Source organism: Quercus lobata, chromosome 6, assembly GCF_001633185.2.
Source record: "Quercus lobata isolate SW786 chromosome 6, ValleyOak3.0 Primary Assembly, whole genome shotgun sequence".
Lineage (NCBI taxonomy): Eukaryota > Viridiplantae > Streptophyta > Magnoliopsida > Fagales > Fagaceae > Quercus > Quercus lobata.
The window spans coordinates 14,886,865-14,958,564 of NC_044909.1; the positions used below are offsets into that span (position 1 = coordinate 14,886,865).

The 71,700-nt window shown below is 36.6% G+C and overlaps 6 protein-coding genes and 1 pseudogene across 10 annotated transcripts in view; 2 read left to right on the plus strand and 5 right to left on the minus strand.

Moving 5' to 3' along the window:
* LOC115994201 (cation/H(+) antiporter 19-like) overlaps window positions 1–2,692 on the plus strand; it is a 4,162-nt gene extending 1,470 nt beyond the window's left edge. For all 3 annotated transcript variants that reach the window (XM_031118256.1, XM_031118257.1, XM_031118258.1), the window contains exons 3-5: window positions 1–304; window positions 1,009–1,680; window positions 1,870–2,692. The exon at window positions 1–304 is cut by the window's left edge and continues 698 nt beyond it. In XM_031118256.1, coding sequence (XP_030974116.1) covers window positions 1–304; window positions 1,009–1,680; window positions 1,870–2,412 — 1,519 coding nt within the window. In that variant the 3' untranslated portion in view covers window positions 2,413–2,692. The remainder of the gene's footprint in view (window positions 305–1,008; window positions 1,681–1,869) is intronic.
* A 5,210-nt stretch (window positions 2,693–7,902) lies between these two features.
* LOC115949876 lies at window positions 7,903–11,481 on the minus strand (annotated as a pseudogene).
* Window positions 11,482–25,090: 13,609 nt separating this feature from the next.
* LOC115949877 lies at window positions 25,091–27,553 on the minus strand. Its single transcript, XM_031067143.1, has 5 exons — window positions 27,422–27,553; window positions 26,738–27,262; window positions 26,200–26,496; window positions 25,652–26,140; window positions 25,091–25,234 (listed from the first exon to the last, which is right to left on the minus strand). The coding sequence occupies exons 1-5, from the start codon at window positions 27,551–27,553 to the stop codon at window positions 25,091–25,093; spliced, it is 1,587 nt and encodes a 528-aa protein (XP_030923003.1).
* An 11,165-nt stretch (window positions 27,554–38,718) lies between these two features.
* Window positions 38,719–39,144, minus strand: LOC115949878. Its single transcript, XM_031067144.1, has one exon. It carries the CDS (start codon window positions 39,142–39,144, stop codon window positions 38,719–38,721), a length of 426 nt encoding a protein of 141 aa, XP_030923004.1.
* A 3,377-nt stretch (window positions 39,145–42,521) lies between these two features.
* LOC115994523 (U-box domain-containing protein 44-like) lies at window positions 42,522–47,840 on the minus strand. Of its 2 annotated transcripts, none has more exons than XM_031118711.1 (4): window positions 47,309–47,840; window positions 45,635–46,917; window positions 44,755–45,052; window positions 42,522–44,269 (listed from the first exon to the last, which is right to left on the minus strand). In XM_031118711.1, exons 2-4 carry the CDS (start codon window positions 46,865–46,867, stop codon window positions 42,774–42,776), a joined length of 3,027 nt encoding a protein of 1,008 aa, XP_030974571.1. In that variant the 5' UTR covers window positions 46,868–46,917; window positions 47,309–47,840; the 3' UTR covers window positions 42,522–42,773. The 2 variants fall into 2 exon arrangements, with proteins under 2 accessions (XP_030974571.1, XP_030974570.1); XM_031118710.1 differs by having other exon boundaries at window positions 44,755–45,073; window positions 47,309–47,837.
* A 2,165-nt stretch (window positions 47,841–50,005) lies between these two features.
* On the minus strand, window positions 50,006–52,155 carry LOC115951020. Of its 2 annotated transcripts, none has more exons than XM_031068335.1 (3): window positions 52,032–52,155; window positions 51,756–51,901; window positions 50,006–50,290 (listed from the first exon to the last, which is right to left on the minus strand). In XM_031068335.1, the coding sequence occupies exons 2-3, from the start codon at window positions 51,882–51,884 to the stop codon at window positions 50,189–50,191; spliced, it is 231 nt and encodes a 76-aa protein (XP_030924195.1). In that variant the 5' UTR covers window positions 51,885–51,901; window positions 52,032–52,155; the 3' UTR covers window positions 50,006–50,188. The 2 variants fall into 2 exon arrangements, with proteins under 2 accessions (XP_030924195.1, XP_030924194.1); XM_031068334.1 differs by having other exon boundaries at window positions 52,027–52,154.
* Window positions 52,156–71,336: 19,181 nt separating this feature from the next.
* LOC115993747 (CBL-interacting serine/threonine-protein kinase 7-like) overlaps window positions 71,337–71,700 on the plus strand; it is a 1,725-nt gene continuing 1,361 nt past the window's right edge. Inside the window, exon 1 of the mRNA XM_031117722.1 lies at window positions 71,337–71,700. This exon is cut by the window's right edge and continues 1,361 nt beyond it. Coding sequence (XP_030973582.1) covers window positions 71,450–71,700 — 251 coding nt within the window. The 5' untranslated portion in view covers window positions 71,337–71,449.

Genomic DNA, 71,700 nt, shown 5'->3' on the forward strand with positions numbered 1-71,700 from the left:
AAAGGAAGGCCCTTTTGCTGGGATACTTATAGAGAAGATTGAGGATCTTGTATCAGGAATTTTCTTGCCACTCTACTTCGTCTCCAGTGGGCTTAAGACCAATGTTGCAACCATAAGTGGAGCGACTTCATGGGGTTTGCTAGTACTTGTTATATTCACCGCATGTCTTGGGAAGATCCTTGGAACTTTCATTGTTTCACGATTATGTAAGGTGCCTTTGAGGGAATCTTTGGCTCTTGCATTTCTTATGAACACCAAGGGTTTGGTAGAGCTCATTGTCCTCAACATTGGGAAGGACCGAAAGGTACGTACATTAACCTTAATTTTAGTCGTGGAATTCTCTAATCAAGAAATGTGTTTCTTTCTTTCTATTAAAATAGATCATTTTTGCCAAAATTCTCATTGTTTAATTGGCTCCTCCTCATGTATAAAATGCTTAGGAATTAGGAGAGGAGAAATTCAAGTTATATGATTAGCAACATATTGATGTAATATGCTTTTTAACTTTCAATTAAAAATGAAGAACAATATTTGAAAACTAGTACTTTCTTCTTTCCATATTATACATATTCATTTGATTTTACTAACTGAAATAATAACCACTTTGAAATTTTAATTTACATAAGTTGATAGCTTTTTAAACTTATCCCTAGCTTTATTTGAAAATTCATACATTTTTCTAAAATAGACAACTAATAGATTTAAATTCACTAAGGATGAGCTAAGCACTATGTCCATTTGATGCACGGATTGATAGAAATAATATTTAAACTAAAGAATGCATTTCATTAATACAATTGAAATTAAACTATAAAATAGAAGATAGCACAAATAAAAGAACAAAAAATAAAGTGATACTAAACACATCAATTGTCACACTAATTTATAACATTTCTTTTAGTAAAATTAGTAATAAGTAACTTTAATATTTTCCAATTGTAAATTTATTTGTGTATTAAACTTGCTACTACCAACCATCTGGTTTTGGTTTTGTCGCATACTCTGCAGGTGCTGAACGATCAGACATTTGCTATCATGGTTCTAATGGCGTTGTTCACCACCTTCATCACCACCCCAATTGTCACGGCTGTTTATAAGCCAGCTCGAAAGGCAGCCCCTTACAAGCACCGTACTGTCAAACGCAAAGATATCAACACAGAGTTCCGAATTCTAGCATGTTTTCATAGCACTCGCAACATCCCCACCATAATCAATCTCGTCGAGTCGTCTCGTGGAACACATAGACAAAAGCTTTGTGTATATGCCATTCACCTCATGGAGCTTTCAGAACGATCTTCAGCAATCTCAATGATTCACAAAGCACGCAGCAATGGTCTCCCATTCTGGAATAAGAAACATGAGAACAAAGATCAGATGGTTATTGCGTTTGAGGCTTATCGGCAGCTTAGCAGCGTAATTGTACGACCCATGACTGCAATCTCCGCTCTCAGTAATATTCATGAAGACATTTGCACTAGTGCAGCCCAAAAGCGAGTGGCCATAATTCTGATACCATTTCACAAGCACCAACGTTTAGATGGAACTATGGAGTCACTGGGACACTCTTTCCAGTTGGTGAACAAGCGTGTTCTCCACCATGCCCCTTGCTCTGTAGGAATTCTGGTCGACCGCGGCTTTGGAGGAACCACCCAAGTCTCTGCTAGTAATGTTTCCTACAAGGTATTCATGAATTTAAAAAAATTGAAACCATCAAGAAGTGATGAATTTAATCATTTAATCATTCAACACTTCCTCTTAACGGTTTTAAGTTTTATTTAAATAGGAGATATTGCTAAATTCCTGATTTTCCTAAATATTTAAACTATTAAAAAAATAGTAAATTTAATCGTTTAACTTTTATTCTAATAGATAGTGGTGCCCTTTTTTGGGGGACCCGACGACCGTGAAGCACTGGCTTATGGCATGAGGATGGCTGAGCACCCTGGAATATTGCTCAATGTTATCAGATTTGTTCCCTCGCCTGGAAAATCACTGAAATTTGATAAGTCGGGAATTGAAGACAATGTGGATCATGAGGAGGATGAGCTGATGTTGTCAGAGTTCAAAAGCGCACACAGCAACAAGGAGAAGGAGTCGTCAAATTTGTACGAGGAAATGTTGGTCGAAAACAAGACTGAGGTGGTGGACGCATTACAAGCCTTGAACAAGTACAATCTGTTCTTGGTGGGAAGAATGGCCCCAACAGTACCCTTGGTGAACAAAACCGATTGTCCAGAGTTGGGACCAGTGGGAAGCTTTTTAGCATCTTCAGAATTTTCCACCACGGCATCGGTTTTGGTGGTTCAACAGTATAATCCCTTTACAAATCTTCATCCACTCGTGGAGGAACAAGCTTATTATGGAGAAACCTCTAGCATGCCTGATTCACCTCATGGGGTACCGCCAGTGTAAACAGAGAGCTACTTGAATATACATATTCTTCCAAGAACACCCACAGGACATGGGTGGTGTTTTACTTTTATTGATTTGATGTTCTTTTAAGGAAATGAGAGCACCCTCTATGCAGCTGTATGAAAACCATTCATGTCATGTGGGTGAAAGAATTGGCTAAGTTCAAAAGTCACTACTACCATAGGTGTACAGGGGTTTTAACGAGATCTACTGTAATAAATGAAGTTGAGTAAGTCATGTACAGTAATCAGTGATCTTGTATCAAAAAAAAAAAAAAAAATCAGTGATCTTGAGGATATTACTATATTAATCTTACAAACTTGTTTTTGCCAAAAATTTATGTTCTGACTCAAATTTGAGTGAATTGGATGTAATCTACTACCTCAATTAAGAGGACTTTTGGCAAGGAAAGATTGAACAACCAATAACTATAATAAAACCAATGCAAATAGAATAAACAGCTTAGAAGTTGAAGAAACTTGCATTAACGAAATCTTCTTCCTCCGCTTAATCAAGAAACTCTGCAATGATTGCTCCCTCATCATCAACAAATGAATTTGTAGGGAGTTGAACCTGGGGGCTGGGACCACTTATCTTCTACTATAGAATTTAACCAACTCTTCCAAATAAGAAAGTTAACAATTAAGACATTTAAGAAAGAACATATTATGATCAAAGCACTAATATTGCTCCTACAAATAATTGTATTATGTAATGAGTCTAATCACTCTACTAATAATATGATGTAACAGATGTTAGCAAAGTTCTTTGAAAAAAATAAAATAAAAAAGCCTAATATTTGTCCAATTGAGATGCCTAATGCACTTTAAAGAAATCTTAATATAGAGTTTTAAAGAGCAACCAATTGACAACAGAGTTAGTTTATCCATGTAGAGAAATACTCTTTTGACCAAGCCCAACAAGGTGTTTTTCATTTGAAATGATTCTTATTTTTCAATGATCACTTGACTGGTGCCTAAAATAGTGAGAAAATTACTATAAAATTTATTCCATTAATATTTCCTTACTTAAGAAAAATAATTTAAACTACATAATGTCAATGCCTCAGGCAAGTAATAGGATTACTCCAGTGACATCAAACAAATTTGGTCATATAAACATTAAATTTCATACAAAAACAATACAACTGTTACAAAACTCAAAGGTGGGAGATTCTTTGAGGACCTTGCAATGTTAGCACTAGTTATTAGAATTAAAACTAGTCGCAGACCCGCGCATTGCGCGAGATAATTGTTTTTTAGGGTGATCTTATTAAATATATTTGGGGGTAATAAGTAATAACACTCTCCCATTTTGTTTATATTAATAACAAAATATTTTAAATTTATTTAAGAATCTATTTATAAATGTTTAAACATGGTTAGTAAAGATATTACTCATAACTTTAGAATTAAAATACAAATTTATAAAATACCAAAACATTTGAAATGACAAATCTCTCTCATAACTTTAGAATTAAAATACAAATTTATAAAATACCAAAACATTTGAAATGACAAATCTCTCCATAACTCATTGGGAAAAGAAAAGGGGGAAAAAAAGTAAAAGACATTACTTAATATTTTGAAATACACTTTAATTTAAAATTTTAAAATAAGAGAATTTAATTTTAAAATTAAGGATAATTTTGGAACCTACCTTAAGCACAGGCAAGTTAGTACACAATATTTTAATATTAATTTTAAAAAGTTTGGTCAAACAAATGTAATGGGTGAAAAGCATAGGCAAGTTGTTGTTGTTGTTGTTGTATTAATAATTGATTTTTCATTTTCTTTTAAGTTAATAAAAACCTTACATATACCTTTTTATTTATTTATAGAATATACTTTTTTTTAACCTTTACATATCTTTTTTTTAATGTGAATCTTTACATATACCTTAAGTAAACTCTATATATTCCCCTTCTTTAAATGTGTACAATCATAAACTACTACTTCATAATGATAGTAACTAATTAGTTTTATCACTTTTTTTCATAATTTCATTTATAACGTTTTTTACTATTATCATATATTTACTGGCTAATGATTTTCATAATAGAGGTGTTAAATGAGATGTAGTATTGTTTATTAGATTTTTAAATGTAATTGTGTATGAAGATTGTGTGTGTATATATATATATATATATATATATAAAGTTAAATGAAATGTCAAAAAAGGGATTTTAAAATTTTCTAACTTGATTTCTTATATAATTTCTATTATTACATGAGAACATCTCCTTTTAGTTATGAATTAGAGTTTGATTAGTTTTAAGTTTTAATATATTGCTATGATTATGTTTAATTATTGATTATTGATTCAATTTTTTAAGTGAATGTAATAGTTGATTTTATTACACTGTAAAGATTTTAATGTTCTTCATATTGGTCATATTTATTTTTTATTTTTACTTCTCCTTACAACCTCTTTGTTTTCCAATTAATAGTTACTAATTGACATTTGACTCTCTCTCTCTCTCTCTCTCTCTCTCTCTCTCTCTCTCTCTCTCTCTCTCTCTCTCTCTCTCTCTCTCTCTCTCTCTCTCTCTCTCCATTTATGATTTTGCATTAAATATGCCATTTAATTTTGCTACCCTTAAGTTAGTATATCCATAACTATTAGTTTCTTTATATTATATTTGTTTGATATCCTCATTATTATTATTTATTTAGTGTTTCCCAATTGCCATTTGTTTTGTATTATATTTTTTCTTTGATGTATTGGGTTTGAGAATGAGTGTGACCCTAGTATTACTCCACTTTATGAGGACACTTTTATTTATTGAATTTAAGTAAAATTTTAATTTTTTTAAATAAAGAGAGAAAAATATAAATAATTTAATGATATGGAAGATATGGGGAGATGAAAAGTGATATTAAGGTAGAAGGTAATGGGGAGATGAAAAGATATAGGTAAGGAAAAAGCTTGGACAAAGTGTAAATGTAAAATTAAAAAAAAAAGTACAATTTTTTAAGGATAATTTTATTGATTTGAATTTAAATAAAATATTCCATGTTTAATTATTAAAAATAAAAAAGAGAGAAAATATAAATAATTTAATGATGTGGAAGATGTGACTGAATTTATATGTTCTTTTTTTTTAAAGAAACGATTGAATTTAAATGTTGAATAACATAAGATGAGAAGAAGAAAAAAAAGTAAAAATAAAATATATAACAATAAATGCCAATAAAGAGAACATTTGCACATAAAAGATTTTTGTTCTTTCTTATAACTCTAACTAAGATTGATGGTTTTTTTTTTTTAATATGTGTTTTAGTATTGTGTTTTTTTAATTTCCCATCAGAAAGTCTTTTCTTTCCCTTTTATAATTTTGATTGAATTTTGGTTTGGATTAATACTTAGTTGTTTTTGGAAATAGGAATTTGAATATGCCTACCAATTTTTTGACAAATAAATTATCATAAAATCTATTTTTTATTTCTTTAGTTTTATTTTAATTTTGGTTAAGTTAACATTGAAATTTTGTGATGATTTTTTTTTTATTATGATAATTTCCTTATTCCTTAAGAGATGAGTTGTATATTAAGCAAATGTAACACACTACAACAAAGTTAGAAGAATATGGTTCACCTTAAAAAATATTAATGAAATACACAAAAAAAAGATTAAAATGATATATTTGTAGAGATAAAAAGATTTTAAAAAATAAGTGTAATTTTTTTTTTTTTTTTTTTTTGTGTGTGGAAAAAAGACAATGCTTGAAGTTATTGTTACTTTTTATATATTACACTTCATTGCATAATATTTATATTCTCACGCATTGCGCGAGTCTGCGCCTAATTTCCTATAAAAACTAAATGATTCTACAAGTCTTCTATTGGGAATAAATTCTAATCTTAGGTTGCTAAATGCAAATGTAGTAGAAAGATGGTGAGAGAGAATAACGGGTTGTGCTCATGATTAGTGTAATAAGCATGTGATATGATTGTGGGCTTCCTTTATAATAGGATCTTTTGTTACTCTTAGAGCAAACAAAATGACGCCCTTGTCCCCACCCAAAATGTTTTCCTCTAATGACAAGCTTTATCTTTTAAACTCTAAGAAATGCAATGCAATGGCGAAAGGATATGCCCCTTTAATATATTGTCTCTAATCAAGTAAACAAAGGCTCCTGTCCCCTTTAAGTACAGGTTTATACGGAATTCAGTTGTTTTCAATTTTTTCTTTTCTCTGTAAGAAAGAATCATCAACCCTAACTAACCAAAAAAAAAACCATCAACATTAATTAGAGTTATAAGAAAGAACAAAAATAGAATAAAATTTAACAATTAAAGAGAAAAAAAAAAAACAATTTAAAAAACAAATCTAAATGGCATTAACCAATGTGGAGTTTTAAAAAACTCTTCTTTTACCTAGAATATAATAGAGAATATAAAAATGAGACTAATACTAATTCTAGGAAACATATATAGAGAAATAGAAATAAGGATGCTAATTAAAGAATATTGGCAATACCATCAATCCCATTTGAAGCTTAATCATAGCTCCACTAATTTGCTGACTTTCAACTTTTGGCTAGTATATATTCAAGCGTTCTCTAATGTCGTAAAATTCCTTATTATCTGGTTTTACTTGAATTTCTGTAAACTACCCGATTAAATTAAGTGAGAAAATGAGCATAATGATTCTAGTGTAGGAAAAAAAAGAGAGAAAGAATTCCCAAAGATTAGTAATTTTACATAAATAGAAGAATGTATAAAAAATTCATCAAAAAATTGAGAGAGAAAGAGATAGAGAACCTTTTTTTGAATTCCGGCAAACTACCCAATTAAATTAAGTGAGAAAATGATCACAATGATTCTAGTATAGAAAAAAAAAATAAGAAGAAAGGATTCCCAAAGATTAGTAATTTGGCATAAATAGAAGAATGTATAAAAAATTCATCGAAAAATTGAGAGAGATAGAGAACCTTTTTTTGTGAGAGAAAACCATGCATAGAATAGAATAGATAGTTACAAATTTATAGTAAAAGAGTGTGAATAAGAAAAGACAAAATAAAGGAAGATGAAGAGAAAGAAGAAAAATAATATTTATGTAAAGGGTAGTGAGGAGATGAAAAGAAGAAGAATAATATTTATGTAGAGGGTAATGGGGAGATGAAAAGGTAAGGGTGGAGAATGGTTGGAAAAATGTAAATATTAAAATAAAATAAAAAGTAAATGTTAAAAACAATTATAGGAAAATTGGAAAGAAAATGATAATGAAGTGGACGCTGATGTGGCTTAACTGGAGCGTAGTAACAATAAATGCTACATTTCAATTTTTAGATATATATAGATGACGAGAGAGAGAACCCAAAGATGGAGGAGCAAAAGCTGCTGCCTCCAGTTCATGCTTTGTCAATAGCCTGGTTGTGGGACAAAATTTTGTATTTACAGATGCAGTAGTCTCAATGGATTCTGCCTCTGCTGATCTTAAGGAAAAGTGGGTTTTAATTGCCTCTATAGTTCTGCTAATAAATTCTTATCTTGACATATAGTCCTTCATGCGACATTTAAATTCCAAATGGCCCCTCGCCCAACAGAAAATAGATAGCATAATTATTATAACGAGTGGCTATTACGAGAACAGGGAGGAAAAAAAAAGTGTTCAGGGAAAAGAAAAAAGAAAAAGTAAAGCTAAATCAAGTTAATCAGGGTAGTAAAGGAAATGTCAAAAGATCCACCATCATTACAGATGATAGATCTAAGATTCTCAACCCTTTCCCAGTTTCTTCATCAATCTGAATTAATCTTGCATAGATTAATAATTTTCATATCCTTACCAAATGCACAATCATGATGAATAACTGTAAGCTTTATTATGTAAAACCCCTTGATTGTGTCAAATAATAACATTCTGAATCGCAAAATCATGATTTTTCAAGGTCACAATGTTTTACTTTCTCTCAGTTTCATTCTGTACTTTTCTTCTAAATTATCTCTAATATTTTTTTATTGATAAGTTACAGATGCACCAAGTTGATCTTGAACCCACAACCTACAACTTCAGCTCCACCTAGTTCTTACAAGGGAGCAGTTCTAGTGTTGAATAATCTCAAATTAATCAATGAACTGAGCTGATTACATATTTTTGATGTCTGAGGATAGTCATGCAAATTGTTTCACAATGTTCCCATATATTGCCTTCTCAAAATAGCACTGCATTAGTAGCACCACATATGCAAACAATTTATATCCTTGTGAAGAGCTTTGTGGTTCAGTAGAATCTACCCATTTCTCTCATGGAAAAGAACTTGGGTTTGAATCCCCTTCCCCCAATTGTTATAAGCAAAAAAGAAAAAAAGAAAAAACCCTATTTGAAAAGATTGAACTCAAAGATCGTTTAGAAACCAAACTATATTTGTCAACATCACATGATTTACTTTTACCTGTTCTTTTGACTCATCACTAGCTAATGGCTATATTTGTACTTGGATTCTTTTTTTCAATGGTTATAAAAACTGTGTTACATCTAAAATCGATATATGTAGTAGATAGTAGATACTAACTTGAGAATGAATGTATCAAAAGAATGGACAAATTATGCATAATTGGAGAAGTCATTAGCATACCAGTCGATATTCGGGAGCTCTTGCAGGAAGTTTCAAGTAAGCCATGTTTCTAACCTCATAGTCCCATAAAAAAGATGTGTGGTGGATCCACCGGTTTTTAGTAATTGATTGAGCATTTCCACCAAACTTGCGGTCACCAAATACATAATCTGAAACCAAATGAGAAAAAGTGTTCATTTACAGCTTTGCTTATTCGTCCATAAGAATTTCTATATAAAACCTGAAGGAAGAATATGAGGTAAGTGTCAAACAGTAGTTTCATCAACAAGGATTATCAAGGATACCATTATAGTTAAAGAACAGTTGTTGCATTTAAAACACAGTATAAAATAAAAAAAAAAAAAAAAAAAAAAAAAGGAGGGGGGGGGGGGGGGGGAGTATGGTTCAGATAAAAAACAATTAGTTTATTTGATTTAAGGTGAGTTTGTGCTTGTTCTTGCATACATGATACAACAACAACAACAACAAAAGCTTTAGTCCTAATTTTTTGGGGTCAGGATCCTCAACAAATTAGTCAGGTGCATTAATCACTCAACTTGACAAGGCAGTAATTGAAATGCATTTTTTTTTTTTTTTTACAACTTCTACTAATATAATTTTTTTGTCAAATTTTCTCATTTCGAATCCTATATTTTCATGTAATTCCACTTATCCATTTTAACATTCTCATTTCAACTATACTTATTTTATGAATACGTTGCCTCTTAATAGCTCAACATTATATACCATAGAGCATGGTAGGTCTTATAGCATTCTTATATGTGCGGCCGGGATGTGTGTTTGGTCTTGGATAAAAAAACCAAAAAAAAAAAACATGAAACCAGGTTCATTGTGAGACTCTGAACTTGAATCCCATTTAAGGCAAGTTATTTTGGTATTAAAATGTGACATATCCACACATGCAAGTGAACACACACCCCAAAAATATATAGAGGTTATTCATAATTGGGATGGATTCTTATGTAAACAGTCAGCAAGAGAATGCTATATTTGATAGCTGACTGACACTATAGCAAGTAAAAACCTTCATCAGCACATTTGGTCTACTACTATACCAGTCCCTTGAAGTGAATCCAGCCAGGCCCTCCATGAAAATAACCAGTTATCCAATAAGTGCAATAGAAAAGAGAAAGTACTTCCGTATCATGGAAATACGCATAAAAGAAAATGCAATTCAAATAGCACATCTCAATAAGATCATCAGGAAAAAAAAAATCAAATTTGAATATCCACTGGTAATATCATAAAGCCGAAGTTCTCTACCAATGGAACTGGTATTGTGAAGTGTGCAGTTACCATTTTCACGAAGGTGGAAATCCCCAATTCCTTGGAAAACTTTGTTGTACAACGCACCAGTCCAAGACATAATAGGTTGAGGATATGGTTGTAAGCCAGCAACAGCATCCTTATTGCATATGAAAGTGACAAATATTGTGCTGGGATCAACGACAACAGTACCTCCCCCAGTAAACCTTCTCACAACTGGAATCTGATCACATAACACACATTCAATTTTGAGAAGCTCTGCAGGCTTCCTAAAAAAAAAAATTCATATAAAACTTATGAGTTACTCATGTCCAATTCAAACATATGGAACCACAAGCCAAGTGAAAGAACATATTCACTCATACATTATCAAATTAGAAAAGTGACAACTATAACTAATCATATAATTCAGAGGCTTAACTGATTTAAATGCAACTGTGCTCATGTTTGAGCTAGATATTTCTTTTTGGCCAGTTGTTCAAAACTCAGATCACATGAACTCGAATCAACCGAGCCTTAATTCTGAACTAGATTAGGTTCAGCTCCGGGGGATCCTTTTTCATGATTCTAAAATTGTATATAAGATCATATACCCACAATCTGCCCTCATTTACGATATTGTTACTCACTACTTCTACCCTTGTTATCCGAGTCACTATGTCAACTCATAAAGTAATGCGTTAAAGTAGATTTTCAACCCAATTTTCGATCTTTCCAAGCACAATGAAATATATACCAACATAGGTTTTGGACACCACCATTCAACCAAATAAAAAAGGGCAGCCTAAGGGACCCAAATGGTAAGGGGCCAAGGTTGTAAACAAATAGTGCATTAACCTTCAATAGTCCATGAATTTATAGAATAAACTAAGCCCAATCCATGCAATGACTTTTATTTCTAAACTTTTACACATGAAGTTCTTAACTTTGTACAGTCACAGTATCATTAGTCAAAGCATGTGACTCAAATGCCACAAGCTCAAGCTAATAAGTAATTCAACTCAATTACTGTGCTTTTAAACAAGAAGAAGTTACCCTGAAACACCCATGACAATAGTAGGGTGATTGGTTCCTTAGTTAATGATGCACCAATTGTGGGACGATGTCCTAAGCAGGCACTCCTCTAGATGTAATTGCTGAAGAATCGGCACACCTTTTAGCTTAATTAGATTCATCAATGGGGCCCTGATTTTATGGGCTTGAAGTTGACAAGGATTTGCCATTTTCCCAAACCAGACCCAGACTCTTGGAACTTCCTATCTCTCTCTGTTTCTCACTTGGTTTGTTTCTTTGAATTTTTAGTCACCCAACCGATCATGCCACGTCAGTAAATGATAGGTCCCACTCAGGTTGGTGGATTGGATGGGGTTGTGGTGCTAACGAATCTTTTAATTTTAGGGCAAAAGTTACCCTCAACATTAGGAAAACAAAATTAGGCACGAATTTTAGTAAAAACAGACCAAATCTGAATAGATAAATTTCATTTCATTTTAAGAAATCATTCATATTATCACAAAATTACAACCGTTGAATACATATATTGGCACTTTCATCATACCATATAGGTCAGCCATATGTTGTGACGAGAAGAGAAAAAAAATTAATAAAATTTTAAAAAATCCATCAGCACAGCATTAGCCAGTCACTTTGACTCCCTTGAGCTGATTAATTTGTGAAGTCATCTCCTCCTTTAGCAATCAGCTCATCTTTTCCTAATTCTCAAATTCTTTCTTTAACTGACAAATTAGAATCCTCACATTGAAATTAGCATCCACATCTATTTTTCTATTGACAGTATTTTTAATTTAGTTGATAACTTTTTGTAGTAAACATTTAGGATTGACTCAACATAGTTTGGTATGTGAAAAATTATTAGTTTCTTTCAATATTCCAACCGTGATACTTGCCGATCACTTCTTTGCAAAGTCATCATGTGTTTTTAACAGTTTTAGCCTCAATTGAATTGGTTTCTTTGTACTAATACCTAATGATGTGCCAAGATCATGAAATGCCAAGCATGTTATGGGCATGTTAAATGCCTTTCATGCAAAATATGGCCACATTGCTACAAAGATTTTTCATATGGGCAAGTATTTTAAATATAAATTAAAAATTTTTAAAAACTTTAAATACTGAAGTCATAGTTATTAAACCTGAATCGGCCTCATTAGTCAGATTGGAAACCTAGTGACCAGAACCTTAACCAATACAGTGTTTAATTGGATTGTTTACGCATAGGACTCGATAAAACCATGTCAAACCCGGCAAGTTTGTGGCGAACCGTGTAACTTGACTGGATTTGTATGACTTGGTTGTGTTTGTGAGTTTTGTTAAATTACATTTATAGGTCCACTTTGTTAACATTTTTACAATTTAATGTGTGATGATATAGTAATTTTAAAAAAGAAAAACTAAAGAAGGAAAAAAACAAAAAAAAATTCTCTCTACCATATACAATGTTGTGTCCATGTCCAGGACTTCATTTTATTAAAAGACTACTATGTTATTATCATTTTATCACTTTTCAGTTTTTAACCTATGTAATTATGCATCAATTTTTAGCTCCTGACTTGAGTACTTTTTACTTTCAGCCGTAGCCTGTAGGTAAGTATATTAGTCTATGTTTTAGTTTTACAACACCAAGTTTTTTAGGCTTTTAGGCTTTAAGCCTTCAAGCTTTTTCGTTTGTTATGTTTAATGTTTTTGTTGTGTAGTGTGAGTGTGTGACCCTTGTTGCCTCTTTGATTTTTTTATTTATTTTGAATTTGTTTATATATTTAGCTGACTTAGTCTTTCATAATATATATATATATATATATATATTTTTTTTTTTTATTATTTGGTTGAACCAGTTAACCAACGACTTGGCTCATAGACAAAGTCAATGTCCAGTCCAAGTTCATTAACTATGTTTGAACATATTGTTTTTGACTTTCTATTGAATACCTCAAATTCAGCTTCAAACAGTTTTGAAATTTTTTTTTCCAAATAACCTTACTATGCTAACAATTTCGTTAGTTGCCCGGTTTTGAAAGAATGTTGAAAACTAACATCTCGAGTTTCTAAAACTCGAGATCAATCTAAAACTCGAGTTTTTAATACTCGATTTTGGGGTTTTTTCATATAATGACGTGGACAAAGTTTTCCACGTGGATATCGAGTTTATAAAACTCACTTTACAAACTCGAGTTTCTAAAACTCGATTTCTAATCAACGTTTTTATTGAACTCCCTTCTAAAACCGAGTGTTAGAAACACGTTTTTGACCACTTAAAACCTAAAATCTGGCCTGACTCGTCACTCTCGCTTTCATACTCTCACTCTCAAACACTCTCACTCTCAGACACTCCTTACTCTCAAGCTTTCAAACCCAAACTCCCTCTCAGACACCCAAATCAGTTACTCTCACTCTAATGGAGACGCTCAGTCACTTTCACGCTCCTCTCACGCTCAGTTACTTTCCTCACTCTCACGCTCCTCTCATCGGCGGCCCAAAGACCCTCAGTCAAAATCCTCTTTAAGGTATGTGTAGGTCAATGATCTTCATTCAAGTTCGTCTTCAAGTCCACTAATTCTTCTTCTTCTTCTTTTTCTTCGCCAATTCCGCTTCCGATTCTAGTCCTCAAGAGCGCACTTAAGTGCCCCAAACCCATTGAGTCATTCATCATTCTACCATCATTTTGCACCCCAATCGATATACACATGTGAGGACTCACATACACGGTGACCATCCATAGTCCGTGGAGACTGGGCTTCATGACTGCGTAGACATACCACTTACATGACTTATCCACACATTTCGCACAAAGTTTGATCTTCGTCGACCTACTGATCATAAAATGTTTGTTTTCCTTAAGGGCACAAATTGTTAATGCTCGCTTCACCTCCACTTTATTGGCAAAAGTCAACCCTTTGCACAAATTCATCCCCTCTCTCCAAGTAGACACAAATGGTATCCCAATATTTGAAGGATCAACCATATTTTCCCAATTATTTGTAGAAAATGACAAGGCAAGAGGTGCGTAGGCAAGGATTGTGTTCGTAATGTTTTGGACACTAATAACATTGTCTATATCAGGTTCACTATCGTCCAATGTCTCATCGTCATCAATGTCCCTCTCAAAGTCCCCTCGTTCAATCCTCTCTTCATACTCATCTCTATCGACAAAATCTTCACCGTTAATGGCAGTAGTCTCATCAACATAGTTGTCATCATCATTGTCATCATCATCATCATCATCATCATCGGCATGAACATCATCATCCTCTACATGTGTAGAATACTCATATTGAGCATCCGAAACTGTAACCTGTAAACTTGTGGTTGTTTGTTGGATTTCCTCGATACCAACTTCTACACTTAGCTCCAATTGTATGTACAACTCAATACCATTTACTTCAGGTATTCTCTCCAATATGATCTTTACATGTTTGTCTGTTTCTATCACCATATATTTGTAATTAATCCAGTGCTTCAGGACTTCATGTGGCATATGATAAGTAATTTGTATGTTGTGTACAGTAGGATTCATACACAATTTTTCCATAACTATCATCTTCAATTTATCAAGGGTCTTCAACCTACGATCAATTTGGGTATAATAGCACTTTATACTTGGCACTTCAAATGGCAATCCCTTGTTCGCATTGGCATTCTTAAGAAGACCATCGTGGTATAGGATTATATTAATTACAGTCATTGTGAACCTGTTAGAGTCAAGTTACTATGTTAGTTAAAAAAAAATTTATCTAGTCAAACTACACAAACTACAAACTCCAATTCATTCAAAGGGTATGAATTTTATTACACATTCGTTACACATTTCATATCCAAATCCTTTTTCCATCATGCTAAAACTACCCATTTCATACCCAATACAAAAAGAAAAGCCAAAATTCTTTTAAAAGTATACAACATTTTATCTAATTACATACGTATTCATTACAATGTATTCAAAGGGAGTAATGTAATCATGCCCTTTGAATGGGCATGATTACATACCCATTCATTACAATTCATTCACTACCCATTTCGTACCCAAAATAATGATGAATAAAGTCAAAAAACTTGTAAGATCATGATAAAAATAAGAGTCTAGAAATGATGAATAAAATTTTGATAACAAAAACCATGCAAATAAATACTCAAATATTAACACTAACAAAACAAAGTTCTATAATTCACAATATTGGTATCTTAACTAAGTTATGTTAACTATCTACAAAATAAATAGTCAAACTCTTTAATCCACACCCAACAACAAATAATACCCAACTACAATGACAATCAAATCAAAAAAACCCTTACCTCAGATATGAATTTGTTGAGAGGGAGGAGTAGTGAGAGAGGCAATGTGGTGTGAGAAGTGTGAGAGTTATGGGTGAGTGAGGCAGTGAGAGTGTGAGGCTGAGTGTTATGGGTGAGAGAGTGAGGGCTGAGTCAGTGACTGATGCGTGTTTATAAAATTTTTGCCCAGCAAAACTTGAGTCTATAAGACTCGAGATCTATGTGTTTTTTCCCGAAGCAAATCGAGTCTTAAAGACTCGGTTTTTGCTTTGTAGAAATCGAGTCTTTAAGACTCGAGATCTATGTGGCATTTTAGTCCAAGTTAGCAAGTGCACATCAAGTGCAAAGCGAGTTTCTAACAATTGAGTTTTATATAGATCTCGAGTTTCTAAAACTCGAGAAGCTATTTTGCTTAATCCTTTCAAACATTGGTTAACTTACTATATAGAACCCCCTTACTATGCTAATTCCCAAAAATCCCTAACAGTTTTGTTTCAAACCCATCTAATTGTCGATCTGTAATAATAGGGTTGTTAAACTTTTGATGAGTTATTAATAGAATTGGATGGATTGATGGTGGTTACTTAGGGAACCAATCCTCCTAAGAAAGAGAGAGAGAGTTTTGTTATTTCTGTTATGCCTAGTATTTAGTACCCTCTTCCCTTTATATACAGTTCATTGGCAGGCAATTACATTCATTTACTAGCAGATTTCTACTAACTGACATAACTTCCTTACAACTGTCTTATCTCAACTAACTAACACATCAATATTACATAACTTTGATAGGCCACAAACTGAATGACCCCTTGTGATAGAAATTAATTAATTAATTAGCCAAGTTATTAATTAATCAATTTATCATGCAAACGCGTGGTAGCACAAACAAATCACCAATAAACTAAATATGCAGCGGAAAATAAATAACACAGTGATTTGTTTATGAATGGGGAAAACCTAACGGTAAAAACCCCACCGGGTGATTTTCAGGTTACCACTCTCGAAACTCCACTATTATCACAACAAGCGGTTACAAGTAAAGGAATCCAAGTACCTTACCAACCTACAGTTGAACCCTTACCCTAATTCCCCCAATACCCAATTGGACTTGTTTTGTAATGATAGTTCCCCTTTCAGATGCACGACTCTTAGTACGTGACTAACCAATTGTGCAGATCCCAGTACGTGACTTTAATCACCAACTAAGAAGGTTGTTGGTTGCAAAGTTCTTCAGTTTATCCACACGATGAAAATCAAGAAAATACTTGGTCACAAAACCCTACGGTGCACATACACAGCAACTTCTTCAAGAGAAAGAGATGAAATAGGGCAAGAACTTCATCTCCGGTCACAATTTGCTTGAACAGAGTTTGCTCAAAACTTGTGCAACTTGTGAACACTTTGACGGCCCTTAAACTGATCCTTTTATATGTCTAGGTTTAAGAGAAAAGAAGGCCCAAAAACACATTCACGGATCCCTAGAAAATCATATTGAAATTCTGTAAATCTTAAACCTCGACAGATAGCAGGTGTCGAGCAGGTGTTAAGCACACCGAATGAAGAATAGCTCCCTTAAGCTTGATAGATGCAGCTATCGAGCCAGCTGTCAAGCTTTAATGATTTTGCACTCTGAACTTGTTTTCTTGAACAAACTTGAAAGTTTCAATACTTGATCTTGAAACAAGGTTTCTTGAAGTATTTAAAACATGCTAAATCTACCCAAATACAAGTAAAGTGCGTTTTGTCAAAGGATAAGTCAATTACATAAAATCATGACATATGTTCTTAACAAGTAAAACACATATGTCCTAACAAACTTCAATTCCATTTACAGTTTATATACAAAGTCCTTACAAGGGCTTAAAGTTTGGGAATAAGACCACAATTAATAGTAGGCCTTTTTTATTTTTAAATATAAATTGAATAATATTTATGTATAAGGCGGTTATAGCCATCAAATTTGGTTTACTAAAGGAGAAAATGTTTTTGGTGGCATACCATTTTTGGACAAGGCAAAAAAGGCCATAGGACCTACATTTTAGGCATAAGACAACAATTTATAGTGGTTTTTTTTTTTTCTTCTTATTTTTAAACCAGTCTCATCACATGTGATTTGCGCATGAAATGAATTTTTTTTTTTTTTTTTTTTTTTTCTGTCTAGTGTCATAATTTTCTTTTTAAAAAAAAAAAATTGGATAAATTTGTTTTGAAGACATAGATTAGTAGGTGAGTATCCTATTTTGTAGGCTTTTTAAGTGGAGTTAGAGACATTTTTACTGAGTTCTCTTCAAGTTTTTTCCCTGTTAAACCTAAGGTTTAGGGTATTTTTGAATCATTTAAATATTTTTTTTTCTTCCTTTTTGAGTTGCAAGATTACTACTAATTATGGTTTTGTGTTTAAGTACCACTAAATTTTCTTTCCATTAGGCCATATGGCTAACCCACATAGTCTTTGATGAAACCAAAAATCGTCAGTTGGGTCACTCGTCCAATCTAGAGTTTTTGACAGGCTTTTGAGATTTACAAGAGAAGTAAAGATGGTCGAAGAGACTACCTGGGTGAGCTCGGCCCAATAGGGGAGCCTCTGATGCTTGAGTCAGTATCCGCCCATATATTTTGTATACAGATAGCATTTTTGTAGTCTTTTTGACGTACCTTAGCCAATGGACAGATTGCCCCTTTTATAGGTAGCTTGGGTAGTTGTTATTGTCATAAATGTCTTCATGTACATAATTACAAGTAAAATATTGCAAACATAGCAAAATGTCCAAGTTGATTTAGTTCATTTATAAAATATTTTCTTACTGGTTCCTCAAAAAAGAAAAGAAAAACATAGCAAAACATATCAATAAATACACAACATTCAAATAAAAAAGTATGATATATGTGGGGTCCAATAATTTGTGGCCTTGGCCCATTTTTACGTTAGGGCCTAAAGCCTGAGCCGAGGAAGGTTATAGCTGGGGATAGGAAATAAAAGTCCAAATAAGTCTTGAGATATAGCCGAGGACGATTCTGTCCTCGGCATATCCGAGGTCTCCCTAGAAGGAATGGCAAAAATGGTATAGGAACAGTTTGGGAAAAAATCTAAAATATCTAGGTCAATAAAGACAGGTGCGCTGGACAGTATAACGACCAAGGACAAAAGGAAAGCTGCCCTTATTGCCATTCAATACTCTGCACCTGACAGAGCCATACTCTTCAACTTTTTACAACCACCCCCAACTACTTTGGGTATGGGCTGATGGGACAAGTATCAGTCCTAGAAAATCGAACCCCACACGTGGACGTTGGATAAGGGATACGGGCTAGTATAAAAGGAAAAATAAGCTATCCGGGGAAAGGGGCTGGGAAAAATGGCCAAAAACCAGAGCCTCCCAGCCCGCCTCCAGGAGAAAGACTCCTAGGGTGAACACGATATTAATTACGTATGCCCGCCACGAAAAACCCACTGTCTTGTGACCAAGGCCTAGCCTTTCAAACCCACGCTCTATAAATGATATTGTTTGGGCCTTTTTACGTGCGAACCCAATATTATTACGGGTCGTTACAAATCGTGTCCTCACAATTGGCGCCGTCTGTGGGAAAGGCTTGTGTGTTGGCATAGGCGGTAGGTCGAGACGGTTTCCTTGTCATTTCTAACAGCCGGTTGTAGTGTTCTAGCGTAAAGTTCCATTAGGGGCTATGTTTCTTTACTAGGGGCTACGCGTCGTAGCGTCAGCCGCACGGATGGTTCTAGGGGCTTGGCCGAAGAGCTAATTCCCCTAAAACCAAGGTCTCATGCCATAGCCGAGGGGTTAATTCCCCCAACTACTTATCAATATTTATCAAGTTTTGGACAGAACCAAGGTATTGCATGGTCCTCGGACTCAAACCTATAGGGAAACCAACTACTTAAAAATCAAGTTTTGGACAGAACCAAGGTATTGCATGGTCCTCAGACTCAAACCTATGGGGAAACCAACTACTTAAAAATCGAGTTTTTGACAGAACCAAGGTATTGCATGGTCCTCAAACCTATGGGGAAACCAACTACTTAGAAGAAAAAACTGAGTTTTGGACAGAATCAAGGTATTGCATGGTCCTCGGACTTAAACCTATGGGGAAACCAACTACTTAGAAGAAAAAACTGAGTTTTGGACAGAACCAAGGTATTGCATGGTCCTCGGACTCAAACCTATAGGGAAACCAACTACTTATCAATGTCTATCAAGTTTTGGACGGAACCAAGGTATTGCATGGTCCTCGGACTCAAACCGATGGGGAAACCAGCTACTTAAGAAGAATTCTAAGTCACTCAGTCTTCGGACCAAATACCAGAAAAGGTCAAGGCTATGAAAGTTATTAAAAAGATGACGAAACGCCTTATTACTCAGCGACTAATAGGGGGGTAAATTTTGGGTTATATATCCTCGGATGATTACTTCCTACATGGCATCGAGTATTCAGCCATCACCTCCTTCAAATTTGGGGTATACAACCCACTTTCAGGTCAGTCTTATTGTACACGATAGCTCCAATAAGTTCATAGTAGTATTTTTTATCTTGGTAAGGGATTTTGGCCCTAAGTATCACTTTCTCAAGTCGGCGTTATTGTGCCGAACAATGTTATTAAGTTCATTATGAACACCTTTTTCTCAGTAAAGGTTTCTGCCCTAAGTGCCATTTATTCAAGTCGGCATTATTATGCCAGATAGTTCCAATAAGCACAGAGCAAGATCTTTTTATTAACTGAGATTTCGGCCCCAAGCATCGTTCACAGTATAAAAATAAAAAGAAAGAAGTTACAGGATAGTACGTCTATTCACAGCATAACTATTTCAAAAAAAAAGATAGAATATACGAAATCAAGAAATGACGACCTTTATTAATGTAAAGAGGTGTTACAGTGTACAATGAAGGGCTTAACAAAGCCTATATAGAAAATGAGTTACAAAAACAATAAAAAAAAAAAAAACCAAACAGAAATCTTTTTAAGCTCTGCTCCCAAGTCTTTCCAAGCTCTGCCCCAGTGGCACCCATATTGAGAGGAGGACCTTCCTTGGTGGGAGAGGAGAAGAAGAGGAAGAAGGAAAGTACCAGGATGGATCTGGTGGTGGAAAGAAGAAGAAAGAGAGGCAAAAGGAGGCACCAGTGAAGGAAGAGAGGAAGAAGCAGGGATACTTTGTCCCTGCGTCAATCCTGACTCCTAACACGCTGGTGCCATGTTAGCTATGCTCGTAAGAGAGCGGCTGGTACTGATAATGGGTGATCCCAGCTCAGCCGCACCAAAAGTTTGACGCGACGAGCCCCTACTTCGGATTTTAGCTAAAAGGAGGATGAGAAGTATCTTGAGTCTCTCCCATCCCTGCCCTGACTGAGCCATTTTGAGCTTCGCAAGAACATAGCATTTCTGGGAAGGGTATGGTCTTTTCATTCCCACTCCTATCTTGGACTTATCACGATTTAAGGTGTAAGCAAGCGGATAAGGGAAACTCTGGGGGAGGCTAAGGATTTTCAGACTTCAAAAGGATTGAAAGGGCTCTGTGTAAGAGAGATAACCTCTTGCTTTCCTTCTTATATGAAGGGCAAAACATGAGGTATTTAATCTATCCATATTTCCAAGAAAATCGGTAAACGAGAATATACCCATTCCACTTCCCCACACCATCAATAACCGTCGAATTTAAATGGTCTCGTAAAGGGAAATCATTAAAAGCACGTTTCGAATAATGAAGCGGCAAGAACGCATCATGAATGAATTCAAAAGAATGTCTAGTAATCCGGTATGTTTCCTGGATAGATGAAGAGACGCCCACATTGATGAAGGGCAGATCTAAACAGACCGCAATAAAGGCGTGGCATTATCAAAACCCTTCTCTCTGACCAAGAGGTCGGACAACAGGATTTTGAGGGGCTATTGTGGGGTCCAATAATTTGTGACCCTGGCCCATTTTTACGTTGGGGCCTAAAGCCTGAGCCGAGGAAGGTTATAGCCGGGGATAGGAAATAAAAGTCCAAATAAGTTTTGAGATATAGCCGAGGACGATTCTGTCCTTGGCATATCCGAGGTCTCCTTGGAAGGAAGGGCAAAAATGGTATAGGAACAGTTTGGGAAAAAATCTAAAATATCTAGGTCAATAAAGACAGGTGCGCTAGACAATATAACGACCAAGGACAAAGGGAAAGCTGCCCTTATTGCCATTCAATACTCTGCACCTGACAAAGCCATACTCTTCAGCTTTTTACAACCACCCCCAACCACTCTGGGTATGGGCTGATGGGACAAGTATCAGTCCTGGAAAATCGAACCCCACACGTGGACGTTGGATTAGGGATACAGGCTAGTATAAAAGGAAAAATAAGCTATCCGGGGAAAGGGGCTGGGAAAAATGGCCAAAAACCAGAGCCTCTCAGCCCGCCTCCAGGAGAAAGACTCCTAGGATGAACACGATATTAATTACGTATGCCCCCCACGAAAAACCCATTGTCTTGTGACCAAGGCCTAGCCTTTCAAACCCATGCTCTATAAATGATATTGTTTGGGCATTTTTACGTGCGAACCCAATATTATTACGGGTCGTTACAAATCGTGTCCTCACAATATATTTTTTAAAATAATTTTTATTCATTATATTTTTGGGTTTTAATTGGAATTTTTATATCGTAAGACAGATAAACAAGACATTTTATTGTCCAATAAAAGTGATCTCTTTTTTTTTTTTTTTGCATTAATTAAAAAACAATTGCAATACTATAAGACAAATAAATATAAAATATTATATTTTAGAGGATATTATTCCATTTGGAGGCCTTAGGCTATTGTTTAAATTCCCTAATGATTGAGCCAATGTGCGAACTTTCAAGTACTTTTCCATAGATCCTTCAAATTTTGCTCTTATAATCTTGGTTTCCACATCCCCAGTTCCACCAACGAGGGAAATTGATCCTAAATAATAATAATAAGAGATAATTACACTTTGTCCACCTGTAGTTTGCCTCTAATTCTATGTGCCTACCCGTGGAAGATCAGGATTATTGCTCCTTTGTTCAGTCGTTGCAGGTAGATCAGGATTTTGTTTTTTAATCTTTGAAATCTAGGGTTCTAAATTGGTTTTTAAAATTCCTTCTTCCAAAGTGGGTTTTAAAATTCTTTCTTCCAAATTCGGTTCTTGCTTAACCACGAAACTGGTTAAAGCAAAAACCCAATTTTTTTTTTTTATAGAGTCGGAGAAATTTCCGAGCAAAAACCCAATTTTTTTTTACAGTTACTCCTCATTTTTATATGTATGCTTTGTAGGCTTTGGGTATATTCCTAAACTTTCGTATAACTTTGTTTTTGGACTGTGTTAATATGACACTTGATTTATTGCTTGAGGCCAAGTTGCCACATAAAATTGAAGATTCTAAAATGGCTAGCTGAAGGATTTGGAAAAGTATAAAATATTAATGGTGTTTTTATTTTTTAATTAATTTTTATATGGTAGATTGCGTTGGATTTAGACCATAAGTTGATATTCATAGTAGCTTTGGCTTTTTTCTTCAATTCGAATGTTACAGAGGTATTGTAGTGATTGACACTAACTGCATTGACACTAATGTTATTTTAGTTAGATGTACTGTGGTAAATTTAACTGTTGTCTTTTGCAATGGTTAGGGTATTGGAACATTAAAGATATCCATCTATATCCTAAATTGTGGTAAGTCATACTTGTCCAAAAAAATAATGTTTACCTAATAAAATTTAAAAGTTGTCAAAGAAAATCTTTGTAGCCATTGAAATTACTTTTAAGCTCCAGATATTTCAAAGTATTCATTTGCAAGTTAAATTTCATTTTTCATATCAATATATGATCCCTCCATTCCCTTCTTTGATTTTGCTTTCTCCCAGGACCAATACCTGATGGTGTTGATACAGTTGTTCAAGTTGAGGACACTGAGCAAATTGAAAATGTTTTGGTTGAATCAAAAAGAGTAAAAATATTGGTACAAACTAGTGAAGGTGTTGATATACATCTAGTGGTATGATTCATTATTTCTTTAGAATAATGCTCATGATTTTATTGAAATAATTATTCAGTCAATTATTTTTGGATAAATAAAATAGTAGAGATAAAAAGCATTCAAACAATTATGAATATATTTGCATTTTCTTATTACTTTAAAATAAAGGTCTATGGCCTATCAACTTTTTTAACAATGTGGTTGTAGCATGAGTAGTTGTTACTAAATTTAGATGAGTTGATTCTTGCCACTTGTAACAGATTTGTTGGTCTATAAGCTTGTAACAAATTTTTGCTATGTCTTTATCAACTGGCAATGACTCTACAACTAGTGGTTTCTACCATGCTGGAGATGGTCATTTATGTACCCTTAAGAATTGTGTCCTACGAATAAGTCGAAAAGCTGGTAACTATGGAAGAAAATTCCTCGGTTGTAGTCAATTTAATGTAAGTAACAATTACATTGTTGTATTTGAATTGAATTGAATTATTAGTTGTAATTAATTGTGAACTATGAAATTAATTGTTATAATTGTAATGATCAGGTTGGTTCCAAATGTGGCTTTTTTCAGTGGGTGGATAACGAAACTTGTAAGAGTGACCGTGAAAGGATAAGTATGCTTGAGAATGAATTGCAGCTTGCAAATCAGAGAGAAATGACAATTAGGGAAATGGAAGAAAGATCTAACCGGAGGGAAAGAGAAACTCATGAGTTTTATGAAGAAACTAGGGAGAAACTTAAGAGGGTTAGAGAGAGTGAGAGATTGTACAAGGTGGCACTAGTTTTGTCATGGTTATTTTTCATTTTTGTAATGTTGTTGTTGTGTTTTGCCTCAGTGAACAATAATGTAAGGGTGAGGAACTTTAATCTGCCATGATGCTTGGGGAGGATGTTGAAATGTTATTGGGTAATTGAAATACAAAGTCCCTGATTATTGTATCTATCTCCTGAAATGGAAAATGTTGTTTTTGTGCAAATATTCTTTAGTATAATTTTTTTTTTTAACTTCATTCTGTGATTGATATATATTAGCATAAAGTGTTATGTGGAAATGTTAATAACATAATAACATGAATGAAACATGTTGGTTCAATACATACACATGTGTCACTGCACATCTGCCCATAAATGGAACATGTTTTACACATGCACATGATTTGTTGTGTGAATACATACATTTGTGTAAATCCACCAAAAGCACAAGACAAGCAAAACACATAGTCCAGTGTAAATCCACCAAAAGCAAAGACAAGCACAACACAACAAAATACTTTATCCTATGTCAATGCACATTAACATTAATAAAAGTGAAGACAGTCATTGTGACTTTATGTCACATGCATACAAAATTGCCAACATTGTTTTTGGCACATCCTGTAACTTTACACATCTTCCAACTAAAACCCAACTACTAGTCCACCACACATCAGACATACACATCTTCCAACCAAAATTGCCAATATTGTTTTTGACACTTGACATACATTAAGCGTGTGAACTATAACAAAAAAAAGTGGGAATTATAACAAAAAAAAGGAGTTGAAACTTTAACATCTTCCATCTTCATTTACTACTTTTGGTGCCCTTGCCAGCTCCATTCTTGCCATTTCCACCAACTGGTTGAAACTTTCTGCCTTTAAACCCCCTAGCAGCACCACCACCACTTCCTTGACTTGGTACACCACTAGTGCACACATATGCACTTGGCTGCATAACCAAAATTCAGCAGTAAGCAAGATGGTCCAACAATAGCAAGTAAGAGGGAAAAAATAAACAAAATAGAACAAAGCAGAGGTGCCTGAGATGGTAAAGAATCCCATGTCTCTCTAGGGGTATGGAAGCTCGGTTGTGAGGATGAAGAGAACTAGTTGGCCCTAGATCTAGTTGGAGGTTGAGTTGCTGCCTCAGATCTATTGTTTGGTGCAGGTTGAGATGCAGTTTGACCAAAAGTTTTGTATGTAGGCTGAGATCTAGTACTTGGTGGCTGAGATGCAGTTTGAGGTGTTTTAGTCTGCTTTGTTTTTGTAGATTTACTGTCTTCTGCCTACAAAAAGGGTAGTACAAATTACATACACATGAAATACTAGAGGAAATGAATATAGTTCAAAGCATGGAAATACTTACAGCTGCTGATTTAGCAAGTCTATCTCTTCTTTGCCATGAAGTTTCACTAGTGATGCCTGCCTTGCAGCCTCTTGCATTATGTCCTTTTTTCTTGCACTTCCCACACTTGATTGTCTTGTTCATCCTAGAAACTCTATAAGGGTTCCTTGGCTCTTTAGGATCTCTTTTTCTTTGCTTTGGTGGTCTGCCAAGTAGTTTATACACATGAGGTGCAACAGGAGCAGGTTGGTTAGTCTCAACCCACTCAGACTGGCCAGACATTGGCTGTATTATCTCTTTGTAAGTTTCAGCAAATGTCTCTTTCAAGTAACAAGGATGCATATAGTCCTCCACTTTCTCCAAGTTTTTAACAATAGCAGAGATCCCATGTTTGCAAGGAAGTCCTGTCAAATCCCAAATCCTATAACTGCGTGCTTTCTTAGCCAAGTCAACCACATGTCTCTCACGATCATTATCAACCTCATCATGAAGCTGCCTGCTGGAGTAGCACTGAAAGGTATAGATTCATGTTTTAACTTCTCTAATTTGTCTTGAATATTAGGACAAACCTTTCCAATGTATTTTGCTATACCTTTCATCTTTTTGTATTGTTTGGTCATGAGCCTAACTCTGATCCACTCCAACATTGCTAAAATTGGCTTATCCCTAGCTTCTAAGATCATGGCATTAAAAGACTCACTCAAGTTATTAGCTAAATAGTCACACAAAACTCTACTACTAAAGTGAGACTTAGACCATTGTGCAGGGTTGATGTCAACAAGATACTCCCATGTCTTGACATCCAAATCCTTCATTTCCTGCATTCTTCTCTCAAACTCCCTAATTGTTGTGGCTCCAACACATCTCTACAGTGCACCTTCAACTCCAAGTCCTTATGATCCACTTTGAAATTATTATAGATATGCTTCACACAATATCTATGCTCACAAGTTGGGAACAGTATCTCAATTGCAGGTATAAGGCCTTAATTCATATACAAAACAGATTAAGTAAATATGTTAGTTAAACATGTTGAAATAAACTGAAGCATGTATTATTGAACTTTAAATATGTGGGTTAATATGTTAGTACAATTGTAGGTCATACCTTTTGTCTATCAGTGATGAAGATCAGATTAAGTTGCTCTGGATTCCTAATGTCATCTGAATACTGCTGCAGAAACCATACCCATGAATCTTTGTTCTCTTGCTTAACAACAGCAAATGCAACTGGGAAAATATTATCATTTGCATCTCTAGTTATGGCAGAAAGTATTTGCCCCCCAAATCTCCATTTCAGGTGGCACCCATCTAAACCAATGATTGGTCTACAACCTCCCAAAAACTCAAGTTTTTGTGCATTATACCTGATATACATTCTCTTAAATTTGGGCTGTGCATTTTCATCTTCCATTTTAGTTTGCAAAATAACCCTACTTCCTTTATCATTCAATCTTATAATCTTTGCATAATTCCTAAGCTTCCTATATTGCAGCTGTTCATCCCCAGTAATCAAGTCAGTAGCTTTCTTTTTTGCCCTATACACTTGACTGTAACTTATGTCAATTTCAAGTGCTTGCTTCACATGATTTTGAACACCAGCCACTTTCCAATTGGGGTTTTTGTCAAACTCCTGCATAAACTTCTTTGCAACATAACTTGAAGTCACTTAGTTGTGTTTGAAGGATCTAGGGCAGGTGCACTCTTGATTGAATGTTTTTATTTGAAATGTCAACTCCCCAGGTAGTTGAGATGCATAACACCTCCATCCACATTCATTTATGCAATAAACTGATAACTTCTTCTTCTCATTCAGCTTGAACTTGATATCTACTGGCTTCTTTATAGCATATTCCCTCAATGCCTCCCTAAATACCTTAGAATTTGGAAACTTCATTCCTTTCTTTAACTCTGGTTTTCTCATGTCAGTTTGGACATTAAACTCAGGTTCTTTTACAGCAATTGGTGCTTGCTAATCATCTTCAGAACCTACTAGACTTTCCATGTCATCTTCAAAAGGTGGGTCAATCCATTCACCCTCTTCAAGAGGTGGGTCATTGTCAGCTGCAGTAGTCCTATGTGGGGCTGCATACACATGTAAATCCTCATGTGTAGATGGCCCATCATCTCCTTCAGAGGGCCTATGTAGGGCTGCATGTGTAGATGGCCCATCATCTATATTTCCAAATACATCATCATCATCAAAATCTGGCCCCTTAAACCCTTCCTCTAACCAATCAAAATCTTGTCCACCACCTCCTTCAGCATCCACATTACCTCCCTCATGCATCTCATGCACATCATCATCATTCTGACCCACCTCATGCACATCATCATCATTTTCTACTTCCTCATTACCAAATGGTTGTTCAACTGCAAGTGGCTCCTCACCAACCTCAACATATAGTGTTATCTTATCTGTAGGCCATTATCTCCATTTATAAGCCTTAACCCTTGCTCCAAATTACCTTCAGGAATAAGATAATGAAATCTACTTGTACTAACTGCCCTCACATTAGAACAAATATTTTGTATTTCAAAATAACTAAGTCTATCTGGGTCAACATTATCAACAAAAGAAATACTACCTCCTAAATATACCAAATTTGGGTTCCACACAAACTGGCCACCATGATGAATCTCAAAATTGAATGCCAAGTTAGCCATCTGCATATAAAACACAACAGAATAAAGTATGAGATGGGCTTGCATGTGGAAAAGTGTCATGTGGTCCACACAAAGCACAACACAGAAGCAGACAATATTATTAAAAGTTTTTGTTCTGTTTTTGGGAGACAAACCCATGGAAAGGAAAAGCAAAAAAGCAATAATCAATACTATGGTCTAGCAGCTCCACATTGAAGAATAGAAGCAAAAACCCAATTGCATTGCCCCTTTTTTTCAAATTTTTTATTTTTTATTTTTTATGACAAGCATATTCCTTCTTGGGCTTTTTTAAACTTATAAATGAAGATGATCAAAGCCTTAAAGCATACATATAAAAATAAGGCATCTAGTTCTATTGTTAATAAAGACTCAATACCTATATGGATAAGAGTAGTAATAAGAGCAGCACCACACACACAACTAATCAGCACCACATGCACACCTCATCAGCTACACCTGCACATTGCATCATTTTTCCACAAATGAGAAACAAGGTCCATTAGTTCATTGGTCCAAGACCTAGAACCAGTCTTGAGCCTTTACTATCATAAAAGTCTTTCTAGTTTAGGAATTGGAGTCTCCCTTTGAAAATTAAGCATTTTGAATATTAACACAACTAGAATGTACAACTTGAGAGACACTGAATCCACCGTCTGCAAAATTTTGTTGGTAGAGCCCAATATTTGCCCCATCCACTATAAATTCAAAATCGCCATGTGTTTCCAGCCAATCCTTGAATAGGATATTTCAGTGAAGAAAAAGTATCAATAAAATGTTAGAAGAGATACAAAGTATAAAACACATTAATAATTTGTTTCTGAGAAGAGAAAATGAATCTTTCATATACCATATCAAAGATTAAGTGGTCCATGAGTTTTAGAAGCACAACAAGCAATAAAACCCTGTACACGTACATTAACTAGTTAATGAGTTACAACCAGCCAAACCACTGGAACCAGACACTAATTCTATCATGCTGTCCAAAACAAACTCAACCAGTAACATTCTAATTAATCTGAAAATCAGAACCAGTGATCAATTTGGTGACAGAAGCAGTAAATCAAACTCATTTCAACTCTTCTAATTCTACATAAATATATACAAATAACATTCCACAAAAACAATTAAACATTCAAAGTAGCCATATTATCTAAAATCCTTCAAAACACATACCAAAATAGAAAAAAACACACACACACGCACTTTTTAGAATCTTCAATTCTATGTGGCAACTTGGCCTCAAGCAATAAATCAAGTGTCATATTAACACAGTCCAAAAACAAAGTTATACGAAAGTTTAGGAATATACCCAAAGCCTACAAAGCATACATATAAAAATGAGGAGCAACTGTAAAAAAAAAAAAAAAAAATTGGGTTTTTGCTTAACCAGTTCCATGGTTAAGCAAGAACTGAATTTGGAAGAAAGAATTTTAAAACCCAATTTTAAAACCCACTTTGGAAGAAGGAATTTTAAAACCCAATTTAGAACCCTAGATTTCAAAGATTAAAAAGCAAAATCCTGATCTACCTGAAACAACTGAACAGAGGAGCAATAATCCTGATCTTCCTCGGCTCGGTTTGCATGCACGATCAAATCCTAGTTACCTCAAGTGAAGCGAAGCGCATTTCACGATGTGAGTGAGTGAGTCTTCCTGCCACAGCTGAATAGAGGAGCTGTCTTCCTTGGCTCAGTTTGCATGCACGGTGGGAGTGAGTGAGTAAGTGATTTTTGGGAGTGAGAGTGTGTGATTTTTGGTGAGCAAGCCAGATGGGAGTGAGTGATATTTGGGAGTGAGACTGTTTTGATCTGGATGGGAGTGAGTTTTTACATATTTCTATTTTAGAGTAACGGTGAGGGAGAGGTGGGTACACGGCACATAAACGGTGACAATCACAAGTGGGCAAAGTGTGAAAATTTGAACCACGAGTAGACACATAGAATTAGAGGCAAACCACAGGTGGGCAAAGTGTAATTATCCCTAATAATAATAATAAATGTGGGAGAAGGAGGATCCATGAGTTAAATAATTAACAAGAATACACACACTACACAAAAGATCCACTCCCCCTTAAGCCAAAATGAACTAAAAACTAAAGTGAGGGGAGGAGCCAAAATGATATGAGCCTATGTAAGGAGTTTGAAAGTCTATGATTATTGACTTTAGTTCTTTGCAAAATATGAAAATTTTCATTTCAAGATATCATATTCACACAAAACTACTACTAGGCCAATCGCTGATTCAAATTTATACAAAAAGAAAAAAGAAAAAGAAGCACATTAATCCCACTCCATGTAAGAGCCAAATGTTGTGCCAAGTGAGAATTTTAGTTGTACGAAAAGAAATTAGGAAAATATAATATATAGGCACAATAATTACAAAAATATGGACCACTTCAAAAAAGAATACTATAAATAAAAAAACATTAAAAAAATTAAATTATATATTTGTAAAAGTAGAGTTTGAAATTACTTTTAAAAATTATTTAATTTTTAATGAGAACAAATTATCTATAATGAAATTTAAAAAATAAATTATTTAATACACAACATCTCAAAATAATTATATATTATCATATATTGTGTAAGGACCAGATTTGAGTCCTTGGCCCAAACAATGGATGGACCTAGGCCCAAAAAGCCTAAAATAATGAATTTGTAGAGAGTGGGTCGGAAAACTGAGTTGGGTCACAAATAAAGTGGGCTCAATAGACAAGAACAGAGAAACGGATTGAATTAAATTAGAGAATATCGCCTTTGACACAGTTCAAGGAGATCAATTCTTATATACTCCTTACAAGTTTGGTTACAGAGTTGGTTCTTGATTGCTATAGTGTTTCTTTTGTGATTTTCCGATCCATTATCCATGGAGGATCTCTTACATTATGTAGTTCCCTTTTGACCATCTTGATCCTACACTTGTTGATTATTTAAGCTACTACTCGAGTGTTTGTCTCATCAGATACCCTTTTAGGCTTTCTGTGAGTTGTGGTAGTTAAGGCAGCACTGTTCAGGGCATTTAATGCGGTGGTAGCAGCTTCCTTAGATATTTCCTAGCTCACATTCTTCCAGTACGTTCAAAATGCACGCCCCTCTTAGTGGAGTTTCCTGGAGGGTCATTTTGAGCGATAGAATATGCATTTGATCTGTGCTTTGATCATCCGAGGAGACAATCCTCCTCGGACCACCTTTCTTGAACTCTCCACTTGCATGTTACTTATAGAACTCTGAACTTGACATCCTCATTTTTGTTTATCTGTCCTCGGACCAATCAACATCCTCGACCAAAGCCCAAGGCCCAATATACAATTTTAGGCCCTTATCCCTACAATAGCCCCTCAAAACTCCGGTTTTTCCCTCTTATCCAAGGAGAAAAGGTAAGGTTTTGATTAGTTATGAGTTAAGGTCACCCATTTCCTTGGTTTACACATGTGGAGGTACCGCTTTATGTGCCCCATAATTATTACTAATGCTTCGGAGCTCGCGATGTGTCATTAATTGCTCTAGGCGGCGCTTTGTTCCCCTTATCCAACGATGAGGAGCAGATGTTATGGTGGAAATTTATCTTCGAATTCTAAGCGAGATAACTCCCACTCAATTCCTCTTCCTATGTAAGGTGCCTGAAGGGCTCCTTCTTTCTCACTTTACAAAAAATCTCAAACTTTTAAGAACCCTCAATTTTTCAAGAACTCTCAATTTTTCAAAGACTTCCTACAGTGTCACTCATTCATTTTCCCTTAAGTTTTTATTTTTCTTTTAGGTTGTTTTCTCCTCGGCCCTTCATTCTTTGCCTCCTTTCTTTAAAAACTTCACCCACTTCCCTTTAGTTTAACCAAATGGGTAGGTTTAAGCACCTAGTAGATTCTGATGCCGGTAAGGAAGGTTTTAGGGCTAGGTACCACATTCCGCAGGAGGTAGCCCTACAATATTGTGCCCCAGACCGAATTCTTACGGATAGAAGAGAGGGTGAAGTCATCATTCCTATGATCGATCTTATAGAGGGAGGAATGACACTTCTCATGGGGAGGGTGACCAAAGATTACCTGATCAAGCACAGACTTTGTCCCCATTAGTGTGCTCCCAACCTGTTTGGAGTTTTAGGGAGTGTAGATACTCTAAATGAGCAGATGAATTTAGGGCTCACATGGCATGATGTCGTCCACATGTATGAGTGTCATTCCCTTGCCAGCGCGGGATTTTATCTGAAGTCCTGGTTTGACACTGTTAGGATGGTATCGTGTCTTCCTAAGTCCAACAAGGGCTTGAAGGATGATTACTTGATCGTCTCCGAGGATTGGCATGACGGTTTTCACAACCCAACTCGGGAGGGAGAGCTAGGTGGGGTACCCTAAGATTAGGTCCCTCAGCAAGGGATTTAGCCCTTTTAGCTTTACTTCTTTTCAGCTTTAGCACTTCGCCTTTTCCTTACGATAATTTTCATTGATTTGACCCTAACTTTCTCCTCGGATGTTTTTTGCAGATAAAGGGCATGTTGCTCCGAGACTTAGGTTGGTCAACATTCCGGGTCTCAACAAGCTACTAAGGTCGAAGATATTCATAAGCGAAGATGAGCAGTTGCGAGCCATCCACTTGATACTCGACTACGAGCCTCTGTCAAGAGCATACCAGGACGCGGGCCAAGAAATAAGAGTCGGTGATCCCAGATTAGCCCGTATAGACATTTCTGTGCCTGGCTTTTTGACTTGGAGAGACCTCCCACCGGTTGAACTACCTCTTCAACGCTCTCTGCGAGTAGTAGCCACGCTGAGGGAGGAAATAGCTTCTTCGCGTCTATCCCTCGAGGCCGAGATTGACCAGTTTTATCTCGAGGAAGGCAAGGAAGAAAGGCAAGTCCTATAATCCAACTCCCGGATTCTGAGGACAAGTTAGACAGGCAATCTGCTGCCCAATCTCCCAGGCTCATTATTGCCCGTGTTGATCCTAATTTTGAAGAGAAAGAAGAGATGAACATCAAACCAAGGAAAGGATTGAAGGGTCTCCTCACTACGAGAAACAAAGGAGGGTCGTTCAAGGATGTCCCCAAGTCCCAAGTTCCTGCCAACCTCTCACCTCCTCCTCCTCTCCCTGTGACTTCAATCGGACTGCTCCTCTATCCTGACTTGAAGAAGAAAAGGAAGGTGCAGGAGTTGGAGGAGGGTGAGGTGGTTCCTCCAAAGGGGGTGAAGCAGTAAAAAACTGTAAGAGAGAAGAAGGGCTCCTCTGTGGAAAGCAAAGAGGATTCCCTTAGGGCTGATGTGCACCGATTGCAGCGTACTTGGGCTCCCTGACTAGAGCTGGATGGCACCGCCATCCCCTAGGACGCTTCAGTTCAGGACTTCCAAAGGGGGTGTTCAGGCTACATTGCTGAAGCCTTAGAGTAGCCACTTCTCCTCTCCAGATATATGAAGGCTTACAAGTGCTTCAAGTAGCCTGACCTCTTCTTGTCCCTGAAGAAGGGCCTCGCTATGGTAAGCAATCTAACATATCTTTGAATTAAATGCTAAGCTGCACTTTCGTTATTTCTCTACTTTTTTATTCGTGGGATTCTTTCGTTGTTTTTGTGTAGGTTACTCAACAAGTTTTTATGGCCGAGGAGTGGGTCCGCGACACCCGTAATGAGGCTAGGGTTGAGGCCCTCTCCCATGCTGATGTTGAGAAGTCCTTAGGGGCCCTCAAACAAGAACAAGCAGAGCTGTCCGAGAAGCTGAAAGAAGTGGACAAGGCTCGCCTAAGTGCCGAGGCGGGTTTAAAGAATGTGGAAATGCAGGCCAAAGACCAGCGTAAGCAGCTTCCATGACTGAGATAGAACTGGCCACCTCGAGACAGCTGGTCCTAGATCTTAAGGCTGAGCTGGAGAAAGCTAATGATGCAGCCTGGGTGGCCAAGGAAGCTTCTGAGGCTGCAGAGACAGCGTCCTAGGAGCGTGGGGTGTTGGAAACGGAGACCCGGTTGGTAGAAGAGGTAGCTGAAGCATGTAGGGATTGTTCCACCAAGACATGGGCTGAAGCGCTCAATTGGGCGGGAGTCCCTATGGACTCCAAGCTTAGGAAGGTTGAGAATGTTTTCTTCCCGGAGGACATCCGAGAAGTTCCAGCAACGCTCCCTCCTCCTGAGCCGCTACCCTCTATCCAAGCCCCTCTTCCTGATGTTGATAAGGTCCCAGTAGGGGTTGGAAAGGGCAAGGAGGTTCAGCCACCGGCCGAGGCCAAACAGTCCAAGGACGCGCTCACGATCAGGGACATGGTCTCCAAGGCTAAAGAAGTGGAGTCCAAGTCCAAGGCTGCTGATTTCAAAGAGAACCCTCCTCAGGCCAAGGCATAAGCATAGGATTTTCTTTTGTAGTTTTCTCTTTGTATTATTTTTTGTAGTGGCATTCTGCCATTGGACATAATGTACTTTCTTTTTTATTTAATGAAAAGACTTTTTTTTTTTACTCTATGTGCCTTTACTTTATGTGTCTTTTAACTTCAATTGCAAACAGCAGTTAACAACAGCTATTCTTTTAATGAAAGTTAACAATAATACCTTGCTTATAATTTAAATAAGTTGAATAAGTACCAGCAATGAAGAGAATTATCACATACCCCTATTAGAGACAGACAACTTTCATTCTATTTAACACTTAGGTAAACATCTAAAAGCATTAAATTACCCAAGGCTAGTGATCCAAGGAGCTGAGTGTAACCTGGGGTAGGCTTTGACACTTAGGAAAAACGAACAGATGTCACTGAGTATTAATTTACCCAAAACAGGTGGTCCGAGGAACCAGACATAGCTAAGGTTTTGTTTAACACTTAGGAAAATAAAAGATGTCACTAAGTATTGATTTTCCTAAAGCAGGTGGTCTGAGGAACCAGACATAGCTAAGGTTTTGTTTAACACTTAGGAAAATAAAAGATGTCACTAAGTATTGATTTTCCCAAAGCAGGTGGTCCGAGGGACCAGGCATAACTAAGGTTTTGTTTAATACTTAGGAAGGTGTCATTAAGTACTAATTTTCCCAAAGCAGATGGTCCGAGGGACCAAACATAGCTAAGGTTTTATTTAATACTTAGGAATGTGTCATTAAGTACTAATTTTCCTAAAGCAGGTGGTCTGAGGGACCAGGCATAGCTAAGGTTCTATTTAATACTTGGAAAGATGTCATTAAGTATTAATTTACCCAAAGCAGGTGGTCCGAGAGACTAGGCATAACTAAGATTCTGTTTAATACTTGGGAAGATGTCATTAAGTATTAATTTTCCCAAAGTAGGTGGTGCGAGGGACCAGGTATAACTAAGATTCTGTTTAATACTAAGGAAGATGTCATTAAGTATTAATTTACCCAAAACAGATGGTCTGAGGGATCATGCATAGCTAAGGTTCTGTTTAATATTTAGGATAACAATAATAATAAGGAACTCAATAGATAATGTAATAGACGAGAATGTGACAAGGAAAGCTTTCATTAGTAGTAATATCTTTTCAAGTTATTTACATTCCAAGGGTGTGGTACAACACTCCCATCTAGATTTTCGAGACAATACGCACCTATTCCAGCTACTGAAGTGATGCGATATGGCCCTTCCCAATTAGGCTTTAACTTTCCCTAGGCTAGGTTCTTAGCAGTTTCTAGAACCTTTCTTAATACCAAGTCTCTAGGGGCCAATGGCCTTAGCTTAATGTTGGCATCATACCCTTACTTGAGCTTGTATTGATAATAAACCAGTTGGATCATGGCATTCTCTCTTTGTTCTTCAACTAAGTCTAAGCTCTTCTCCAGTAACCCACTTGGTGAAGTAATCCGTGCTAACTAGCAAATACCTCTTGTTCCCTGCTGCCTTAGGAAAAGGTCCAACAATATCCAAGCCCCATTGAGTAAAGGGCCAAGGGCTAGACAAAGGATTAAGGACCCCTCCAGGTTGATGGATATTTGGGGCAAATCTTTGGCATTGGTCACACTTCTTAACATACTCTAGTGCTTCTTTTTGCATGTTCAGCTACTGGTATTCTTGCGTAAGGGCTCTGTGAGATAAAGACTTGCCTTCTGTGTGGCTCCCACAAATCCCTTCATGCAATTCCTCCAAAAGTAGTTTCGACGCCTTAGGATGAATGCACGGCAAGTATGGCCTAAAGAAAAAGCACTAGTACAATTTTTGGTCCTCGGACAGCCAAAATCGAGGAGTCTTTCTTTGTACCTTGTCAACTTCTGACTTGTTCTTGGGTAAGACGTCTTCCTTAAGGAATAGCACTATAGGGTCCATCCAGCTGGGCCCCACCTTGATCTAATGGACGCAGGCCGTTTCTTCTTTCCCCTCGGTAGGCTGGTGTAAGTCTTCAATGAGGATGATCCGAGGTAGATCTTGTGCCGAGGAGGTTGCAAGAGTGGCTAGAGAGTCAGCATGGGTGTTTCTGTTCCTAAGGATATGCAACAAACTGAAAGACTGGAACCCTGACTGCAGGCGCCTAACTCGATTCAAATATTCTTGCATCCTCACGTCCCTAGCCTCTAACTCCCCTCCCATTTGGTTTACGACCAATCTGGAATCCAAGAATATCTCCACGACCTTTCCACCCATTTTGTGAACCATGGCCATCCCTATTAGCAGAGCTTCATACTCGGCTTCATTGTTGGTGGCCGAGAATCCTAATCTCAAAGATTTTTCGATAGTGATCTTCTCAAGTGATATTAGGACAAGCCCCACTCCAGAGCCCCTTTGATTTGCTACACCATCGACATATATTTTCCATGATAAAGGCTCCTGCAGGGAGACCATGCCAATTGATTTTTTATCCATGCCTCGGCTTTCTATTTCGTTTCTTAATGGGGATTCAGCAAACTCGGCCACCAAATCTACAAGGACCTGGCCCTTAACATAGGTGCGGGACATATACTTGATGTCAAAAGCCCCTAGCATTGTGCCCCATTTGGCTATCCTCCTCATGAAATTGGTACTCCAAAGTAGTGCTCGTAGCGGAAGTTGGGTTAATACCACAACCATGTGCGATTGGAAGTAGTGGGGTAACTTGCGTATAGCATGCACCACCGCCAAGATGACCTTCTCCAGTGGCAAGTAACGGACCTCGACCTCATGTAGTGACTTGCTCACATAGTAAACTGGTCTCTATACCCCACTATCAACCCGTATCAGCACCAAGCTCACCGCGTGGGGGGCCACCGCAATATAAGCAAACAAAACTTCATTCACCTCGGGCCTTGACATAATGGGTGGTCGAGAAAGGTATTCCTTCAGTTGTTGGAAGGCTAGGACACACTCCTCGATCCATTCAAATCCCTTCCACTTGTTCAACAACTGGAAGAAGGGTCTACACCTGTCTGCTAACCGAGAGATAAATCGGTTTAAAGCAACAGTCATTCCTGTTAACTTCTAGACCTCTTTAGGGTTCCGAGGTGGTTGTAAATTGTTAATTGCCCTTATTTGATCAGGATTGACTTCAATTTTGCAGTGAGTGACTATATACCCTAAGAACTTCCCCAATCTGACACCAAAAGAGCATTTTGAAGCATTAAGTCATAGTTTGTGTCTCCTTAAGATCTCAAAGATATTCCCGAGGTCATTAATGTGCCCGGACTCCACTTTACTCTTAACCATCATGTCGTCTATATAGATCTCAATGCTTTTCCTAGCTGAGGCTCAAACATCCTGGTCATCATCCTCTGATAGGTAGGTCCTACATTCTTTAGACCAAAAGGCATCACTTTGTAGTGGTAATTCCTAATAAGGGTGACAAAGGCTATCTTCTCCAGGTCATCCAGAGCTAAAAGTATCTGATGGTACCCTGGAAGACATCCAGGAAGCTTATTCGAGGATGACCAATCGTCGCGTCAACTAACTGATCAATCCGAGGCATAGGGAAAGGGTCCTTTGGACAGGCCTTGTTCAAGTCAGTGAAGTCTACACATACTTGCCACTTCCCACTTTTCTTCTTCACCACCACAGTATTGGCCAGCCATTTAGGGTAAAACACCTCCTTAATAGCCCTAGCCTGCTTAAGTTTCGTCGCTTCGTCTTTGACAGCATTGGAATGATCTTTAGATAAACGCTGAGGTTGTTGCTTCTTCAGGACGACCGATGGATTGACATTCAAATGATGACATATGAAGCTTAGATCCACCCCGAGAGCTTCGTAAGCACTCCACACAAACACGTCCATGTTCCTTCTATGGAACTCTACCAACTCTTCCTTCTCTTGAGGGGGGCAACTAAGCTCCGACCTGAAAGAATTTTTTTGGGTCGTCATCAACAACAACCTTTTCTAAATCCTCACACTTCGTCTCCTCGGCTGTCCTATCCGAGGGTAGTGTCAAGCCCTTTGATTGCTATAAGCCCTTATCCGCTGAGGCCGAGGGCTCCACTCTTGGCTGATGCCTTATTGAGATGATCAAGCACTACCTCACCACGAACTAGCACCCAACCAATTCCTCAATCCGATCCCCAAATGGATATTTCACCTTCTGATATAAGGTGGAGGAAACTGACTCCCAAGGTATGAAGCCAGGGTCTTGCCACCATGGCCGTATAAGGGGAGTAGGCATTCACCACAATAAAATTCACCTCCATCACTTTTGACCCTGCCTGTACGGATAGTCTAATTTGACCCTTCGAAATGACAACCTTCCCGTCAAAGCTCACTAGAGATGAATCATAGGTTGTCAAATCCTCGGGCCTCAGGTTCAGCCCCTTGTATAAGTCAAGGTACATAATCTCTACCCCACTGCCTTGATCCACCATGACCCACTTCATGTCGTACTTTTCTATCTTGAGGGTGATCACTAAAGCATCGTCATGTGGCTGTATGGTTCCCACCTTGTCTTCATTTGAAAAGCTCAATGCTAGGCGGGCCTCCATTTTTTGGCCTCTTCAACCTTCAGCTAAAGTCCTCAGTGGGTAGCTGAGCTACGGACATCACACTAGAGGGCTGCGATCCAATTCTCCCAGGGGCAGCAAAGATGACGTTAATTATACCCAAAGGGGGCTTGGAAGAGGCGTTCCCCTAAGCACTTGATCCTGCTTGGTCTCCCTGCTTGTTGGGTCGATACAAAAACTGTTGCAACCTTCCATCCCTGACCAGTTGTTCTAGATGATTCCATAGATTCCTGCAGTCCTCGGTCGTATGCCCTCGTTCCTAGTGGTATTGGCAATAAAGGCTTTGGTTTCTCTTCATAGGGTCTCCTCCCATCTTGTTTGGCCATTTGAAGTATGGCTCATCTTTGATATTCTCTAAGACTTGATGTACTGGCTCTCGAAACACCATGTTAACCGCCTAAGGAGCCGTAGACCTGGACTGCCCACCAAAATCCTTCTGAGGTCTGTTATGGTTGTATCAGTCCAACCTGAAATCCCCCCTCTCTTGAGGGATAGCCTTACCCTTCCCTTTGCCTTGCTGTTAGTCCCTCTCTACCCTCTTATATTTATTGATCCGCTCCATGAGCTTGCGTACACTGATAGCAGGCTTCCTAGTCAAGGATTTCCTCCAACCATGGTCAGTAGGCAGGCCTACCTTGAAGGTTCTAATGGCCACATCGTCTATCTCATTGAACATCTCCCAGTATCTATCCGAGTACGTCTTCAGGGTCTCCCCTTCTCGCATGGACATGGATAACAGGGAATCTAAAGGCTGAAGGACCCTACTGCAAGTGATGAAGCGGGACCCAAAGGCTTGGGTGAGCTCTCTAAAGGAATTCATGGAACCTACAGCTAGGCCATCAAGCCACCTCATCGCCATAGGCCCCAAATTAGAAGGGAACACCTTGCACATCAGGGCCTCATTTTTTGAGTGCATAGCCATCCTCTAGTTGAAGTGGCTCATGTGTTCCATAGGGTTTGTTTGACCATTATACACGGTGAATGTGGGCTAGGTGAACCATCGAGGGAGCATCCCCTCCTCTATTCTGCGTGTGAAGGGTGACTTAGAGATCTAGTTGAGTGCCTTGCTCATAGCGTCGTTTCCTAAGCTTTTGGAGAATGAACTCTTGTCTCTGCACTCAAGGAGGTGGTTTTCGACATACGAAAAAGACTTACTGGGAGGAATTCTTGATCTATGTTTATAGCTACTATCTTTTTCATCGTCAGAAGAAGGTCAGAACTGGAGGGAGTTCGCTTTCACTGTTCGTGGCGCAACTTTCTCTTCAGATGGTTAATCTCCAGTTGCAGAGCTTTGGTATCCTCCTTATGAGAGAGCTGGCTCTTCTCCCGGGACTGGCTCCTACCAGTCCGGGTAGTGTGCACACTTCCCTCCCGGTCCTTTCTTCGCTCGAAGTTCACAAAGTGGTTTACACGTTGGACCCCATTGATTCTGCCTGGTGTGGACCTGAACCTGCCATACTTGAACGTTGGACTCACTATCACACCAGTAATTTCCCACAGATAACGCCAATTGTAAGGACCAGATTTGAGTCCCTAGCCCAAACAATGGATGAATTTGTAGAGAGTGGGTCGAAAAACTGGGTAAAAATGAGTTGGGTCACAAATAAAGTGGGTTCAATAGACAAGAACAGAGAAACAGATTCAATTAAATTAGAGAATATCACCCCCGACACAGTCCGAGGAGATCAATTCTTATATACTCCTTACAAGTTTGGTTACAGAGTTGGTTCTTGATTGCTACAGTGTTTCTTTTGTGATTTTCCAATCCATTATCCATGAAGGATCTCTTACATTATATAGTTCCCTTTTGACCATCTTGACCCTACACTTGTTGATCATTTAAGTTACTACTCGAGTGCTTGTCCCATCAAACACCCTTTCAGACCTTCTGTGAGTTGTGATAGTCAAGGCAGCACTGTTCAGGGGTCTTCTCCACATAAATGCAACTTGAAACTTAGCTGCGGGGCATTTAATGCTGTGGCAGCAGCTTTTCCTTAGATATTTCCTAACTCCCATTCTTCTAGTACGTTCAAAATACACGCCCCTCTCAATGGAGTTTCCTAGAGGATCATTTTGAGCAATAGAATATACATTTGATCTGTGCTTCGTTCATCCGAGGAGATCTTGGACCACCTTTCTTGACCTCTCCACTTGCATGTTACTCATAGAACTCTGAACTTAACATCCTCATTGTTGTTTATCCGTCCTCGGACCAATCAACGTCCTCAACCAAAGCCCAAGGCCCAATATACAATTTTGGGCCCTTATCTCTACATATTGTGTGGTTTAGTAGCATGTATAAACTAAAATTCTCACCACGCATCTCGTAATATTGCTGATCCAAGGCTCAATATAAAAGAAATTGGGAAGTAATAATAACAACAAAGGGCTTTCATGTACATGAGCAAATCTAAGACAATAACATATTAACATCCAGCAATGTTTAACTTTAGTCCAAATAAGTAGGTTATCAATGATTAACCAATAAGACAACATAATTTTATAAAAAAAAAAAATAAAAAAAAAAATCAGACAACATAATGCATAAAATTTCACAGATATATAAAACTAGTCAATACCTCATCAAAAAAAAAAAAAAACCCCACATCCTTAAAATTCTAAACGCTATGAACTCATCTTAGTTTCAATCACTCCCGTAATGCATCTACTTTCTCCCCACCAACCAAAACGAGGGCTTTTGTTAGCTTTCCCAGAAAATATGTATACTCGAGATTTTGTAGTCTCTTTCTTACAATTTAAATCTCTGCATCAATATTGACCAATGCAGGACCTACTAGTTCGATAATAAACCATATTTTCCTTGGTAAATTGAAGCATATGATCTGTAGCTAGTACCATTTATAAAAATTTATAGAGATCTGACTTCATTTGTGGAGATTTTAGCATATTAATATTTTGATCATATGAAATTATTTGTTTTTTGAACAAAATCATATGAAATTATTGTTTACATGATGAAACCCAATGATGGTATGTTTTCTCATGCTCTCGATCATAGTGGATTTGGGGCGTGATAGTTGCACCTGAAATTGAATCAATTGCATGTTGAATATCACACAGGATAATTCTAACAGGTCGCTTGGGAGGAGGGAAAGGAATGAAAAATAGGACAATATGAAAAGCAGGACTAATGGGTTTTAAAATACAAAATTAATCATATGTTCCAATAAATTTTTTATAAGAGAGATGCTACGTCAACAACATTTTTATAACAAATCACAAGTAATTAGTTGTTATCGGTTCAAATTTAAACCGATTCCTCTTATAAATTATGTGTTGGGAGTGATACAAAGAAGGGTGAACGGAAGAAATTATAACATAACTAAGACAATACAAAATTAAAGTTCGAAGACAACTTAGAAGCAGGGGGTCCATTATTGTATATTTGTTTGTATGAAGGCACAAATTGAAAGAAGACAACAAAACTGTCAATGGAGGGGTATAAAGAAAGAAAGAAAGAAAATTGAGACAACAAAACTATATGAACGAGAATGATTTTGAGGATTTACTGAATATCCAGTTCTTTGGAAAAGCCAAAAGCTGTATTAAAATTGAAGCAAACACTATATTGATCCCAATAACTAAAATTTTCACCCAAATAGACCTGGAACAAGACATGTGGACGATCTAGAATAGCGTTCAAGGAGGGCCAAGATTTTGGCAGCTTTCCTTCCTTGGCGGCCTTCCTCGTGGACATTCCTGCCGGTCATACCAACAAGAAGTAACCTTGCTGTTGATCCATAATGTTCCACCATTTCTTTTGACACAAAAACTTTCTCCAAGAGTCCTAAAGCCTCCTCCTTTAGATAATCTTCCCCCCACGTCAAAGTCTCTAATATAGGTTTTATAGCATCATTTTCATGCAAGACAGTGGCCCCTCTCTGAGGAGAGCCTTCCATAACTAGAGTAAAAAGAGTCCGAATTGCTTCATAAGCAGTTTCATGCACCCCTCCATGTAAGAGCCTTACCAAGTCAGGTAAAGCATTTGCTTCCAACAGACAGAATGAAGCTGTCACACTGCAAATACCACCATGTGCTGGGCATAAAGGATGGCGTGATGGTTGGAAGCACCAGCAACTAGTTGGTTTGGTTACAGCAGTGAGCTTTGGACTGCTAGTGGAAAGATTGCCAATGAGTGCTGCTGCTAATGCCTTAGCTGTTTCTGAACCAGCCTTGAGAAAGTTTACAAGCATAGGGTACACTCCTCGTTCAACCAAAATACGCTGTGACTCAAGATTTGTGGGATCTGAAAACCTGAAGAGTGCATTTAGAGCATTTTCTTTTGCTTCCTTGGTTCCAGTTTTTAAAATGTTTAAGATTGCATCAATTCCATCCAATTCGATTAACTTCATGGTGAGTGATCTTTCTGATTTTGGTAGGTTGGCTAATAGACCTGCAGCAGCCATCTGTACATCACCCTTATCATCATTCTCAAGAAACCCCACTAAGGCCTCCAGCCTTCTTGGCTTGAGAAGGTATTCCACAACTCCTTCTGGCTCTTGCTGTGAGAAGAGGAAGAGCAAATTGATAGCAATCTCCCGAATTTCAGAGTCAGAGTCATCAAGCAGTGGAAGCACTAGAGATACACCATTGGCAGTGAGAACTGCCTTCTTAACCAACCCTGCTTCAAACCTGCAAATTCCAAGAAGTGCATTCAAGGCAGGCCTCCGGACATTGTGGGCTGAGTTAGGCTTCTGTTGCAAAGCTAACAAATTGGTGATGATTGATTCTAACTCAAGTTGGGTCCCTTTTTCATCAACGAAAAATTTAATTCCATCATCCTCAGAACAAAGTTTCTCAAGTATTTCAGAGCATTTCACAACAATAATTGAGCGCACATTGGGAGAGAACATTAGTTTCAGAACAAGTGGAACCCCACCGGCAGCAGCAATTAACTCTTTATTGGCATGGCAACCTGATAATTTAACCAGGGCTGATAAGGCTAACTCTTTTGATTCAAAGCTTCTGGATGCCATATCAAGCAAAGGAGGTATAACCCCTTCCTCGCCAAGGAGCTTCAAATTCAGATCAACTAATTCTGTATTAACAATTGTTCTCACCATTGGTATCTTTGAAGACTCTGGCCCTGAAAAAATTCAGAATGATTAAATTACGTGACAAACCTTCATTCAAAAGATTGAAGTCAATCAGACACAGCAGCTTCATTGTGAAGAGTACAAACGGAATAACTCATATCATATATACCATAGAGAATAAGAAAATTTGTTGGAACAGTTCTCTGTACACATAGAGAATAGGATAACAAGGGGAGTGTCTGTATGTCCCATGAAATGAAATTTATCAATGTTCTCATGCATGATATAGCATATCAAAAATTGATTACCATTAAATACTATGGGAAGAATGAAATAAGATATTGCGGAATTTGTGGTAATCTGCTGATTTCGCTAGATGACAATTCTCTATTATTTCTTTGCACAAGTGGTAGAATCTTCACTACCATGAATCACAAACATGAAATCAATAAGTGATGTCAATTTTTTTCTTTCTGATAAGCAACAAACAAAAACATCTAATTTATAGGTCTTTAAAGTAAATGGATCCTATTACCTTGAACTATGCGATCAATAAGTGGTTTATACCAGCCGGCCTTAGCAGCACAAGAAATGGTTTCCTCATTTATCTCAAATAGATTCGTCAAGATTCTTTCTGCAATCTCTGCTGACTCCCTAACGGGACCCTTTAGCAGGGTAACAAGAAAAAGAATCGCACTGCATTGCTGAGAGAGTTTCCTGCAAACAGGCACATTCCATCCAGATCTCTCTTGCAGCAACTCATATAGTAATTCAACCGCAGCCTTTGAGATGCTTGAGTCACGCCCCAGGCAAGGAATAATGCGATCCCATCCCTGGGATTCAAACACTTTTTCCTATAAATTTGATTAAACTAGTCAATTTAGAATATTGTGAAGCATTTAAGTTATTCACTTACCCATTCTTTTTTGATAATTTTAAAATTCAAATAGGTTTTTTCAAGTATGAAGTTTTTTATGACAATGAGAAAGAACAAAAAATCTCACTAGGACACAGGCTCAAAAATCTATACAGTATCAAATCTTGTACAATCCACTTAGCAGGAATTTCAAATTCTTTTTTTGGATATATGTAACACAAAATGAGATTCTATCCTTATATTTGTACCCAAAAATAATAATAATAATAACAGAAGAAAATGTATACAAAATTTTTCAAGAGGGTTTTTTAGAGATCAATACAAATTAGATAAAAATCTTCTTTCCCATGAACTTACTAGTACTAATCCAAATTGTCAAAAATAGAGGTGCATGCTCTAACAAAACAAGCACAAGAAAAAAAACAATAAAAAGAATAAAAAGGGCAGCCTGCTTCTCTGCACACTAAGAAATGCTTGGTTCCTTTCTCTCTCTTTTGTTTTTCCTTTTCAATTTACATGGTATACGAAAGTTTCTTACCTTATTTCTTGCATGCCCTTCTACAACATCCTTCAGGGTAATTAAAATCTTTCTCTTCACATCTCTGTTGCGTGAGCTTCCAAGTATGGAGATTATAATATCAGTAAGCCCTCCAACAGAAATCCAGTCCTTGTTAATAGAACTCTCCTTCATAAGATCCTGCATTTGGCTCAGGGCCTCTTCCACAGACGAGTCCATACCTGATAATAACTTTGCCTTGGAACAACGTATCTTCAGGCAGTAATTAAGTTCTCGCCACTCCTCTATTGATTGTCTAAGTGGAAGGTTAGACCTTAGAGTGGTGTCTTCAAGAACCTCACCTGTTTCTGGGTCAGTTCTCTCCCCACTGTCTAACAAAGCCTCAATGGCAGCTCGCTCACATGTAGTACCAGTGCAAAGGCTAACGGGATCAACCATCAAAGTTTCACTTATTCGACAATAAAAAGAATTAAGTGGTCGGATATTCTCTTCCCTCTCATCATATCGCTCTATAACCTGAAACCTTTGGAGATACTGCCTTTTGACTTCTTCATAATCCCTTGCAGCATCAGCCCGAGAGAGCAGCTCAATAATCTGCTCCAAGAAGAGTACTTCAGCTCTTTCTTTCCTGTTGGCAGCTTCTTCTTTTTCCCTTCTGAAGCTGGCTAGCTCTTTGCTTATCTGAGAGGGCTCAACAGGCACCCCAACTGCCCTTGCTATTTCTTCAAGCATGTCATTTGCGAAACCCTGATCTAGTTTCTGGTCCCTAAGACCTTGGTCTAACTTGTCAACAATTTGGAGCTGAGAATGTGAAGTCTCAAATTCAACTCTTTGCATCTCATTCTGTAACCGATCCACCTGATCAGATATCCTTGATAGGACTTCAGTATTTGCAAGGGATAATGCAGCCAAAGACTTTCCAATGTCCCTTGTGACTTCTTGTACCTCCTTGACAATGTGTCTGCACTTGACCAGTAAGTAGAAGGGGGCTCGACTTTTGTACTTCTCAACCAAATTATTTGCCTTTTTAACATCTGCTTCAAGAGACTCCAGAGCAAGCCTTGCAGCTTGAGAATCATTTAATTCTTGAAGCTGCAGTTCCTTTAAGACTGGTTCAATATCAAACAAATGCTTTGACAGAACCTTGAAACTCTCCTTCTCAAAAAGAACATCCTTTGCAGCAAGAGCTGTTTTGATGACCTGGTTTGTCAGCACGGCCAAGATGGTCCCTATAGGTATGAGCTCCAAAGCCATTATAAACTAAATTCATGCACCCAGCAACTTGGATATAAACCTCCACAAACCTTCATTAAAAATTTAGAGGGGAAAATTCACAACTAAGTCTCAACATCAATATAGTATTCACATAAGAAGTTCTACTGTTAAAGCTGAAAAATAAACAAACATAACTCAAGAGTGAATTTTTATAAGATAAAAAAGAAAAAAAAGGTAACTATACAAATTAAACTAGTTGGCATGAACAGAATTCTGAAATTTCAAATAAAACTTAACTATTGGAAACCATGATGTTCTGTTTGGTACCCGACAAAGGGTCTATAGAATTCAAAAATGTATTAAGGAACAAAATTTTAGGAAACCATAAAAATAAAAAAAGACAGACTCAACTGAATATGTTCCAAGCAGGAAAAGTACAAAAGAAAGAAAAACTGATAACATAGGTGAGTAAAAATTTACCTGTCCAAAGCGAGAGAGCTTGAAATGTTGTTTGGTTTGTATCTTAGAATTGAAACCTTGGTTGTAGTAACAGTTGCCAGTCTATAATACTGCCATTGTCGTGAACGGAAGGAGACGACTTGAGCAAGTCAAGATTTTCTTCTCCCATGAGTCTTACAGAGAAATTTCAGTCTCTTATTATTATTATTATTATAATTGCTAGTTGTTTAGAGCTTATGGACGCGGTCTGGACAGACTCAAAAACGAGTGTATGAAGGCAAATATATTTTGCTAAGAAAGTTCTATGTGGAGGGCCAGCCCCAATTAGTACCTACTTTTTTCCATGAAAATTGTTTTTTGGTTTTTGCTTTTTCCTTTCACGAAGGTCCTGATAGTTACAGTCAATTTGACCGAAGTTAGTTTTTCTATTTTTCCAGTCTTTTTTTTTTTTTTCTTCTTCTTCTTCTTCTTTTTAAAGAAAGGGTGAGATAGAGATAAGGTTGAGGTTCAACCCCTTAAAAGGGCCAGAATGATTTCAGTTTTCAAATGGTTGGTATGGTATTTAATGATTAATCAAAGCCTGAAAAATACGTAAATAAATTGGACATGAAAAAGATTGGACCCAGTGTGGTACTTTCATACTATGCATGATGGAATTATGTTAAATTATTGCACTTCCTAGCAGATATCGGCTTTTTATATAATTTTATGCCTGATGGAATCATGGAATTATGTTAAATGCAACAGTTCTGAAACATCTTGTCCGCGTCTGTGTTCATTCTTTATTTTGCATTTTACGGACTGGCTCTCTTCCTCATGCTGCTTATGACCATAGTTTATTATGAACTGAATTTTTTATTTTTCTATATTATTTTTCATAAAATACACTAACATCTAATAAAATTTATAAATATGTAAAATATATATTTATTAGAAAATTCGGAATATATTCAACTAATAATTAATTTAATTATCACTTACGTAATAAAGTTAACTAAATAAATCAAATTAACAACGTATACTTTCAAATTGATTGAACTCAAAGCTAATAGTGCATGATATATGAGCCAAAATTAATTTTATTTTCATCATCTTACCTATTAAATTCTATCTAATTTAATGTTATCATCATAGTCATCATCTTGCAAAGTTATTTCCTCAATAGATTTTTTTTTTCTTTTGTTCTTTTATTTTAATAATTTTTTCTTAGTATTCTAGCCTCTTAGAATTATAAAAAATAATAACAAATATAAAAAATAATTATATTGTCATCCAATGCCTTTTTTAGAATCTAGAAAAGAAATTTGCAGATATGAAAGTGACGTAAGTGTACTGTCCATATTTTGTAGGGGGAGGGGGGTGGGAAGGAACCCTCATGGATATGTTATTCTTTGGGCTCAATCAAGTAGCCTAATAATTTTAAGACAAAGTTTAACTATAAAATTGGTTGTAATCTTAGATTACAACCTTACTCAATATCTTTTTATTAGAAGTAAATTTTGACAAATCTACTATTAAATTACAAATTCTTCTTATACCCTCTATGCTTGCAAAATTTCAAGAAATTAAAGATTAATAACTATGTCATCAATAAATTGTTTAAATTACAAGTTTTGTTGTTTAAAATTATGCATAAAATATAAACTTATAAATCATATAATAAATAATATCTAATTTACACAAAATTTGACATGTGTATTAAAAGTTTAAAGAACATGCAATTCAACAGTTAAATTTTCAAAATATATAGTAATATTTATTTTATTGAGTAAAATTGTAACTAAACTTTATCCATAATTTTGTATTAAAAACAAATCTAACAACTTGTTGGACTCAAATAAAAATACAAATTTTAATCCAAAAAAAAAAGACCCAAGGCTACATACTTTAATCGTGCCAAATCCCTTACCACGCACAAACTTTACCGGTGGGTACATCCCTTCCTCTACCCAACACCTGCCTACGTTTGCTCTGCACGGGTCGGGGAGTGTGTCAATCTTGTTTGAAAATGAAATTCAACAACCATTTGATTGATTCAAAGTTTGATAAAAGTGATCCAGCTGTCAGTTGAGCTTTCAAATGGCCACACAGAGATGAACAATTTCAGCTAACTCTTTTTTTTTTTTGGGGATACTTTTATAGTTAACTCTGATGCTAAAAAAGAAAACAAGATACAGGTACACCTACTCAAGCACACATTTTCAGTTTTTAAACAACATTACATGAATTTCTATATACTTTTTTAACCACACATATTTCCACACATGTTTTTAAACAACAAAACACATATTTTCAAACACATGTACCAAACACCCCATTCTCAAAAGAGAGCATGCACATGAGATAACCACAAGTCACATCAAAATGTTTTCCAGTTGCAAACGGAACCCAACAAGAGACATCACATCTTGTATCCATTGGTCACTTGAAATCTATGTTTCTATAGTTCCCCAGGTCACCTGGCTACAAGCTTTGTTATAAAAAATGGTCCAGTTTCATTTATCTAGCTTCAGCGTTAAATTAAGATCTTTAAGGCAAACAGATTCGAAAGGCACATTATCTTACAAACGCACAGGGCACGATGGAGATAAATATGTCACGTTATGCAAAAAAATAAGGCAATGATGTAAGTACAGCCAGCTTGAATTGTACATAAATCATTAAAGAAGTATTCCACTATGTCAGTTAGCCTTACCTATTATGAAGATACCATGTCCAAGCTTTTAAAAAATAAATAAGGATAAATGGGGTTTAAAGAAACATTATTCATACAAAAAAGATTATTTTGAGTATTGAGTCCCATGATGTTTATTTCTGCATATTACATACAACTTGATATTTCAAAAGCAGTACTAAATACCACCAAAAACCTACAAGGATCACTTACACCCCTAAAGAACATCAACGGATGTTATTCTTACGAGCCAGCTCACGAGCCATCTCCCTTAATTCTTCTGGTGATGGAGGCCTTTCGGCCTCTGGGGGATACACAACATAAGATCGCTTCAAAAAAAAAAAAAGAACGCATTATTTAGAGCTTTAACAACAGATCAAGACAATAATCCATACCAAAAAAAAAAAATGATAAGTATAAAGCAATAAAAACAAATCTCCACATGACAATAATATAGGTCATAATACTTACAGCCAATAGCCATTTTTTTTATTGGTAAGTTACATATGCACACAGTAAGTCCTGAACCTACGACCTTGCCCTCTCCCTAGAACTTATAAGTGGAGGAGGAGGTGCCAGTTAAGTTAGTGCTCAGATTAGATAATAAATTAGACACATTATGAAAACAAACAATTGGAAATATATTCAGTTATTTTATTGGTAAGTTATTGGATCACTCACCAATTTTATAAAAAAACAAAAACAATTCAACTTTTCAAATTACATATGAAATTCCAGCCTTGATAGGAGTGATCAAATCAAATTCATACACAAGCTCATTTCTTAAAGTGCAGTTTTCTTCACAACATGTAGTGTGCAGTGACACTATCCTGGATGCAAGAAATCTCCTGCTTATGTGGCTAACAGACATGTAACATATTACCTTTCATACTAGCTTCCACCAATCTAATAAGCTCATTTGCTCACCAGTTTGAAACACTCATTTATATTATTCCAGGAGAAATGGTTGTTGGTGTTAGAAACTTCTTTGAGGTTTAAGAGACTGTTGTTTCTCCCAATTAAAGCAATAGAAAACATAATAGGCTCATTCTTTCACTAAAGATATTTGCAAACGATCTTATGAGATGTCATGAAAGACAATCATATTTTGCAGTAATAATAACTCAAAGATGATTAAAAAATCTGTGCTACAATATTACCATCGATGACACTCAACAAATAAATTTCTATTGTCCGGCATCTTTTTGCATTCGCACCAATTCTATAGTGAAGGCAATCATGAAATCACTCCAAACCCACAATTGCAAAATACTAAAATTATAATAAAATTAAAAAAACAAAGACTCAAAATAATGGATGTCCCCCACACTACCAAATCAAGCATTTCTTTTCTTTTCTTGGGGGGTGGGGGTGAATAGATCATATAATGCTACAGACACAAGATTTTTCACAGTAGTTGAGTTGGCCGGTTTTAATTGACTATCATTTGGGCCGACCATTGACATCACTTTTATCATCTACAATTCACAGCTTGCCAACTCAGAAGTAGTGAAATATTTTGTGAAAATTGTTGTGAGCCTAAACACATTGAAATAGGTCAATTCAAATTCTTGCAAAACCAAAACAAAAACTTCCAATCTGGGAAAGTAAACAGCTTCATGTTTCATATAACTGACAAGTAGTTTAAGATAAAAAGGGCATTTCCCAAACAACACCCCTAACTGAATTCACAACAAACTAATTCAAATCGTGATCCATAAATAGGAAAAATAAATTTTCAAAACAAAGAATTATAGTCCAAAGGAGAGGGAGAGAGAGAGAGAGAGAGATTACGTTTCCCATGAACTTCTGGAGATTCTTGGTGTTGTTAGCGAAAGTGTACATAAGAACAATGGGAATGGTCACATAAACCCCGAACTTCGCAATCTCCAGAATTCCCTTCGAAGTTCCCAAAGATGACATCTTTTTTTTTTTGTTCCCTAAAGACAACAAAATCAGCAATTTCATCAAACAATACAAGACCCAGAAAAGAACCCATCTTTGGCTGCCAAAGAAAATAGCGAGAGTGCAAAATTTAGATAGGGAAAGAAGGAGACTTGGTTACCTTACCTGTGGAGTTGAGGAAAGTACGGATTTTGAACAGAATGCTTCTTTTTTTCAGCTCTCAAATCTCAAAATATTGTACAGTGTAAATGAGATTTTTATCTATTCTATTTCTAGCTGGAATCGGCTACCATATCCCCAATATGAATTAAATTTGCAGAAAATGTTTGGGCTCTTCCAAAGTTTCAATTAAAAAAAAAAAAACTTTCCAAAGTTGTGGGCTAAAAGATTAGTTTGCACCATTTTGGGCCATGAATAGCTCAGCCCAAACTGCCATATATTATAGAGTATTAGAGTGATACAGTTGTACGGTGTGTTTGGATGTTTCTCTCTCTCTATATTTAAACAAAACAATTTTTTAAAAAAAATTAAACAAAACAGGCAAATCTTGGCCCCTCACACTTTGATTAGGTCTTCCTCTCACTGATCTTCAGCAGAAAATTCACAAGCTTTTTAAAAATAAAAATAAATTCTTTTTTTGTTCCACTGATCTACACGATATAGTTTTTTTTTTTTTTTTTTTTCACTTGACTTCATTGTTTATTTCGGTCACTTTTGGGTTGAATTTATTCATGTTGACATTTTTTTTTCTTCTTCTTGATATTGTGGTTCCGTGGAATTCTGTTAAATTTTTGTGGAATTTTTTTTTGGCTATTTGGTATTTTGCACTATGTTCAATATGAATCTAGATTTAGTTGTTGTATATGGTGTGAACAGAAATTGCAGTTTAATTTTTGTATACTTTTAAAAAAATTGTGTACTAACCAAACACGGAAAATGTTTTCCACGATATTTTCAAAAATACAATCAAACACCAAAAAAAGAAATTGTTTTCTAGTTGAAAAATATTTTATGTTAGAAACAAACCATTTATTTCAAAGAAAAAAAAGAAGGAACAAGAAGAAATAGGGTAATTCTACAGTACCTTCTTTTTTTAGGAGACTACAATACCCACAAGTAGGTAACCTGCTATACCAGGTTATCAAAACATCACATTTGATGATTCCATCGTTATATTGAGCTGTACTAACATTACATGTGATCGTACTTTTGTCACATTTGGTGAATCTTTTATTTTCTTTTCACATTTTGACAGTTCCATATCACATTGGGTAGTACCAACATCACATATGACTGTACTTTTGTCAAATTTGATGGTTCCCTTATTTTTTTACTCACATTTGACGATTTCATTGTCACGTAAAACAGTACCTCATATATGACTGTATTTTTGTCATATTTGATGGTTCCTTTATTTTTTATTCACATTTTTTACGATTCCATCATTATAATGGACAATACCAACATCACATATGACTGTATTTTTGTCACATTCAAAGGTTCCCTTATTTTTGACTCACATTTTTTACAGTTTCATCGTCATATGAGGTAATATCAACATCACATATGACCGTACTTTTATCATACTTTGTGGTTCTATTATTTTTTAGTCATGTTAAATGGTTCCAATGTCACTTATCAATATCATATATAACCTTTATTTTGTCACATTCGGTGAATCTATTATTTTTTTAGTTACATTGGATGGTTTCAACATCATATATTATTGTACGTCACATTCGGTAGTTCTATTTTTTTTTTTATTCACATAAGATGGTTCCAACGTCACGTTAGACAGTATTAACATCACATATAACTGTACTTTAGTCACATTTGATGGTTCTATTATTTTTTACTCACATTGGATGGTTCCAACATCATATTATAATTGTAATTTGGTACTTCACATTATTTTAGTAATTTCACTTCTCAAAAATTACTTTTGTTCAATGTTTTTTTAACATATATTATGAATTATAATTATAGTAATCATAGGTAATTTTTTTCATATTTTTTAATCAAAAAGTATGATCTTATGATCCTCGTGCCAATTTTATAATCCAATCCCTGAACCCTTTCGCCGATACTATATAGGATCTTGATCCTAATAACCTTTGTGGTACCTACCACCTACGTCACATTTGATGGTCCTTCTATATTATTGGTCACATTCAATAGTATGGTCCTTCTATATTATTGGTCACATTCAACAGTGCTGAAATTACATTGGATGATAATAATTTATTACCTATGTCAGTTTTGATGGTCCTCTTATAATGCAAGATAGAATATGTGGGTTCTTATTTTGGATAGTACCCAGGCCCAAGTGGAATCAAGGAACCTGGGCCCCCAAAAAATATTTGTACTTGTTATTTGGTGGACTGGGCTTGGTTTACTGCAACTGTATTTGGCTGATTACGAATCAAGTTGTGCACAAAACATGAATCTTACAACACATACATATTCATACATGCAAATATATATACATTGCAAACCAAAACGGCTAAGGAACAGTAAAGAAATAAACAAAAAGCAAATAAGGATGTTAGGGATCCTCAAAAAATAAATGATATTTCATTATATTGAGTTTTAATACATTGGGCCCTTCTTTCCACTAGGATATGTCACAAGGTTCAAATAAGTTCAAAAGTCATAGACTTAGATAGCTCTTTGTGGGCTTCTAAGACTTGTGAGGTTTGAATCCCCTTGAATCCAAGTGTATCTTCTAGTGTGTATCTTAGGATCCTTCACAGTGTTTTCCCTATTTTCTTCCTTTTTGAATTTTAAAGAAGTTTTTCAAAGGCTCTTTTGGCTTTGATTAGTTATTGCAAAATGGTTTTTCCCAATGACTTCATCCCTTTTTATAGTACATTTCTAGGGTTTTTGGCGTATCATTGATTCCCTCCATTTGCCGCCTTGGGTATTAGAACCAATGTTGTGTCAGCAACATTAGTGGCTAGTCCCTTCCTTATTTTCTCACTATATTCTCCTTTTGAAGTTTCCCCTCAAAAATTCCCTAGTTGACCTTTCTCTTTTGGGGAGTCCCAAGGACTTACTTTCAATCCTCTCTTCCCAAAGCTTCCAGATGCTCCTTTTCAAACCCACCTTTTGGTTGCTTCTCCTTTTTTTTCATTTCTCTAAATGGGTAGATTCCTCCCTGTCAAGCTGAAAGATCCTCAGCCACCTTCCTTCATGGTTCACCCTATTGCGTTCCCAAAGGTACCAAGCTTCTTTTTATCAAGCGCTGATTCCTAAGTCATCAGCCTTTTTTTTAAGCCATAGGTGGCTGATAGGACATGCCTATCTTCATTCCTTGTGTTAGATGGTTTAGTTGCTGATTATGATGGTATGAGGAATTGGAGTGCTTGGACAACATCAGGCCAGTCACTTGGCTCTATATTTTCTCAACACACCAATGGCTCCTCATGCCTATCTAGTAAAGCTCCTAACTGCTCTTTGAGGGGGACAAGCCTAGTCTCCGTGCTGGATTCAGCATGATGAGCATGATGAGGGGTAGCATGTGGAGGCACCTTACTCCACATGATGCCCCAAGGCCATGGTAGAGGAGGGCCATGATGGGTAGAGACGGATTTTGATGTTAGGTAGTAGCAGGTGGTGCTGACCCTATGAGATGGTGCATGGCATTGGTGGCTTGGCTAATGGTTGCTTTGTGTGTGGGCTTGGTAGCTTGAGTACAAGGCAATGCTAGGCTGTTGTGATGATGATATGCTATGCAAGACATTGGGCTGGTTGGTGCTAGCATAATGCATGGACTTGTGTGAGTGGGCTGATGACAATTACTTGATGTGCTGTAAATGGGCATGCTGTGTGGGTTGTGATGCTGATGAGAAAGGCTTGGGCAGGGGCCAAGCCTTCTAAAATGTGTTGGAACAATTGTGTGTGGGTTGCTGGAGCATGGGCAAAAGCCCTATAATGTGTTGAGACATGGGCTGGCATGTACAGAGTGTGCAATGGCAATTAGTAGCAGTTACCAAGCAATTCCTAACTTTCCTGATACTCAGACCTGTTGAGTAGGGGCTGAAAACGTGGAGAGCAGGCCAAGACAGCATCAGTTGAAGGTGTCTTAAGTCAGACCACATGTGATAGCAAGTCCTAGACAAGGGGGCAATTACTTGGCAATAACTACCGCAACAATTATTTCTGTGCATTTATCCTAGGCTGTTGGGAATGTCAACAGCAAAGTGTGTAATTTTGGCTTAGAGAATTTTGTGTGTATTCTTCAGGCTTCCTTTGTACTTGATATTGAGTAATAAAGGTTGAGGTTGGTGTTCTGTAAATATTGTGTGTGCTGTGTGTGGGTGAATTCCCTTGATAATTCTGTTCTGAGTGTTCCTGCAGTGTGTGTGTGGTGTGTTGGCTGTCACTAAGTTAGACGCTTAGTGCCATCACAGGCAGAAAATTTAAAAGAAAAATTGACCCTGTGACACCTTGTGTCCATGAGCATGCTCCCTTGAACTGTCCAAATCCCAACTGATCCCTTCCTACATTTCCTGAGGATCCCATGGTTCTGGCAGTCCCAAGGTATCCTGGTCTAGTCCCTTTCTAGGTTCTTCAGGAAACTCTTCCTACAAAGGCTAGGCTGAGCTTTCCTTTTCCATTTCCTTCCTTTTCTAAGGCCCAAAGCTTGTCCATTCATGTGTTTGGGCCTCCTCTTACTCATTTTAGTGGCAATGCCTTTCTTCATGGGTGATTTGGTTATCAAAGCTAGGAAGAAGGTAGACCTGAGGATGCGTAAGCCAGAGGTGGTAATGACTTTCTTCATAGGTCGTGAGGACCCCATAAAAGAAGAGGCTGAGAATATGGCTGGTAGTAACTCAGCACCTCCGCCCTTACCAAATGAAGAAATAGTTATGATAATTCAGCAACAGGAAAATATTCATTCCTTTCTTGAAGGGATAGGTCTTAGGTCATTGGCTAGGAGAGAAGCAGCCCAAGCCCTATTGTCCCTTTTGGTCCCACTCCAACCCACACACTAAAACCCAATTGGACTGGCCCCAGAAAGCTAACCTAATTAGATAATTAGTTATTTATTTAATAAGAGTTATTAAATAAATGTAACTGCTAAGTGCAGAAATATATCTATGATAAACAAGAGAAAGTATAAGAGTTCTTCTTAAGAGAGACACTTGATTATTCTCTTGAAAGATCACATATAGAACTGATTGAGAGTCCACACATCTTGGGCACACTGTGGAATTGGAGTGAAGATTGAAAGGCATCTTAAGACCAATCTTCATTTGTTTTGAATTTCACTACATCAAGGTACGCTCTCTCATTCTTTGTTTCCAAAACTCAGATGTTACATGCTATCTTACATGAATGAAGTAGATCTATTCATATTCCGCTGCGCGTTTTTGTATGAGATACAAAACTGTATTTTCCATGTGTTTTTCCAACAGGTAGGCTGGTTTTATAAGAGCTTAACACCTTAGGGATAGGTGCATTATTCCTAAAGTGTTCCCACAACCATATTTACCAAAAGGCAACAAGTATAAAAGTTTATACTTGAAATCTACCCTATGAGCATTGCAAGTCAAGAGTGAAATGGTCTAGGTCAGAATACGAAGTTTCTAAAAAGTAAGGAGTAAAGGGAAAGGAGTGTCATTTGGCCAACTTAACAACTAGAGGAAAATGTCTACTTAAAATCTTCTCATGAGGATATCCCTCAAACAAATGGAAAGATAATAAGAAAGCAATAAAAGCTTTAAGTTCATAAAAACTAGAGTTACCTTCTCCTACAACAAAGTTAGTGCCCTCCTTCAGGGAATCTGCATTGGCTTCCTCATCCACGCCATCAGCATACTCCCTCTAGAAGTACCTGATCCATCCCCAAAAGTTGGCCCTGGAGCCTTTGTCTTCACCAACACTAGTGTCTTCTGGTACTTCCTCATTGGGGGTTTTCCCTTTTCTTGCTACCTTCAAGACTGGTTTCTTTAAGGTCTTCTTCACTACATCTTCAAGGAATTTCATGGCTTTAGATTCATTAGGAGACAAAGAAATATTGACTACTTTACCATCTCCAAACAGGGGAAGTCTCAATATCTTATAGACATCTTCTAAAGATGGAGATATTTCTTGACACCTTGTGAAAAAGGTGTGAATAATGGGATTCTACTGATACAGAAGAGAGAGAAGGCTCTAACTGTCCTTGCTAGTCTCCAAGCTAGAAAACACAAGAACTGTGTGCATAAGATGCACCCTTTGCAGAATGTCCATGAAGGGAGGGTGAGCCAACACCCTTCAACATCAACTTCTCCAACCTCTAGAAACAGAAGTGTTTGAAGACCACATCTATGGTGGGAGCAAATTCCCTTCTACAAGTGCCAAGCCTGAGAATGTGATTTAAATCCATATCCATTGTCAGAAGATTGCCAGGCTCTCCACATGCTGTACAGGGAGGATCTTCAGAATAAGGAACTGAGTCACAATCAAGACTTTTGTCAAGCAGATGATCTTCAAAGAAGGGAGGAATAATCCATTGTTCTTCTATGGAAGGATTTTCATCTCCCCCTAGCAACAGCCTATTGATATTTGAAGGTGAAGATTCTAAAAATTTTGCAAAGATGGATCTCAAACCACGTTTGGCACCCATGGTTTTGTGTCTAGGAAGGATTTTGGGTTTTGGGTTGAAAGAGAAGAAGATAAGGAAGAAATGAGAGAAATAAGGAAGTAAAATATTTCTTTTCCTTTTATACTTTGAGGAGTTATTCTTTTCCCTCTAAAAAGAGCTTATTCAAAAAACGAGGTGTCTTTTCAAAATTGACACGTGTTAGCAAGGGGAAAAAACTGAATCTTTAATAAAGGAGTAGTTGATGGTGATAAAGTCAAGGAAACCGCCTTCACAGATAAAGTGGAAAGGCATGACTCCTCACCAACAGGTTCAATTTACTTTGTTTCATTTTTATTAACTGACATGTTTACATTTTATGCCTTTGTGTAGGGATTTTATATGTGATAAAATAAACATAAGGCGTAACATACATGTAAGTACATAATTGTAAACATATAATGAAAACAAACTATTTTTCTTTTATATTCAATTTGTGTTTAAATATTACAAAATTGGAAAGGGGATTTACATGATTTGGCCCATGTGGCCTATCACCCCTTTCCTATACCCAAAAAAAAAAAAAAAAAAAGGCTGTAGGATTGATGGCAAGCAAATTAAGTAGATTACGGTGCATAGGCATCCGTGTCATCCCTAAAGTCCTCTTGGGGATAATCTAGAACCAGATACTCCATCTCCTCAACACCCTCTTCTTTTTCCTCCTTCTCCTCGCCTTTATCATCCCCTGAGTCAGAGCTATCAGAGGAGTTTGAATTCTCCGAGTCAAAGGGGTTTGAGGCGCTGGATTCAGAACCTGACTAGAGGAAGATGCCATGAAGGCATTGTACTCTGCCCCCTCAGCTTCTTCTTCAGCTCGCAACCGAAGTTCCTCCGAGTCTTCTTCTTCATCCTCGCTCCAGTTGAAAGGAGGAACCTCCCTAAGGATGAAGACTTGAGGAGGCAAAGGGAATATAGGAAGAGAGAGAGGAGGATGCACAGGACTTGGTGGTGGTGAGGGAATGTTATTGTCTGGGGAGCTCGGAGCACCCTCAGAAAAGCTTAAAGTGTGTATTGGGAGTTAAAACTAGCGAAAGAGAGATTTGACATTTTGTGCAGATTAAGGTTTTCTCTGAGAAAGTATGAAGATACAGAAGGAAAGAAGAATGAAGAAGAGATCTTTCTTATTTAAATCATCAACTATAGTTAACTGAAGAGATATGAAATTTATAAGGAGTAATGTTTGTCTGCCAAAATGCAAGAAACGAAGAGACGCCAAAACGTGTCCATGTTCAAATGTCACAAGGTATGATTACCAAAGTGTTAATGCCTAAACCAATGTGACTGTCAAAGGCCTTAACCATTAAACACCATTAATAGTTAGGTGGCTAATGTACATTCCACCAACCAAGGCATGGGGGAATGTCTATGTGGTTGGATATGGACCCTACATGTGGAGTGGCTGTGAGCAGAGGAAGAGGAAGCGTTGGCTACAAAATCCCATCCTTGGCCCATGCCAAAGGCGTGATTGCCTTGGGAAGGAAGTAAAATATGCATCTAACATGGTACTCAAGCACTCACAAAAAGGGAGATAGTGACTTTCTAAGGTCGGCAGTTATGAGAACACCCCTTATTGGCTGAATGCATGTTGGACCACTTTAGAGACACGTGTATCACTTACAGTACTCCTAATGTCGCTCTCATTGTCCAAGAGTTGTTCCCCAAACAGTGGCAAAGTCACCTGCCCACATGCCACAGTGCCATGTTGGCGTTTTCTCTCTCCTCCAGTCACCAAATAGTACCCTAGCTATGGAAAGGTCCAAAAAAAGAAAATGATGACTTGACATCTATCTTTGTACTCAGTCATATTCCTCAGATTATAAGAGAAACATGTATCTAGACTTTTAGGGTAAGAACCCAAGTAGATCTTTTGAGAAGAGAGTAGAAAGTTGATAAAATAGGAAGGTAGAAAATAAGGTCTCTCTTTAAAGGAAGAACACCTTTATTGTATAAGACTTACCTCTTCTTTCCATATAATACAAAACTGAACATTCTTGCTCAAATCGTGGTTTTTCATCCATTTCTTAGAGTTTTCCACGTACATCTTGCGTTAACTTTACATTGTTGCAATCAATTTCCCCTTCTCTAACATTGGTGATGTCAAAACTTGTACCTTTGTCACTCATAAATTTTTTCATGTAGATGTACTGTTAAATAACTTATTTTATCTCTCATATAAGCTCAAATCTAACTTGCACGTAAAATGGGTATGTAAAGTATAATCACAAAGAAGAAAGTTCAAACATCTCATAGAGAAGTCAAATTATTTTATATATCAGCTGTACGCAATATTTGTTTCTGCGGACTCATCCACAAGTGAATCTCATGAAGTATAAAAAGGATGCTAAATAAAACTGATGCATGAAATGCCACCAATAAAGATTCCTGTAAAAAAGAAAAAATTTTGTTTAAGCATTGGTACTTTTGGTCGTTCATTTTTCTTTTTAATTTTTAGTTTTTAATATTAAGTATATGTTTGGATCCGGATGAAAAGCCAGCATCTGCGTTTGGCGTTTCTTTTTTTTTTTTTTTTTTTTTTATGCACGTGGATTACACTGTTCAGGAGACATTATGTATTGTTCACGCACTATTCACAGGACCCACAACCACTTTATTCAGAAAAAAAAATATATTAAAAATGGGTCCTATGGTACTATTCACACATTTAAAAATTATTTTACTACAATATTTTCAGTTTTTAGCAAAATAAGTTATATCCAAACGGACTCTAAGATGTTGACTAATTTTTGATAAGTTTAGGAATGAATTTAAATTTTAAATGTATTCATTGAAAATACCAAAATGTGCTAACTAGTTAACTGCAAAGTTTTTGGCACACATTGCTATTTTTAAGTTGCTATTTACGTCGACATAAGAGTCCCTTTCATCTGTTTATCAAAAAAAGAGTCACTTTCATCCATTTTGCGGCACACTGTTTTGCCTAAAAAGCTTCCAGCATTTTTTTTTTTTTTTAATTTTTTTATGAGAAAAAAGTTTCTAGCTTTGTTTAGCTTGTCTTATGGTACAAAATTAAGCAAAGTTATTGTTGATCTTTCTATAGTGTGAAGTTGATTTCCATGGTCCAACGAGGCACTTTGGCATCTAATAATGTGTTGATATTGCACTTATTGATCCAAATGAAGAAGGCCGTCCAATCAATCCATGTGAAATGGTAAGGTCTATGCCTCAAATTAGAATATAACATTCCCACTTGTATTTTACTATGCTATGTGATTTTGATATCTTAATTTTTTATGAGGTAAACAATACTTCCAAAAACATCTGTCTCCTTCAACTATCAATTAATTAAAGTGCCTCCTTGATCTACCAAACTAATTGGCCACCAGTTGAAAAAGGAATCGTTGATCAGCACTTATTTGGGATATCCAAAGTTTAAAGGTATATTCTTGTATATATAGGAACTAGGAAAAATGATAATCATTTCCGCATACCATCAACTTATCAAGATTGCTTATATTTCTCATTTTAAAATTAAATGATCTTCGTTTACCGTGAATATTTCATAAATATTCACGGAAAATTATTGTGTACTCTCGAAATATCATAAATGCGTACTCTCTTCTTTTACATTAATGATGAGTCATACTAATTAAATTCATAGTGGGACCCACCATTCATGTGAGAGAGGAGAGTACACATTTATGATATTCTAAGAGTACCTAATAATTTTCCATTTTTCACAACATGATCAAATGGCAAAGCGTGATTAATCTAATCTAATATCATTTGTACAGATTTATCAATAAGCGTATAAGACACTAACACATACTTTAAGGATGTAGTTATTGTGATTTATTGTACACACAATTATTTATAAAAGTGATATAAATAATCGTGTGTATTAAGAAAGAGGTACGTGAAATAATGTTTAAAAATGAGAAAAAGATCAACACTATTCAAGCTGAATAGAGAAGATAAAGGAAAAAACCTAAAACTTAAAAATAGTAAATTATTCTTTTAACTAATTTTTTTTGAATGCAACAATTTGTGTTTTTTAATTTAAAATTATTTAACTAGAAAATATAGGTATTTTAGAGAGTAAAAATTTGTGAAAAGGTATTTTCATACACAAAACATTAAAACCCAAATAAGGAATCTTATTATTAATAGTGTATGTGTGTGTGTATATATGTAATTTTATTTTACAGTGTAACATGATTTATAATGGTTTTTGTAAGGACACGATTTTGTAACGACCCAACACGATACTGGGTTCGCACGTAAATAAGCCCAAACAATATCATTTATAGAGCGTGGGTTTGAAAGGCTAGGCCTTGGTCACAAAACGGTGATTTTCCGTGGTGTTCATATATAATTAAATCGTGATCGCCCTAGGAGTCTTTCTCCTGGAGGCGGGTTGGGAGGCTCTGGTTTTTAACCATTTTTCCCAGCCCTCTTTTCTGGATTCTTACTTTTCCTTTTATACTGGCCTGTATCCTTTATCCTACGTCCACATGTAGGATCGACCTTTTCAAGACTGATACTTGTCCTATTAACCCATACCCAGAGTGGTTGGGGGTGGTTGTAAAAGCTAAAGGGTATGGCTCTGTCAGGTGCAGAGTATTGAATGGCAGTAAGGGCAGCTTTCCCTTTGTCCTTGGTCGTTAAACTATCCAGCGTATCCTTCCCTATTGACATAGATATTTTTAGATTTTTTCCAAACTATTCATATACCGTTTTTGTCCTTCCTTCCAAGGGGACCTCGGACATGCCGAGGATTGAATCATTCTCGGCTGTGTCCCAAGACTATTTGGACTTGTATTACCTATCCTTGACTATAATCTTCCTCGGCTCGGGCCTTGGGCCCCAATGAATAAATGGGCCAGAGCCACGAATTATTGGGCCCCACAATAGCCCCTCAAAATCCTGCTATCCGACCTCTTGGTCGGAGAGGAGGGTTTTGGTAACACCAAGCCTTTATTACGGCTTGTTTAACTCTGTCCTTCATTAATGTTTGGTGTCTCTTCATCTACCCAGGAAACATACCGGACCACGAGACATTCCTTTGAATTCATTCATGATGCGTTCCTGTTGCTTCATTATCCGAAACGCGCCTTTAATGATTTCCCTTTACGAGACCATTTAAATTCGACGGTTATTGACGGCGTGGGGAAGTGGAGTGGGCATATTCTCGTTTACAGATTTTCTTGGAAATTGGGACAGATTAAATGCCTCCCATTTTGCCCTTCATATAAGAAGGAAAGCAAGAGGTTACCTCCCTTACACAAAGATCTTTCAATCTTTTTAAAGTCTAAAAACCCTTAGCCTCCCCCAGAGTTTCCCTTATCCGCTCGTTTACACCTTGAATTGTGATACGTCTAAGATAAGGGCGGGAATGAAAAGACCATACCCTTCCCAGAAATGCTACGTTCTTGTAAAGCTCAAAATGGCTCGGTCAGGGCAGGGGTGGCAGAGACTCAAGATACTTCTCATCCTCCTTTCAGCCAAAATCCGAAGCAGGGGCTCGTCGCGTCAAAATTTTGGTGCGACTGAGCTGGGGTCACCCATTATCAGTACCAACTGCTCTCTTATGAGCATAGCTAACATGACACCAACGTGTTAGGAGTCAGGACTGACGCAGGGACAAAGTATCCCTGCTTCTTCCTCTCTTCCTTCACTAGTGCCTCCTTTTGCCTCTCTTTCTTCTTCTTTCCCATCACCAGATCCATCCTGCTACTTTTCCTTCTTCCTCTTCTTCTCCTCTCGCCCCAAGGAAGGTCCTCCTCTCAATATGGGCGCTACTGGAGCAGATTTTGGAAAGACTTGGGAGCAGAGCTTAAAAAATTTCTGGCTGTTTGCTTGTTTTGTTGTTGTTTTTTTTTTTTTTTTTTTTTTAAAACTCGTTTTCTATATAAGCTTGTTTAAGCCCTTCATTGTACACTGTAATACCTCTTTATATTAATAAAAGTCGCCATTGCTTTATTTCGTATATTCTATCTCTTCTCTTTGAAATGGTTATGCCGTGAATAGACGTACTATCTTGTGACTTCTTTTTTTTTTTTTTTTTTTTTTTTTTTCATACTATGAACAATTCTTAGGGCCGAGATCCTAGTTAATAAAAAAACCTTACTCTGTGCTTATTGAAACTATCTGCTATAATAATGCCGATTTGACAAACGACACTTTGAGAAGAAATCCTTACTAAGAAGAAGAGAAACAGATATTATGATGAGCTTATTAGAGCTATCTGGCATAATGACGCCGACCTAAGAAAATAATACTTAGGGCCGAAATCCCTTACTTAAGAAAAAAGATGTTATTATGAACTTAATAAAGGCATCGTGTACGATAAGACCGACCTGAAAATGGGTTGTATACCCCAAATTTGAACGAGGTGATGACTGAATGCTCGATGCCATGTAGGAAGTAATCATCCGAGGATATATAATCCAAAAATGTACAGCCCCTATAGGTTGCTGAGGAATAAGGTGTTTCGCCATCTTCCTGATAACTTTCACAGCCTTAACCTTTCCTGGTGTTTAGTCTGAGAACTGAGCGATTTAGAATTCTTCTTAAGTAGCTGACTTCTCCACAGGTTTGAGTCTGAGGACCGTGCAATACCTTGATTCTGTCCAAAACTTGATTTTGATAAGTAGTTGGTTTCCCCATAGGTTTGAGTCCGAAGACCATGCAATACCTTGGTTCTGTCCAAAACTTGATTTTTAAGTAGTTGGTTTCCCCATAAGTTTTAGTCCGAGGACCATGCAATACCTTGGTTCTGTCCAAAACTTGATTTTTAAGTAGTTGGTTTCCCCATAGGTTTGAGTCCGAGGACCATGCAATACCTTGGTTCTGTCCAAAACTTGATTTTTAAGTAATTGGTTTCCCCATAGGTTTGAGTCTGAGGACCATGCAATACCTTGGTTCTGTCCAAAACTTGATTTTGATAAGTAGTTGGTTTCCTCATAGGTTTGAGTTCGAGGACCATGCAATACCTTGGTTCTGTCCAAAACTTGATTTTGATAAGTAGTTGGGGGAATTAACCCCTCGGCTACGGCATGAGACCTTGGTTTTAGGGGAATTAGTCCCTCGGCCAAGCCCCTAGAACCATCCATGCTGCTGGCACTACGAAGCGCAGCCCCTAGTAAAGAAACATAGCCCCTAGTGGAACTTTACGCTAGAACACTACAACCGGCTGTTAGAAATGACAAGGGGACTTGCTCGACCTACCGCCTGTGCCAACACATAAGCCTTCCCCACGGACGGCGCCAATTGTAAGGACACAATTTTGTAACGACCCAACACGATACTGGGTTCGCACGCAAATAGGCCCAAACAATATCATTTATAGAGCGTGGGTTTGAAAGGTTAGGCCTTGGTCACAAGACGGTGGTTTTCCGTGGTGTTCATACATAATTAAATCGTGATCGCCCTAGGAGTCTTTCTCCTGGAGACGGGCTGGGAGGCTCTGGTTTTTGGCCATTTTTCCCAACCCTCTTCTCTGGATTCTTATTTTTCCTTTTATACTGGCCTGTATCCTTTATCCTACGTCCACGTGTAGGATCGACCTTTCCAAGACTGATACTTGTCCCATCAACCCATACCCAGAGTGGTTGGGGATGGTTGTAAAAGCTGAAGGGTATGGCTCTGTCCGGTGCAGAGTATTGAATGGCAGTAAGGGCAGCTTTCCCTTTGTCCTTGGTCGTTAAGCTATCCAGCGTATCCTTCCCTATTGACATAGATATTTTTAGATTTTTTCCAAACTATTCCTATACCGTTTTTGTCCTTCCTTCCAGGGGGACCTCGGACATGCCGAGAACTGAATCATCATCGGCTGTGTCCTAAGACTATTTGGACTTGTATTACCTATCCTTGGTTATAACCTTCCTCGGCTCGGACCTTGGGCCCCAATGAATAAATGGGCCAGAGCCACAAATTATTGGGCCCCACAGTTCTATATTGGCATTGACTTATGGTTTTTTCATAAAAAGATGTCACAATTTTTTTTTTAATTTTGTATTTATAAATAGATAGTGGGGAAGTGAGAGATGGATTTCAAACCACACATACACCATAAAAAATGTCTTACAATTAGACTATAACTTTTTTTTAGAGTATCACATGATCGTTGATGTCACGCTGTTTTGTTTTGTTCTTTTATTATTATTAGTTTACAACAATAATGATGAACTAGTAATTATCAAAGATAGCAATCGTTGATTAGGCTCCTTGCTTATGTTGGAATTATTTATTATTTTACCTAAACATAATATTTTTCAACTCTTCCAATTATATATAATATTTTCCAAATTTAAGACAATGATATGGGATTGATGTCAAATCTAATTCCCTCTAGTGGCCTTGAGGGCCCACTCTACCAATTATGATCGAAATTTATCTTAAAAGACAACGCCTCATAAATATTTAATAATGCAATTAAATCAAAATTATAAGGTATATATTAAAAGTAATGTAGTTCAATTGATATTTTTTTTGCATTTCCAATTATAGCGTTTTCATTCTCCTAATTATTGAATTATAAATAATAAAAAAGATGTTCTTGAAAAAAAAGAAAAAGATTATAAGGTGCATAGATTTGATATTTTTTTAAAAATAAAGCATATATATATTGATGGGATAAAGTTAGATTCGATTCAAAGTAAACATGCCCATATATATAACTTAGGCATAATTTCTTATATGTTGTACTTTAGGTTACTTGATTAATTTAAAATCATGTGATTGTATTAATCAACGGAGCATATGATTTAATTTAATTAACTCTGGGAGAAGATAACACAAATATCGGTATCAAACACTTATATCACTAGCATTATATGACAAGGAACAGAGTTGTGACCTTGGCCTTGAGCTTCTTGTGCTCGAAGTAAACCTGGTCATCAATTCATTGCACGGGACCACCTCATTATTTTGCTTTTCCATCACATGATGGTAACGAAATTCATGTAAAGGAATGGATCGACGATGAGCTCCAATATCTACTTCATATCATTGAAGAGAGAAGCCTCTAAAAGGCATTACGATAATGGACATGGTGATAACAAGGAAGGAGTGATGTCATTTGGACAACAAGGTTTTCACGGGAGGGTTGTTGAATGTTGTGGTTGAGACTTGAGAGCGAGGGAGAGAGAGGTTGTGTGAGCAAAATACATATATGTGTATATATGTTATATCTTTTTCCCCTCTCTTGCTATAAATGGGAGGAATACAAATCCAAATCCTCTTGATGGGAAAATTTGAGTAAGATTATTGAGTTACAAGCTTCCTGGATATTTATATCATAATGAGTTTTTTATTTGAGTAAAAAGTATATAGCAATCTTACAAAACTATAAATATGATAGTTTTGAACAAATAAAAATGTTCGGAGATTTTCCTAAAATGTAAACATAATAGCTAGCCACCAAAAAAAAAAAAAACCATAACAACTATAAACTCTATACAATTCATCAATTTGACCCAAAATCCACAATTAAAAGTATTAAACTCTAGGTCTTAACCAGCTGTTCATTGAAATACCCTTATCATGGATTTCGTGGAATAACCTAAACAAAAACATCACTAAATTGTAGTCCATAGCATATCTAATGGTGTTATGTTTTTATTAAACAAGAGAGAGTGCATGCTTTCTTTTAAAGACAATAAGGGCTTATTTGGTTGAGAGGATGGAAAAGTAGTAGGGTAGAAAATGGAGAGATAATGGAAAAGTGAGAGGATATAAAATATATTAGTTTCCCTCATTTGTGTTTGGTTGGGAGGGTAGAAAAGTGGAGGGATGAAAAACTTTTTTATTTGGTTGAGATGAAAAATAGAGTTTGTGTAAAATTATCATGATGTCCCTATTAAATAAAACAAAAAGTAGGACATTATATACTTTAAAAAATTGTATATAAATGGGCACTTCATTAAAATATGAAAAAAAAAATAATAAAAAAGAATAATAAATTAATCCAAAGCATTTTTTTTTTTTTAACAAAAACCAACCAAAACTTATGAGGAAAGAAACATATGAGCACTCACCCAAAAAAGAAGAAGAAGGAAACCTCCAGAAAAAGAGCCAAAAGGCCCCATTCCCCAAACGTCCAAAATGTACCTGCTGCTAGAGTATATTTGTCCAAATGCAACAAGGAGCCTCCTTGTTTTCCCTCTTATAATCTCCCTAATTTGGGGAGATTGAGTTTTGGTGAATTCTAAGAAAAAATAGTTGAACTCCACCAATTTTCTCTTCCCTCTTCCCTCCCAATTACACAGTCACTCCAACTATTTTTTCCTCCCTTTTCTCTCCTTTATTTTCTATTCATCAAATTTTCACTCCAACCAAACGTACTATAATCTCAAATTTGTCCTAGCCTTTTAAGAGAAGAGAAAAAAAACCATCATGGCAACTAGATTTAAATTTATTTATTAAAAAAAAAAAAAAGGTCTCGTTAATGCATTGGTTAAGTTAAGGTTAAGTTTTTAATTCTTCTAAAAAAAGGTTAAATTTTTTAATTATATTCTATCAATTTTTTTTAAAGAATCACACAACATTCAATTAAAGAAATATTTGTTTATTATTGGAGTGTTATTATTTTTTTCCCAATGTAGTGGGATTATATAAATTCTTCCCTCACGGACCATCAACAAAAGCCTAAAAAAAAGAAAAGAAAGGGGAATTCGCTTCCATTTGTTTTTTTAAATACTACCCAATTGTTTGTATTCATCTGCTCCAAATGTATCTTTATGTTTGTTTTCATATGGGCGCGCATGATATTGATGGGTGAAAGCGGCACACTCTCTCACTCTTTTAATTAAGTATCTCGAGAGTCTACAAAAATTGAATGGTTTCAAATGTTTCTTTCCTAATTATGAAAAGAAAAACTCCATTGACTTGTCTGATGGACCCAGTCTAGAATAAACAACGGCAACTGGTTTGTACACATGGCACGCCTTCCACCGTGAACTTAGTCCAATCGTGATGCGAAGACAGTGCAAGTGCTAAGTGTGCAAGTGCCAAACTACCCCCGCGCCCTAATCAACGATCAAACTACAAACTCTACGAGAGAACACACACCTCGTTTCTCCCGCCCTTTTGGGAAATTGCGGACCCCACCCTATATTTTGCTATTATCTATATCAGGAGTCTCTCAACAATTCTACGGCGCAGCAAGTAGTCTTCCAAACTCTCCACTCATACAATTAATGACTGAAACACCCTTGGTCTTTTACATAAGCAATTGAGTCAAACACGCTATATTGTATTACTCTAGCTCGTGAACTTGTGTGAGTTGTTAGTCTGACAACTCTGACCTTTGCATAGAGAAAAAGACACGAAGTTTCGGCAATAGCCCCCGTGAAAATTTAATAGGAGAAACGTGATATAACATGATATCACCTGGTGATTTCGACCGACTTTGAGGTGAGGGTGAGGTGAGGTGATGTGGGGGTGCGGGTGGGGGTGGGGGTGGCCAGGCTAAGCAAGTTGCATCCATTGTGGTCCGCTAAAAATATCTCTGACTCTGACTAATCCAAGCTTTGCTTTTTAGTGATAGCCAGTTAATCTTTGATTAGACGCTTCGTAAAATTTTATGGGATTTAAATAAGCAAAAAAAATCATCACCTTCTAACTTTATTAACGATGAATTGTGCAGCTTTTTACTTTTTAAATAGAAGAAACAGTGTTGATATTTTTGTTTACGCCATTAAAAGCTTTGGCATTACGGTCTTAATTGTTTTTAGTGGCACTGTGGCAGTACCTTTCACAACTCAAGCCATCTTTCTTTTCGTGTTTAGGTTTTCATTTTCTTTGTGCGCCCCCAACTTGAGATTAAAAAAAGGGCAATTGGCTAAATGCTAGAACAGGAGTTTGACAAAATTATTTCTTTGCAAGTCCTATTCCTCATGTTTTTTTTTTTAAAAAATGTTATGTTTAAGTTAAATTTTTCTTCCATGTTATAGGTTCATTTTAGAATTTTTATTATATAAATATCAGTTTTAAGAGTTAGGCCATTTTGAATAACTGTAAAATTTTTTAAAAAACATTCTCCCATTCTCGTGTGTATATTAAAAATACTTAGTATTCTTAAAAAAAAAAAAAAGATAAAAAACCTATATATATTCAAAGATTATGTTTCAATGACTGTGAATAAATGTAAATCTATACCTAATGACTAAGGGGTGTTTGGTAAAGGAGTTTGAATAATATTGTTTGAGTGTTTTTTTATATACGTGTGGGTGAAAAAATATATAAAAATATGTGTAAGTGTGTTTGAAATGCTCAAAAGGTTGCTCAAAATAGGCTACCAAATAGGGCAAAGATAGTGATAATGATTGTGACATGGTGTCTAGTAAGCATGTACACACTGATTTTAAAATTTAATCCTCCCCTCTCTTGAAAGTAAGAAATTTCAATTAACTATGATAAAAATTGACTGGATTTCCTGTTTTACAATTTAGTTGTATAAATTTCTGACTCAGAATCTACGTCTGAGTTGTTTTAAAAAAAACAAACATGGGTAGAAAGACGAATTACAAATTCAAAAAAAAAATATTTTTTAAATTTTGTAAGCATATTCTTATCTAGCAAGAAAGTAGATAAATGTCTAGTCAGGTCCGATTGCAAACACCAAAAATATCAAACTGAATCCATCAATTTGATTCAAACATTTTCCCATAATATATGGAAACCAAAGACCTATGAGCGGTGGGATTTTTAAGGAAAAACAAAAACAGTTTGGAAAAAAAAAAAAAAAAAGAACACAAACAAATGAGAAAATAAAAACTAAAAGGGTAATTTGGGAAACACAAGTAAAAAACAACCCTGGAATTGAACAAATGCCAGTGGTAGGCAACAACTCAGCTAGAACTCTCTCTCTCTCTTATCAACCTAGCTATAAAAGCAAAATCTCAAGCATTGATGTGCATTGTGGCCTACTCTTTTGCCTTTTTCCACTACCTCTTAAAAGTTAAAACTCCCCCCTCTCCGTCCACCCACCACGATGGAAGGGATCCCACCGCCGCCGCCGCCACCACCACCATCCACCACTCTTCTTGGCAAATACAAACTGGGAAAATTACTGGGCCGTGGCAGCTTTGCCAAGGTCTACCAGGCCCAGTCCCTAAAGGACGACACCTCTGTGGCCGTCAAAATCATCGACAAGTCGAAAACCGTTGACGCTGCAATGGAACCTCGGATAATCCGAGAGGTGTTAGCCATGAAACGACTCCACGACCACCCAAACATCCTTAA

What these genes read in the sequence shown, in the direction of transcription:
- LOC115949877 (XM_031067143.1), bottom strand. Translation starts at nt 27,553, where the DNA reads ATGAGAAAACCAGAGTTAAAGAAAGGAATGAAGTTTCCAAATTCTAAG. An exon ending in ATGAGAAGAAGAAGTTATCA is followed by an intron (nt 27,263 to 27,421) that starts GTTTATTGCATA and finishes AAGTTTATGCAG; the next exon opens with GAGTTTGACAAAAACCCCAA. An exon ending in TAGCAAAATACATTGGAAAG is followed by an intron (nt 26,141 to 26,199) that starts GTTTGTCCTAAT and finishes TATACCTTTCAG; the next exon opens with TGCTACTCCAGCAGGCAGCT.
- LOC115949878 (XM_031067144.1), bottom strand. Translation starts at nt 39,144, where the DNA reads ATGGAGGCCCGCCTAGCATTGAGCTTTTCAAATGAAGACAAGGTGGGA.
- LOC115994523 (XM_031118710.1), bottom strand. Translation starts at nt 46,867, where the DNA reads ATGGCTTTGGAGCTCATACCTATAGGGACCATCTTGGCCGTGCTGACA. An exon ending in AAGGGCATGCAAGAAATAAG is followed by an intron (nt 45,074 to 45,634) that starts GTAAGAAACTTT and finishes TCAAATTTATAG; the next exon opens with GAAAAAGTGTTTGAATCCCA. An exon ending in TATTGATCGCATAGTTCAAG is followed by an intron (nt 44,270 to 44,754) that starts GTAATAGGATCC and finishes GAATTTTTTCAG; the next exon opens with GGCCAGAGTCTTCAAAGATA.
- LOC115951020 (XM_031068335.1), bottom strand. Translation starts at nt 51,884, where the DNA reads ATGTCATCTTTGGGAACTTCGAAGGGAATTCTGGAGATTGCGAAGTTC. An exon ending in TCCAGAAGTTCATGGGAAAC is followed by an intron (nt 50,291 to 51,755) that starts GTAATCTCTCTC and finishes TTTTTTTTGAAG; the next exon opens with CGATCTTATGTTGTGTATCC.